Here is a 70,902-nt window from a genome sequence, read left to right as displayed (position 1 = left end):
TCTCATCCCCAATACCTCTGGCCTGTACCCCTGTTCTTGTATGCATAAATAAATAAATCTTTCAAAAAAAAAAAAAAGACAGCTGGAAATGAAATGTTAATGTGGTTTCTTTTTTTTTTTTAAGATTTATTTATTTTTATACAAGAGCTAGGGTATACAGGCCAGAGGCACAGGAGGGTGAGAGGATTCACCAGAGACAGAGCGGGGAGCACAGATCAGGCAGAAGGACCGAAATACACTGCTGAGGGAACAGGAGAGTTCTGCTGCGCCATGTGGGATTCTCGCGGGCTGGTGGGGATCAAAACGGCACTGCAGAGGCTGCGGACAGCTTCACAGTGCTGTGCTCAATCCTCTGCACCACTGGGGAGGCCCAAGACAGTTTCTTTACAATGTTAACCACCCCCATCTTCCAGATTGCCAGCTATCTGATTATAGCACACTTTAAAGATTCAGTTCCTCTCTCTACTTTATTGGCAGTCAGCAGTGACCGGTGGGCCCAAACTCCGGTCTTCTGGTTACACAAGTACTAACTTCATATCACTAATGTCCTGACTGTAACTGGTCCTTCCAGGGAACACCAGCCAGGGGGTCACACAGGGGATCACATGAATGCCACACAGGTCTGGCGTTGATGCCTCTGATACTTCTCTTTTTTTTTTTTTTTTCAATTTATTGATACTTGTCTTGCATCATGTCCTCACCTTGTCAGATTTTCTGTCCCTTGAAAAGACCTTAATCCCCAGGGGGTGGCAGACATACTAACAAACAAGATTCCTACATTCCACAAATGCCCAGCCCACCTGGCTTGTGTCTGCGCTGTCCACTGCTGAGGCTCCTGTGACCCCTGACCCTGCCACTCGGCATCCCTGCACCTCAGGTGCTGGGCCAGCTCTTGCTCCAGGTGCTGCTGCCTAGGGCGCTGCTTCCTTTCCCTCCACGCCTCCTGTCGGCAGGTGCGGGGGCATCCACCGTGTTGGGTGGAGGAAAGAAACCTCTTTTCAGTTCCCATGATAGGAATTTCAGACAGAAAAGTAACACCTGCTCTAGCTGAAACAAAGGGAAAGCATTTATTTGGGGCCTTAAGGATTTTGGCCTGGAAGGCTCATTCAAGTTGCCCCTGAATCCTGTTCCTCGTTCATGGGGGGATGGTAGGTTCATGAAGGCAAAAACAGCAAAGTTTCGAGAATTGCTTTCCAGAAATAACAGTAGGTAGTGGCACATGAAACCTACATCTGACTGCTACACAATTGGGTATTAGACAAGTTTCCAAAAAGAAAAGCCTGTTGTCAGCACCTGTGGATGTTTGTCAAGGATGTTTTTAGTTTTTCTGAGTAAACATACTTTCAAAAGATTCTTTTTTTTCTTCTTTGGGTGGGTAAAAATCACATCCTAGGGTCCTTCACTCCCTTTTAAAAACTCTTGTCGGGGCCTCCCCTGTGGCGCAGCGGTTGAGTGCTGGGTTGCAAAGCTGCCCGCAGCCTCTGCAGCACCGGTTCGATCCCCTGCCACTGGGTGAGTGTCCCACATGGTGCGCAGACCTCTCCTGCTGCCCACTGCTCCCCTCAGCAGTGTACTTCGTCAGTCTGCCTGTTCTGCTCCCTGCTCTGGCTCTGGTGAATTCTCTCACCCTCCTGTGCTTCTGACTGTACCCAGTGCTTGTATAAATAAATAAATAATTTTTAAAAATAAATAAATAAATAAAAACTCTTGTCAACAATGACTCCATTTTGTAAAATTCCCATTTCCTCCCTCAGGACCAGAGTGGACTTGTTTCTGGGTGTCACTCACCCTCAGTGAAGCTGCTCTTCCAGCGAGTCTTCTGCTCCTCCCTCTTAAACCAGACAGGAGTGGAAGGAGGCAAGGACAAAGGATAATTCTGAAGGACACCACGATATGATATGATTTATCCTACAGCCTGAGCTGCACTGCTGGGACATTGTGTGAGTTCCTTCTCAGGTGCTTCTCATCCTTTCTTTTGAGTACTTGCGTGGGCAATAGCTTATTGCCTGTGTCCTCTCCCATGAGGACGGGACTGTGTAGGGTCCTCGCCACATCTCCAGGACCAGCCATGCCTGACAGACCTGGGTCCTCAGCCTGCATGCGCTGAATGAGAAAAAAGGACGCCTGGGGCTTTAACTTGGGCCTGAGTCCTCCCCTACTCCCATCTGCCCTAGGATGGTGTCCAATGCTAACATATACTTGTCTCTGCTCATTTTTGTTACTTTTCTGTACTGTTTCCACCTTTAAATACTCATTAAACGTTCTAACACACACTATTTTCTGAGGGAGTAAAGGAAGAGATGTGGCTGCCCCTGGGATGGAGCAGGCCTGAGACTATCAGAGGCAGCCACAGTCAGAGGAGTGAGGAGCAGATGAGAACCAAGGAACTGGCTGAGATGCAGCTTCCCCGGGCCACTCAGGTCCCCCTGGGCATCCTCCAGTGACACTGGGGAATCTGCCAGAAGACCATGCAGAATAGACTTGTAGACCTACTGGGAGAATTGGGGAGACAATTCTCCTGTGACTGGGTAAAAAGGACCTGTGCTCACATGACCTGTTTCCCATTGTGCATGGTCCATTGAGTGTATATATTTTGCAAATCCCAGAATTTAAATCTCATTCTCCAGAGTTATCTTTTAGCTATGTGTGAGGAAGATCTAAACAGATTTTTTTCCAACGGCAGATTTCGTTCCCCCAGATTTCTTTCTCTGTCTCCTTAGACAAATGTGTCATCACCTATTCTCCACTGCAACTATCCACTTAACATTCTTATACATGTATGGTTATTTATCCATAATTATTTCCTAGAGATAAATTCATGGAAGTGAAATTACTGGGTGAAATAATATGAACATTTTTGAAGATAGATAGATAAATAGATACATAGGACAGATAGATCCTGATAAATTGTGCCAATTTTTATTTTTACCTCTTGTGAATAAGTGAAAGAACTCATTTGTGAAACCTAGCCAATCTTGGTTTATAAACAAGGATTAAAATTGCCTGATAAAATTGCCTGAAAATAATAGCAAATCTTCTACAAAAATCCCAGGATCAGGCCAAGCAGGACTGGTATGGTAGTCAGCTGTGCACAGAGGGTACATAGCCTCTTTGATGTGCCTGCTTCACTTTTTTTTTTTTAAAGATTCATTTATTTATTTTATACAAGAACCTGGGTACAGGCCAGATGCGCGGGAGGGTGAGAGGATTCACCAGAGACAGAACAGGGAGCAGAACAGGCAGACTGACAAGATACACTGCTGAGGGGAGAGCAGCAGGCATGACAGGAGTGGTCTGCCTCGCCATGTGGGACCCTCACCGGCCAGCTGGGATAGAATCGGTGCTGCAGAGGCTGCAGACAGCTTCACAGCACAGCGCTCAACCTCCTGCGCCACCAGGAGAGACCCACCTCCTTCACTTTTGTATATAATTATCAGAATGGCCCAGAATGGCTACTGTCACTCTAAGCATCATATCTGTATTGCTTCAAAGGATTGTCAAGCTTCGAAGTCTTGGCGAAGGGGCCTCTGTTGTCTCTGTGCTAAACCATGTCTGCAACTGCAGACTGGGTATTTTCAAATATTTATTCTAACATGAAACTCAGAGCATGGTTCATTGCCCCCTTTATTCAATGTCCATAATCACACCTTACCTTTTCCAGATTAAAGCTAATTGTTCCCCTGTGTTTCTCATTTCCCCACTAGATGGATAACCTTAAATGGGGATCAGCAAACTTTTTCTTTAGAGGATCTGGCAGTAAATACATTTAGGCCACCTAAATCTTTTTTGCACCACTGATGATCAGGTCTCCAGGGCAAAAGAATGGGTAGAGCATTAATAAACATAAAACAGCTGCCTCAGTTGTTGCTTCTGTAGCTGGTCATGATGCCTCAGCTGGTACCTGTAGCTTCATTCTTCCACCACCTATTCACTGTCTCCTTCACCTTTACCAACACCTTAGCTGGATAGAATTCTTTAACCCAATTCTTTATTCTTGTTGAATCTGAGTCTTCGTGGTTCTAGCTTTAGATGTACCTACCTTTGTGAAGACCAGTCATTCCTTCTTCTCCCCATTGTTGACAGCATCCAGAGTAACCCAACCTGCCACTGGGTGGCTGGGTGATCTCCCCCCAAACAGTGGCACATTGAGGCTCAACACTGACCACTGATGTGAGCAGGATGGACACCCAGAGATGGCAATCACCAGAGGAGCTTTTGTGAAAAGAAGGCCATTGATTGATCTATGAACCTCAGTGTTCCAGAAGCCACAGCACCTGTACATGAGCCACTGAGAAGCACTGAGGGGGTTGAAGGAAGATGCTGACTCACATCCATGGATCCCTTCCACTACCTGCTCCTCAGGTTCATCCTCTTATGATAGGCTAGTAATTCACAGTAAATGTTTCTCTTGTTCTGTAAACTATGCTATGAAGTTAATTGAGCCCAATGCAGAGTTGCTGGAATACATGTATAGCACAGGTGAGAATCTAGAGTCTCACCTGGAGAATCTGGAGTAGGAAGCATCTAATAGGACTGAATCCTTAACCTGTGGGAACTCCAAGAAGTAATGGGAGGATTGTAGTTGATTTGTAGACACCCCTCAGCAAATTGTTTATTGGTGTGGAAAAACACAAGCACACACTCTATTGGTACCAGAATCATTAAAGGGAGAGAATCCTAATTGTCAGTGCTGGGTGCTCTCAACATTTCCTATGTAGCCCAACCTTCCACTGGGTAGCTGGATGGTCTCCCCCCAAAAAAGTGCCACATTGAGGCTCAACACTGACCACTGATGTGAGCAGGATGGACACCTGCAATTGTCACCTCTGGGTGGCAATATTTTCAATTACCGTCAAAAGTATTTCTAGGGCAGAGCCTCCCTGGTGGTGCAAGGGGTTAAGCACCTCACTACAAAGCAATCCACAGCCTCTGCAGCACGAGTTCGATCCCCGGCTGGCCAGGGAGCAACGCACATGGCGAGGCAGACCTCTCCTATCTCGCCCACTGCTCCCCTCAGCAGTGTATTTCAGTCAGTCTGCCTGTTCTGTTCCCCACTCTGGTCTGGTGAATCCTCTCACCCCCTGCATCTCTGGCCTGTACCCCAGCTCTTTTATGTACAAATAAATAAATCTTAAAATAAAAGTATTTCTGGGCCTTCACTGGTGGTGCAGCGGTTGAGTGCTGGGCTGCGAAGCTGCCCGCAGCCTCTGCAGCACCAGTTTGATCCCCGGCCGCCATCGAGGGTCCCACATGGCACGCAGACCTCTCCTACCGCGCCCGCTGCTCCCATCAGCAGTGTATTTCGTAGGTCTGCCTGTTCTGTTCCCCGCTCTGGCTCTGGTGAATTCTCTCACCCTCCCATGCTTTTGACTGTACCCAGTGCTTGTATAAATAAATAAATAAAATATTTTTTAAAATGAATATATAAACAAATAAATAAATAAATAATTTTTAAAATTAAAAAATTAAATTAAAAAAAGTATTTCTGGGGCTTCCCTGGTGGTGCAAAGGGTTAAGACACAACCTACCAGGCTATCCTCAGCCACTGCAGCATGAGTTTGCTCCCCGGCCGGCCAGAGAGGTGACCCACATGCACAGCAGACCTCTCCTGTCTTGCCCACTGCTCCCCTGGACAGTGTGTTTCTGTGGATCTCCCTGTTCTGCTCCCCACTCTGTCTCTGGTGAATCCTCTCAACCCCCACAACTCTGGCCTGTTCCCCAGTTCTTGTAAGCATAAATAAATAAATCTTCTAAAAAAATGAAAATAAAAGGTGCTTTAGGGTCTTACCCAATTAGAGAAGAATTCAAACAAATCCAGAGTCACATGCTGATGTAATTTATTCTCCCCTTCTCCTTGCTAACACTCAGTTTTCCCATCTCTGAGCATCTGGGGTGAGGAGCTGGGTCAGTCTCCCAGCACAGAGCCCTCACCGGTAGAACAGGAGCACGGCCGCCTCCGTTATGCTCCGGCTGCTGCTCGACAGAGTATGGGTTCCATATCCATCCCAATCATAGGCGCAGAAGTCCCCACATTGTCTGGGATTGCCCTCTGCGAAGAAGCCTCCTCCACCAATGCAGTGCTGGGAAGCAGGGAGACACATGGTAAGGGATTTGCAGCCCACACCTGTGAGCTCTTCTTGGACGAATCCTGGAATCTTTGGTCCTGGTCATCTTGTCTTTACCACCCCCTCCCATAAAGTCTCCTCGCCCAGTACAGACAAGTCATTCTCTGTCCTGAGTTCCTTTTGACCTTTTCCTTAGCATTCCCTCTCAGGGCCGGCACTCACCTCCCTTCACAGCCATCCCCTAACTGCTATTCCCAAGACTCACTGCACATCTCATTCTCTCTGTTACGACTCATCTTCTCCTCATGCTACCTATTATCAGTCTACTATGAAATTACCGATACTTCCTAAATCTCTGGGGCTGCCAGATATGTCTTAGGCTTGAGACCCACATCCAACCCACTGGATGCCTCTGCCTAGATACCACCCAGCGTTCTCGCCTCCACCGACCCAAGCAAAAGGATTCATCCTGTCTTCATGGATGGCACCAGTTCCCAAAACAAAACCTAATGACTTTTTAGTCTCCTTCATTTTCCACCCCCCATGTTTGTCTGGTGTCAAGAACCGTTGACCCATCACCTTCCTGTCCCTAGTCCATCCATGCACTTTCAACCTGTTAAGAACACTGAACTCTGGATCTCCCTGGTGGCCTAGGGTTTAAATCTCAGCACTATCACCTCTACAGCCTGAGTTCGATCCCTGTCAGGGAACTAATCCAGCTGGATTAGCTCATCCAGCTAATCCAGGTACAGCAGACCTCTCCTGTCTTGCCCACTGCTCCCCTCAGCAGTGTATTACACAATTAATCCTCTTGTTCTGCTCCCCACTCTGTCTCTGGTGAATCCTCTCACCACCCTGAACCTCTGGCCTATACCCTGTTATGCAAAAATAAATAAATCTTTAAAAAAAAAAAAAGATGTAGCTGTGACTTCAGGTCAAGGAAGGTCAGTTCCGAGGAAGATGCCCTAATGATGCCTTATTCTATGAAGCTGACTTCCCTCTCCTCCTAGCCCATTCTCCAGATGTCTCCCAGGACAGTGTCCAGTCACCCAGCTGTGCCTCTTTCTCCTACCAGACTTGAAAAGCCAACACATAAAACATCTGAAAGGTATATGAACTTTAGTGAATTGTCGTGATCTCAACAGAAGGAAAGAGAAGACTTCGTGAACAAAACTGATGTCCTAATCATACAGGAAAATGTTGACAAACTGATTTTTGTTAACATGAATAAGATCCCATCAAGAGAATAAAAAGACTAGTACACACACACACACACACAAACACACACAAAATGTTACCGTCCACAAAACCTACATGTTCAGTGTTGCAGCCGGTAACTCTCATCCCAGGACACAGGGCATTGGCTGCTCTCTCATTATTAAACACCCTGAACTGGACAAATCCAGCAACAAATTCCTCTGGAAAGGAAGAAGAGAGAAAGGATCAAGAGGTCAAGGAGGAGCTAGAACCAGCTTCCTATGCCCAGCGGGGATTCCCTGACTAACAGTTCTGGCTGCAGCCAGCACTGCAGCATAGGGATGGACCAGCGCCTCTGGGCCTGTGACTGGTGCTCCTGGCCCTCAACTGGCCTGGGAGGGCATCTGTCTCCCACTGGGGCAAGAAGCCAAGGCTGGGCTCACAGAAGACACTTGTCTGCCAAAGCTTATGGGGCAAAATAGACTCAGAAAGATCACCAAGAAGACACACAGGGGCCTCCCTGGTGGCGCAAGGGGTTAAGTCTCGGCACTATCAAACTATCTGCAGCCACTGCACTATGAAGCTCTCCGCAGCCACTGTAGCACGAGTTCAATCCATAGCTAGGGAGATACATACATGGCGCAGCAGACCTCTCCTGTCTCACCTGCTGCTCCCCTCAGCAGTGTATTTCAGTCAGTCTGCCTGTTCTGTATCCCACTCTGTCTCTGGTGATCCTCTCAGCCCCCGAACCTCTGGCCTGTAACCCAGCTCTCCTCTGCATAAATAAAATAAATCTTTAAAAAATAATTAAAAAGAAGACCCACAAAGGTCCAGCAGAGGGAGCAGTTTTCTATGTCCATCTGCTTCTGTTACACATCTCTCACCTATCATTACATGTTTTCCACAAAATATCAAGGGTTAATAGTGATGGATTTTCTTTTCTTTTTTTTTTAAGATTTATTTATTTATGCATTCAAGAACTGGCCAGAGGAGTGGGGAGTGAGAGGATTCACCTGAGACAGAGTGGGGAACAGAACAGGCTGACTGACTGAAATACACTGCTGAGGGGAGCAGCAGGTGAGACAGGAGAGGTCTGCTGCGCCATGTATGTATCTCCCTAGGTATGGATTGAACTCGTGCTACAGTGACTGCGGAGAGCTTCATAGTGCTGACAGTTAACCCCTTACGGCACCTGGGAGGCCCCCAGATTTTATTTTCTTAAAAAAAGTTCATTTCTGTGACTTCCTTATGTTAAAAATTTCATTCATAAGAAATGAAATTTTCTCATTGTCATGCTAGTTGTTCTTTCCTGTGAACATTAGCCTATGTGAGCTAAATAACTATAGGAAACCAAAAAACGGTGGTGAAGAAGCCTGGCTTTATATATCATAAAATGGACATAATCATATTTCTAACTTCATTTTGTCATGATGATTAAGTGACACAAACATTCAAGTTCCTAGAAAAGAATTTAGCACATTTACAATGTTTGAATATGAACCCGTATATGTTTACAGTAACGATTGTTGTTCTTTACCACCTCCCCCAAGAATGTGTGGAAGTGTTGGGGAACAAGCTTAAGGATCAAACACTCACCCTGACCAAGTGGGGAGTAATAAGACGCAGCTTTCTTGGCGTCACCATAGTCATAGACCACGGGGATAGCAGGGCCGTTGTCCGTCCAGCATTTGCCTATTCCATACTTCACTGGGTATCTCTGCAAGGACACACAGAGGCTGTGTGAGGATGGTAGTGACTTTGCCACAGAGGGGTGTAGGACTAGGGGGTGGGGGGAATCCCCTAGAGTCACATTCAGGAATTAGTCATAATATCGGTGATTCCTCTCTCCCCTGGAGGTGTCTCTCCTACAACCAAGCTGTGTCCTTCTCCATTTCCCCCCCAACTTTCTTTCCCTTCTGGCTCAGCTTCTCTGAGGGAGGCGGCGCACCAGGTCACCATGAAGCAGAGAGAAGAGCAGCAGCCCAGAGCAGCCCTGCAGGGCAGGGACCAGAGCCCACTCCTCCCCGCCCCAGTACTGCCTCCCTGTTCCCTGAAGAAAATGCCCCCCAGACAGACCCTGCATACCTGGTAGAGGCCAAACAGATTATTTCCCAGGTTCTGGAAGAAGCCGCTGTTGGTGCGGTACCTGAGCAGGGCCCTGCTCCTCCATCTCTTAAGTGGGGACTTGTTGGGCACGTGCCAGATGCCCAGGTCCTTGGCCCGGATGTCGTAGTAGCCGGGGTTCTGGGAGGGACAGACACGGGGCTCACCAGCCAGGATTCCCACAAGCAAACCCCCACATGCAGCCCACAGTGGGTGGGAGACCTGAGCTTCAGGAGGCAGAGGAAGCAATGCTCAGAGCTAAAGCCCGCAGGTGAGGACCCCCATCGTCGGGTCCCTAGCAGCCTAGTTGGGAGGAGCCATCACACAAGACATGGAGGTAAGTCTTCTCTCCAGCCTGATCTCCAAAACCCATCCCCATCCCTCTCTTCGCCATGATAAGGGCCAAATACGCTCCTCTGCTCTCTCTTACCAGGGGGCGGTGGGTGGCACCAACCTTGTAGTCATCGCTGGTGGCCCCTGCTGCTGACCCAAAGGTATTATAATTGGCCCAGTTGCCATCGCCCTCTGGGTAGTCCTTCCTGTTGCCCTGCTGGCTGGACCAGCGATCGCCCGCCGTGCACTTCCCGGCCATGTGGTTCTCATGCACACTGGCCACCAGGGTCCAGCCGCCTCCGTCAGTGGTCATGTCACAGAAGGTCTGGTAGACAACCCCATCCTCGGTGCGGAGGAAATACAGGCCATCTGTAGGGGGAGGCAGCCCAGAGGCCCTGTCTGAGAGCCGTGACCATCCAGCCCCACGACCAGAAAGGCATGGGAGGCCTGGTAGACGCTGGGGCCCCTCACCTGGCCACGTGTCAGGAGGAGTCTCCAGGGTTCACCTGGGAGCAGAGGCAAGTGCCCTGGTTCCAGGCTGTTCTCTCAAGAGTTTGAAGAGCAATAGCCTGAGAGGCAGAGATGCTGTCTCCTCTGGCTAGTGCTTCCCTGTGGCCAAGAGAGGCCACATATCTGTGCCCCACATCTGGAGTCTCATCAGGAGGTGGCATTTCAGAGCCCAGGGCAAGTTCGCTCACTGCTGTCACTCAGGGCCAGCTCCTTCCAGCAACGCTCCTCCTGTGCTCAGCCTGGGGGGCAGGGGTGGGGGGAGGGAGGGTGGCCCTGCCTCAGCACCCTGGTCCCTGCATGTCCCCACGTGGGCACAGAGGCTGGGCAGACCCACCACACTGCCTCAGCCTCGGGATGCAGTGTGCTCCGGAGTCGTGGAAACAGGAGGTTGTGCTGCCAGGTCATTCTCACCCTGCCCTCCCTTCCAGGAGCTGATGACTCAGCTGTCAGGATGGTGTGACCCTGCCCCAGCTCTGCTGAGGTCTGAGCTGGGCCCCGGCCCCTCCCCCGGCCCAGTTGCTTTGCTGACAAGGTGTGTCCTCAGCACAGACATTTTCTAGCATGTAACCTTGTCATCAGACCCAAGTTTCTGTGCTGCCCTATGGACAAGGGATGGACATACAGACAACTTCACTGATCTTGGTTTGTCGCATGTGAGTCATAAACTCCCTGTTTGACAGAAAGATTTGTGCCTGTCTAGTCCACCTCCAGCCTGTGTATCAAGCCCAGTGCATGAGCAGGTGTGACCTGGCCTCCTCACATCTGCCTGTTGGAATTTGTTCAGATATAAAGTTCTTGTTTCAGGGCCTCCCCAGTGGCGCAGCTGTTGAGCGCTGGGTTGCGAAGCTGCCCACAGCCTCTGCAGAACCGGTTCGATCGCCGGCCCAGCCACCTTCGAGGGTCCCACATGGCGCGTAGACCTCTCCTGCCGCCCGCTGCTCCCCTCAGCAGTGTACTTCGTCACTCTGCCTGTTCTGATCCCCGCTCTGGCTCTGGTGAATTCTCTCACCCTCCCGCGCTTCTGACTGTACCCAGTGCTTGTATAAATAAATAAATCTTAAAAATATATATATATATAAAGTTCTTGTTTCATTCAGAGCCTCTCTGTGTTCATCTATGAGCCAGCGGCTCACTGCTTACATTCGGGACACCTTGCACAGCTCATAGCTCTTGACACCACCCTAATGTCACGAGAACACCAAGTCTCCCAGGTGCAGAGGCCAGGTCTGCTGTGACTGGTGACACACACACCCCCCATGATTTTCCCCGGTGTCCCAGCTGGTAAGAGCAGAGCTAGAGCTGTCTGTCAGGTTAAAAGTGGCCACAAGGTTCGAATCTGCACAGATTTGTGACTCACCTTTCACTGTAGGGGAGTTCTGCCTGATTTCATTGCAGCTTCTAGGGAGGTTCGAATGGAGCCAGGCAAAAGTCTTGTCCTCAAGAAATGGGGTCGCTGCTGGAGCAACGAGAGTATTTTCATAAATATCTAGTGACTTGGCACCATCCTTCCTGCCGGCAGCGCCCAGTCCTGTCCACTTCACGGGCTTAGCAGACTGTTGTGTTTCAGGGTCTGGATTCTCTCTGCTACAGGGTCTGACCCACTGGCCAGTACAGGCTGATTCCTCCTCTCCACTAACTAATCACAATCTCCGTTTGTGGCTGCTGTGAGGAAGGGCACTAGATGCCCCCTGGGACAGCCTGACCACAGCTCCCCCTGGTTTCCTGAGGCCCAGGGGAAACAGTCCCTCCTTCCCTCTCCTTAGCCCCTCCCAGTCACTCAGAGTCCCAGAGTAGCCCCAGGGCTCCCTTATTGTCTCAGCTCCAACCAAGGGGAACCAGGGTCAACACTAGGCCACAGCTCTAGCGGCTGCCAGTGTGGCTCGTACAGTTCCTGACTCCCCGCTGACCAGGACTTGGACATCCTGCCCCTCTCTGCCCCAACCTCACTGCACACACAGGTGAGTTGAAGGTGCTGTTGCCCCAGGGACTCACCTGCGCTCGACCCCCTGGTGGCCACAGAGAGAAACAGCAGGAAGCAGATTCTGGCCATTTTCCTCTAAGGGCAAATAAGATGCACAAGGTCACAGGATGGAACTTCCTTTCTCTTCTCCCATCCATACCCCCGACCTTTCTGACTCAGAAAACCTCGAGGGAAAGTGATGGGCCTCTGGGCATTCTGGAACCTCCTGGAATAACCCAACCTTGTCCAACCCAACAAATAACTTAAGTTCTCTGACTCCCATCCCTAAGTCCACACCAGTCTGAACTGGCATCTGTGTTCCCCCCAGACACACAGGGATCATGTGTGGACTCAGAAAGTCCTTCTTACCAGCCCAGAGACTCTCTCCTTCCTTCCCCACAGATGCTAGAAGCTGAGGGTTCCCTGCCAGGTGCAGACTCACGGCTGAGTGTCTCAGAGAGTGCTGAGGAAGGTGAAGTGCTGAGACTTTATAAGGCTGTACCATCTGCTCCATGTTGCCTGTTCCCAAGACAATATGGCATCAAAGGGAACCCCAAAGACCCCCTCCTGAATATACCTTTTGTGTCAAATAGTGGTGAGGTGGATGAAGGCAGGTGTCCAGATGACACAGGATCTGGGAAGCCTCACCGAATCAAGATTTACTTTGCATGTCACACCCATTCCCAGGAATGACCAACCGGTCCCTTAAATGGTTGCCCTCCAACCATTATCAACATCATGGTCAGTACAGCCAATAATCAAGAAACTTCTCTATAATAAAAGCTTTTAACAGGATTCAATTTCATAGAGCTGCCCTACACTATAAATATTTCTTAAACTTAAAGTGATAGCAGCATGAAAAAGTAGTAAAACTTATTAATGAAGCATACAAGTAAGTTTCAATCAAATCTATTTATTGCTAAATGTGTTTTCAATCCTATTCGAGGATTACTGATTTACATATTCATCTGTGACAAAAACTCGCAAATCCTAATTATACAAAATTACAAAATTTGACCCCCAAATTCAAAAACTAAAACCCATTCTGTTTCCCTAGAACACGAATCACCACAGCTCGTTCCCTAGGTGGCCCTCTCCCTAGTGGCTGGTTGCACTGAGAAGAGAAGCCGAGAAGGTCCTCACACTTGCCTCTAGCTGACTGTAGCAATCAGACTGGTCACTGCACTGTGCCTACCTGTCCTTTCGAGAAGGGGTTTGATGAGAACCAAAGTGAGATGAGCAAAATGCAAGTGCAGCCACAACAGCAGGGAGCCCAGAGGGGACAGGGTCTCACTGTGCATGTGTATCCTGAGATAAGCACAGAGAGGATTGCCCACAGGGCAACTGTTGCAAGATTTCTGTCTCCCTACCAGCATTCCTTTAACCACATGTTTCCAGAATTCCCAGGTAAGCCAAGGTGTCCAGAAAAACCTGAGGCTCAACCTATGAAGGGTCTGCTTGTGTTAACAGAAGGAAGGCAAAACTGGTGCAGTTGGCCAGAGAGAAAGCAGCCACTGGCTGGTGCAGTATAGAGAAGCCAGCTTGTTTGCATCTTGCCTAGAGACTGCTTGCCCTGAACAAACACCTGTAGGATCTCTGGGGCATTCTTACCTATGTCTGTTTCACAAGTCTAAGTTTGATGAAGATCTAAATTAAAATGCTAGGTGAGGGGGCATCCCTGATGGTGCAAGGGGTTAAGATACAACCTAGGAAGCTATCTGCAGCCGCTGCAGCACGAGTTCAATACCTGGCCAGGGAGCTACCCACATGGTGCAGCAGACCTCTCCTGACTCGCCCGTTGCTCCCCTCGGCAGTGTGCTTCAGTCAATCTGCCTGCTCTGTTCCCCACTCTGTCCCTGGTGAATCCTCTCACACACACCCCACTCTGTCTCTAGTGAATACTCTCACCCCCCACACCTCTGGCCTGTACCCCAGTTCTTGTATGCATAAATAAATAAATCTAAAAAAAAATTTTAAAAATGCTCAGTGAGGGCCTCCCTAGTGACACAAAGTGTTAAGACGCAACCTATGAAGCTATCCACAACCACTGCAGCACGAGTTCAATGCCTGGCCAGGGAGCTACCCACATGGCACAGCAGACCTCTCCTGACTCACCCGCTGCCCCCCTCAGCAGTGTTTTTGGTCCATCTGTCTGTTCTGCTCCCTGCTCTGTCTCTGGTGGATTCTCTCACCCTCCCATGCCTCTGGCCTGTACCCCAGCTCTAGTATAAATAAATAAATCTTTTTTAAAAAATTGCCCAATTGTTGCTACAGAATGTCATAAATTCTTTCTTTTACATTAAAAATTATGATCAGTTGTTTGTAGCAATATTTCTCTTTTTGTTGTTAAAAATTGTTATCTCCTGGGCCTCCCCGGTGGCGCAGCAGTTGAGCGCTGGGTTGCAAAGCTGCCCGCAGCCTCTGCAGCGCCGGTTCAATCCCCGGCTACTCCCGGCCACCGGAGGAGGGTCCCACATGTCGCGCAGACGCTGCTCCCCTCAGCAGTGTACTTCGGTAATTCTGCCTGCTCTGCTCCCCACTCTGGCTCTGGTGAATCTCTCACCCTCCCGTGCTTCTGACTGTACCCAGTGTTTGTATAAATAGATAGATAGATAGATAGATAGATAGATAGATAGATAGATAGATAGATAGATAGATAAATAGATAGATAGATAGATCTTTTAAAAAATAAAATTGTGTATCTCCAGTTTTCAGAGATATGATTCTTTTTGTCCGACTAACCCCTATGGGAATGATGCCCTCTTTTGCTTTCAACAATGTGGTAAACTATAACTTTGTGAACAAAAATGAAACATTTACTTTTTCCCTACCTAACAGAAATTCCTACCAAATTTATTTATTTATTTATTTATTTATTTATTTATTTATTTATAAAGATTTATTTATTTATTTATACAAGCACTGGGCACAGTCAGAAGCGCGGGAGGGCGAGAGCATTCACCAGAGCCAGAGCAGGGACCAGAACAGGCAGACTGACGAAGTACACTGCTGAGGGGAGCAGCGGGCTGCAGGAGAGGTCTGCGCGCCATGTGGGACCCTCGCCGGCAGCTGGGGATCGAACCGGCGCTACAGAGGCTGCAGGCAGCTTCGCAGCCCAGCGCTCAACCGCTGCGCCACCGGGGAGGCCCCCTACCAAATTTAGAACACCAAGTATTCTTATTTTCATGCCAACAAAACCTGTTCTCTTTGTATGAACTTTACAGGTAATGTAATTACATTACAGGGGGAGGGAAGTGAGAGGACTCACCAGAGACAGAGTGGGGAGCAGAACAGGCAGATCGACTGAAATACACTGCTGAGGGGAGCAGCGGGCACCACAGGAGAGGTCTGCTGTGCCATGTGAGTTGCCCCCTGGCCAGCTGGGATCAAACTTGTGCTGCAGTGGCTGCGGATAGCTTCATAGGTGCTGTGCTTAACCCCTTGTGCCACCAGGGAGGCCCTGGCATCATGTTAAAATAAGGACAGAGGAAGCGCCACAGAGGGAGAAATCATTTTGCTGATTTCTTTAAATTGGATCTGACCCTTGAAATGGACCAACCTGCCAACATTCCAAGAAGCCAACAAGAGCAAGAACATCCAACTTGAAAGACTGATCAAGAGGCTTTTACCTGGTTTTATTTTGTGATCCCTCCACCTACCAGTTTACCTAGTGACTATTTCTTCTGACCATTATCTCATCCATTACCTCATCCTCTCTCCTTCTATAAGAAGCCCCAAACCTGGGTCCTTCTTCGGGACAAGTTTTAAGTTTCTACCTAAATCTTTGTATCCTAAATTGTAATTCTCTGCTATTCTCAGATAAACACATTTCAGCTTGCACACGAACACAGCTGTTCTTTTATTGAAGGTTAATTATATTAATGCTACAAAAGGCTGTCATGACGTTCAAATAGGATGGTTTATGTGTAGCATTCTGTAAACTCTAAGACGCTGCACAAACACTGGCTTAGAGTTGTGGTACATACCATCTGTGCGACTCCCTAGATAATGTAACATCAAAGGGATCCCCAGCCAACCCAACTTGCTGAATGAACCTTCTGCCAGATGGTGCACCAGTTCAGGAGAAAGAGGCATGGAGAGTCCCTCCTCCCCCAACTCTCCTTTTTATGTCACAAATGTCCCTATTTCCAGAAATAATTCATTTATTTTCTTTTTTAAGATTTATTCATAGAATTGGGGTGTAGGTCAGAGGCTCAGTAGGTGAGAGGATTCACCAGAGACAGAGTGGGGAGCAGAACAGGCTGATCCACTGAAATACACTGGCGAGGGGAGCAGCAGGTGAGACAGGAGAGGTCTGCTGCACCATGTGGGTCACCTCCCTGGCCAGCCTGGGGATGGAACTTGTGCTGCAGTGGCTAGTGATAGCTTGATAGCACTGTCCCTGCACCACCAAGGAGGCCCTCCAGGAATAATTTATTGATCCCAGTGTTTGTTTATTCTTGTCAGTCCCTCACCAAGATTTGTGTGGGTCTGCTACTCCTAAGTGAACTGTTCGGCCACCATTTTGTTAAATCCTAAGCAAGGTCAAAATGACCTGGTCAGTTAGGTACAGAACCCAACCCTGCAAGGTGCCCTTCAAATCAAACAAGAGCACAAAGCTGGATCATGCTGGGAAGGTTATGCATCACAAGGTATGATTGGTAACGCCTGGGATGTGTGGGGGTGGGGGGACTGAGGAAGATGTATAACAAAGGACCCCAGGGTCTCCTGATGGAGCAGCAGGTTGAGTGCAGGGCTGTGAAACTGTCTGCAGCCTCTGCAGTGTGGGTTCGATTCCCAGCCGACCAGGGAGATTCCCACATGGCATAGCAGACCTCTCCTGTCATGCCCACTGCTCCCCTTAGCAGTGCTTTCAGTCCATCTGCCTGTTCTGTTCCCCACTGTCTCTAGTGAATCCTCTCACTCTCCCGCGCCTCTGGCCTGTACCCCAGCTATTGTATAAATCAAAAAATAAATCTTTAATTAAAAAAAAAAAGACCCCAGAAGCTGATCAGTGGAATGCCTTTTGATAAGATTAAAACCATGGCTGGGGACTTAGGACATGATCTCAGTGACAACACCAAGTTATCAAACAGATAAGAAGTGCCTGGAGGGTAGACACAAAATCCCTGATTTAATACATTCTTCCCCTTTCTTTAATCTCCTTCCTCCTTAATCTCCTTCGCCTTTCCTTTTTCTCCTCCCCTGTATGCTGTATATCAATAAAAAGGCTGGGATCTTGCTCTTCAGCAGCATTCTGCATTATGTAGCCTGTTCAACAACTCCCATTTCTTTATCAGTGTGGGGTTGCCTGATGCAACAGATATGGAGTAAAATAATTCAGTATCTTTCTTACAATAGAAAATTTTAAGCTATCTTAAGTAATTGTTTCAAGAACATGTTCTGATTTTTTTTTAATATTTCTGAAAATTGGAATTCAAACTGCACAGACAATACAAACTTGATTGAAACATTTAATTTTACAATCTTACAACAATAACCAAAAAAAAATTCAAAATGATATACAAATGGCCAATAAGCACAAGAAGATATTCAAAATATTAATAATCATTAGAGACATGCAAATCAAAACCTTACTGACATACCTCTTCACACCCATTAGTACAATTATCATCAAAACACAGAACCAAGAAGTGTTGGCTGTTGAATAAACACAGTGACATGAAGAATTCACAGTGGGATCCCAATATCAACACTAGCAAGAATCAGCAGGATGACAATAAGATGTTTGTTGAGCTGGGACACAAGCAAGAAAGACCTGGCTGAATAGCTGTCTAGGCTTGGGGAAGTTGAGACTGCACAATTACAATTAAAACAGATCCAGTCACTAGAAGGCTAAGAGGGTTTGAATTTGTGCTTTTCCAATATGCTGCTTCTATTGATAAGTTTTAGAATGGAAAAATCACAAATTTGTTGACAAATTGATCGACAACCCAAATGCCAAAACTTTAAAAGGAAAGGCAACTCTCAAGACCAAGAAGATTTTTGTGGGTAGACAGAGCTCAGATACTCCTGAAGACAAACTAAAGAATATTTTGGAGTTTTTTGGAGGTTAAAAATATTAAGCATCCCGTGGATGCAAAAACAAATGAAAGAAGAAGGGCTTCCCCGGTGGCACAAGGGGTTAAGACACAACCTATGAAGCTACCCGCAGCCACTGCAGAACAAGTTCGATCCCTGGCCAGGGAGACACACACATGGCACAGCAGACCTCTCCTGACTCTCCCACTACTTCCCTCAGCAGTGCATTTCAGTTATTCCTCCTGTTCTGTTCCCCACTCTGTCTCTGGTGAATCCTCTCACCCCCCCCCCAGACCTCTGGCTTGTACCCCAGTTCTTGTATGCATAAATAAATAAATCTTTAAAAAAAAAAGACAAATGAAAGAAGAAGATTCTGGGGCCTCCCCTGGTGGCCATTTGGGTAGTTCCCTGGACAGGGATCAAACTCAGGCCACAGAGGTGATAGCACTGAGACTTGACCCTTACACCACCAGGTAGGCCCTAAAAGGTTTTTAAAAAAAAAAAGTTGGTTCTGAGAAGAGTGAAATCAAAGGTGCACAATCCAAAAAGGCGTTTAGTCCACATAGCAACAACCACAAGCAGGAGGTTCCACATCTGGTGGTTAGAGTCGAGGTTGAGGTCAGGGCCAACCCTGAAGCAAAGATTTAACAACTATTATGATCAAGGGAATAGAATCTACAGTAGTGCCTTTGGTGTTGGGCAAAGCAATAGTGGTTCTGGTGATGCATCACGTTGGGCAGAAGTATGGGCACTGTGGCTGTGGACAGGGAATGCAGACCCCAGAGGCCACCAGAGCACTATGGCAAGGCATCTGGGCAGGGATGGGGGGCAACTTCCAGTCCTACTACAGGTTGCACTGGAAAACACAGAATGGCACTTAAATACCCCATCTTGCAGGATGGCACAGAAGATTGGTCTGCTGTTAAACTAAGATGATTATTTGTAAAAGACTGTGCAAGACTCAACTTGTCCCACTGTATAAAGCAGCCAATTTATTTACTTTGTTTTTACTTTGTCCTTTGCTGTTCATGTGATGATGTTTATACAAATTTTATTTGCATTATTTCACCTTAAACCTCCTTCTGTGAAAATAAAGAAAAAGAAAAGGAATGGATAATATAAACTACTCCCATAGACTGAGTTAGAAGTTCCCTAAATACATGTCTATCATCAGATTTATCAAACTCTATTGTAATAATGGTATCATTAGTTTCCACCAGTTAGACTTAATTCTTGTGGGTAGAGATTCTGTCTCCTTCATCTTTGTATCCTCAGCCCACAGTCCAGTGCCTGGTCCAGAGCATTCCCACTCACATATTACAGCATCTGTGTATGGCATTCATAGGTTATAATATCCCAGGAGATGCGGATGCTTATAAATTTTTTATAGTGATATAAATGCCAAAACCATATATCACAACCACTTAAATTTTTATTTCAGTTAAAATTATATTTGATCATTGTTTGTATGGCTCCCTCTTTGTACTTCCTACATTCAGTTATTTATCTTGGCAAAAGACTTTTGGCATAAGGAAATGCCGAAAACACTACCCGAGAATGTTCTCTACTGGCTACATCAGGATACCATGGAAATATTATCCTTTTTTTGTGTGAACTGGGATGAAGAGGTTTGCAAGCACTGACCTAGGAGGATTCAAAAAAAAGGCACCTGAATTGAATCAAATAAGATTTCAGCAGTAAATTTACAAAATCAAAGTATTTGTTTTGCCTCTTAGTAGCTGCAAATCACCAGCCTCCCCAAGCCTTGATTTTTCCAGCAGCAAAAAGAGAATAATGTCTATCTTATAAGATAATGAAGACTAATAAGAAATGACCTAGGGCCTCCCTGGTGACACAGAGGTTAAAGTCTCAGCGCTACCACTGAGAAGGCCCATGAGATTGCCTGAGTAGGATCCCCAGCCAGGGAGCTAACCCATATGGCACAGCAGACCTCCTCTGGCTCGCCTGGTTTCCCCTCTGCAGTGTATTTCAATTAATCCACTTGTTCTGCTCCCCACTCTGTCTCTAGTGAATCCTCTCACACACACACCCACACCTCCGGCAAAAATAAAAATAAAATCTAAAAAAATAACAATAAATTAAATAGAATAAAGTCCTAGAGTTAGGTTATATTCAGGAAGCTCACTCAGAGAAGTCAAAGCAACAGCATAAAGGGGCAAGTGCAATAGAGGTAGCAGGAGAGAAGTCAGAGTTGCAGAAGCTGCATCAGTATTAGGTTTAGGGGCAAGGTAAGGACATAAGTCAAGTATTTTAATCAGAATAAGCTCAGTTATGCTGCCCTAACAAACAACTCTCAAACTCCAGTGGTTTACAATGCATGGGACTATTGCTTGCAATCGCAAAGTCAGCAGTGGGTCTAGGTGAGTCTGCAATGTAATTGTCATCCTTGGAGCAGCTCATTAATTTCACTGAGAAGCCTTCTTGTTGGCAGAAGGGATGAGGAACCTGGATGCTGCAAGCTTTTTTCTTTGCTTCAGTCTGAAAGTAAAATATATCACTGGCTCATAGCCCAGTGTCCACAACTAGTCAAGTGGCCCTGCCCAATTTTAAGAGGACTGGGAAATGTGGGTATGGTAAAAAGAATCCAAAGATGTCACCTCACAATCCCTCCTCTACCTGTACAAACATCCTCCTTTGATTAAAAAGTTTAGTCTATTTGTGCTTTCCCAGAGCTCAGGCTGGCATTGTCACCTCTTCTGACCAATAGAATGTAACAGAAATGACGTTGGTGCAACCCAACCCTTAAGAAGTGGCACCTTAACAAGGAACTATAAACCAGAGACACACTGGGGTGGGGGGGAGGAGAAACGATTAGGGTCAAAATAAGGGGCGTGGGAATTGCATGGGGACTATAACCAAGATGAAAATGCATACATTGTGCAAAAATGAGAAATGATGTAAAAAATATACAAAAGAAAAAAAGAAAGAAAAAAAGAAAACTAAGACACTTGAAGTTTCTGATGCCTTTAAAATTGCTAACTTGGGATAGACCTATTGGTTCACTAACAATTATTTTCTGTTCATTTTCCCCATCTTCCAGATACCTGATATTCTGAACACATCAAAATCTTAAAACCTGAAGTTTGAAGTAACCTGAAAACCATGTAAAGTTATATTTCATCACCACTAAATTAAACCTTTTTACTCCTTTAAAAAAAAAAAAAAGAGGGCCTCCCCTGGAGGCGCAGCAGTTGAGCACTGGGCTGCGAAGCTGCCCTCAGCCTCTGCAGCGCCACTTCATCCCCGGCCACTGGCGAGGGTCCCACATGGCACGCAGACCTTTCCTGCCGCCCGCTGCTCACCTCAGCAGTGTATTTCATCAGTCTGCCTGTTCTGTTCCTCCCTCTGGCTCTGGTGAATCCTCTCACCCTCCCACGCTTCTGACTGTACCCAGTGCTTGCATAAATAAATAAATAAATAAATAAATAAATAAATCTTTTTAAAAATAAAAATAAATTTTAAAAAATGAAGTGGCACCTTCTGCTTTTCTTCTCTCAGATCCCATCCTCCGTCTATAAGAAAATCCAAGCTCACCTGCTGCAGAGAACTGCAGGACCCTGGGATGAGGACACCGAGATGAGACACACTGAGGGGTATATGAAGGAGAACTAGAAGCCCCTGTAAATTCCCAGCTGAATGCAGCACATAAGCAACCCCAGCTGATAATATGAATACCCAGAATCCAGAGAAGTTACCCAAATGTCCATGAATTGATGACTGGATACATAAAATATGGTAATTCATAAAATGAAACTTTTTTAGTGATAAAAAGAAATTCAGTACTGATACATGCCATGAAATGAATGAATCATTTCTATGAAATGCCCAGAATAGACAAATCTATAGAAACAGAAAATAGATTAGTAGTTGCCTAGGAGTAAAGGGGTTGGGGGGAGACTTGGTATGACCACAATGGGTATAGGGTTCCTTTGATGGGTGATGAAAATGCTCAAAAACTGTGATGGGGCCTCCTTGGTGGAGCAGGGGTTAAAGTCTCAGTGCTATCAACATATCTCCAGCCACTGCAACCTGATTTGGATCCCCAGACAGGGAGCTAACCCACACGGCACAGCAGACCTCTCCTGTCTCACCTGCTGCTCCCCTCAGCAGTGTATTTCAGTCAATCTGCTTGTTCTGTTCCCCACTCTACCTCTGGTGAATCCTCTCACCCCCCCCCACCCGTCTGGTGAATCCTCTCACCCCCCCCCACAGTTCTTATATTCATAAATAAAGAAATCTTAGGGAAAAAAATGATAATTTTGGTTACACACACATTTATTAAAGTTAATTTCATCTGTTTCTTTTTGCCTTTTTTAACAAGGATAATGCAGAATTTTACATTACATATGTGGCTTACAGTACACTTCTGTTGGACAGTGCAGTTCTATAGTTCATACCTTGTTTGATTTGCTATTTACTGCTAATTATAACTTAAACTGTGAAGTTACTGGTTAACTTGTAAATTTTCACCCAACAGAAATATAAATGATTGAAGACTATCCCCAAAGTCATATTGCCCAGTTTACCTCTAACTTAGTTGATTTATTCACACCTGATCTTCCTGACTCTGTTAGGGGGAAAGGATGTCCTAAAGCTAATTCCATACAGGCTTTGTGGACTCCACCCCCACTCCAGACCAAAGCCATCAGGACATTGGGAAAGACCAATCCCATCACCACCAAAGGGAAGGTTGCTGGAACCTGAGGGTGGGGTTAAGCAGCCAGGTTTGGTATAAAACCACACACGTGGGCTTTGGGGGGGGGTTCCCTTTTTGGATTTCTACCAGCTCGCGCAGCGCTTGGCCAGCTCTCAGAGTGCCGTTGGGTTTCCAGGTCGGCGGATCGGGTAGGACGCATTGAAAACTTTATTTCCCTATTTTCTCCCTGAGTTGTACATTTCCTCATTTCCTTTTCCCTTGTAAATAAACCTTTTATTAACCTTTTGTGTGTGCCTGTAGTGAAGTATTAATAAGACCCTTTTAAGCACGGGGGTGAGGACCCACAGCCAGGCAACCCATTTTATATCGGGGCTGCTCCATAACAACTCTATTCCACAAATGCTCTTTGAATCAGCTTTACTATCCACTGGTTTCCTCATTCGTGTGTCAAATAAACCTTTGACACATGTTCACTTTATGGTTTTATAAGTCAACTTTTTAAAAGTTATATAGATATAGATTAATATAATTTTCTAAAGATTTATTTATGTATACAAGAACTGGGGTACAGGCCAGAGGTGTGGGGGTTGAAAGGATTCACCAGAGACAGAACAGGGAACAGAATAGACAGACTGAGTGAAATACACTGCTGAGGGAAGCAGTAGGCGGGTCAGGAGAAGTCTGCTGCCCCATGAGGATAGCTCCCTGGCCTAGGATCGAACTCATGCTGCAGAGGCTGCAGACAGCTTCATAGGTTGCGTCTTAACCCCTTGCGCCAACAGGGAGGCCCTAGATTAATATAATTTTTATATAGTGATTTTTTTTTTATGTTTTAAAGATTTTATTTATTTATGCTTACAAGAACTGGTATACAGGCCAGAGGTGCCAGGGGTGAGAGGATTCACCAGAAACAGACTGGGAAGCAGAGAAGCCAGATCTCTTGAAAAACACTGCTGAGGGGAGCAGCAGGCAAGTCAGGAGAGATCTTCTATACCATATGTGGGTTAGCTCCCTGGATTAGGATCGAATTCAGGCCACTGTGGTGGGCCGTCATGGTAATAGAGCTGAGATTTAACTCCTAGGCTACCAGGGAGGCCCTCAAATTATATTTTGATGGTTCTATATAGTCAGATCATTTCTTTAATATAAAAAGTATACTACAGTATATACTTCAAAAAAAATTTCTAAAAGAAAAAAATTCTTAGCCTTGCTACCCTAAGAAAATTAATTTCACTTTTTATGTTTTCTTTTATCATTTTTATTTTCTCTCAATTTTTGCCAATGTGACATTTTTCTCACATAAACATAATTATAAACTGAATGCTGTCTTATACTTTCCTTTTTCTCAATAAGTATATGTGCAAAAACCATAAACATTTGTCATGTTTCTACATGTTCTTCATAATTATCGTTTTTAATAGCTGCATAATATTCCATTGGCCTTTGTGCTCTAACTGAACAATTAGCTTATTGTTGAGAATTTGGTTTCTTTCCAATTTTTTACTCTTCCAAATCATGCTACAATGAACATCTTTCATATATATATATATGCATATGACCTTTTGCTTCTGTTTAATTATTTCCTTAGGGCAGATTCCCATGAGAGGGATTACTGAACTTCAGGGTGTGAACAATTTTATGGCCATTGAAAAATGCTCCTATAATAAATCCAAAAAAAAAAAAAGTTGTAACCATTTACACCACCAGCAGTCTATTAATGCACCACTTTCCTAAAAGGTCCCTCCCTAAGTGAAAAAGTGGCTATTTTTGTGTGTTTTGATTTTCACTCTAAGTTAATAGATATAAAACTTAAATGCAGCTTATAATTTCCTGTCTTCTTTCTGTTCTGGTCTAAAGAAAAACAGGGGGGGGGCCTCCCCAGTGGCGCAGCGGTTGAGCGCTGGGTTGCGAAGCTGCCCACAGCCTCTGCAGCACTGGTTCGATCCCCAGCCACAGGCAAGGGTCCCACATGGCGCGCAGACCTCTCCTGCCACCCGCTGCTCCCCTTAGCAGTGTATTTCGTCCATCTGCCTGTTCTGCTCCCTGCTCTGGCTCTGACGAATTCTCTCACTATCCCGCGCTTCTGAATGTACCCAGTGCTTGTATAAATAGATAAATAAATCTAAAAGAAAAAGAAAAACAGGGGGTTGGAGGACACCTAACACAAGAAAGCTTCCTAAGTGGAACTACCATATCCCCTCAATCTCAAAAGGCCACCTCAGTGGAAATGAGATGCAGGAAACTTTGACAGATAATGAATCCTACAGTTGTATGAGCCCCTTAAGGTCTGACTCAAACAATTGAGGAGACATACAAAGGGACCCCAGGGCCTCCTGATGGCTCAGGGTTTAAAGTCTCAGCACTGTCAAGCTATATCCAGCCACTGCAGCAATAAGTTTGATTCCCAGCCAGGGAACTAACCCACATGGCACAGCAGACCTCTCCTGTCTCATCTGCTGCTCCCCTCAGAGTGTATTTCAGTAGATCCACCTGTTCTGCTCCCCACTCTGTCTCTGGTTAACCCTCTCACTGCCAACCCCCGCCCCCGGGCACCCTGACCTACACCCCAGTTCTTATATGTATAAAAAAATATTAAAAAGGGGGGACAGGGCCTCCCCTGGTGGCTCAGGTGGTTAAGCGCTGCGCTGTGAATCTGTCTGCAGTCTCTGCAGCGCCGGTTCGATCCCGGCTGGCGAGGGTCCCACATGGCGCTGCAGACCTCTCCTGTCGCGCCCGCTGCTCCCCTCAGCAGTATATTTCGTCACTCTGCTTGTTCTGTTCCCTGCTCTGTCTCTGGTGAATCCTCTCACACTCCCACGAATCTGGCCTGTACCCCGGTTCTTGTATAAATAAATAAATAAAACTTTAAAAAAGGGGGGGAGGGCAGAGTCTGGGCAAAGTCAGATTGAGTGCTGGGTGTTGTGCCCAAAGTCGACCAGTGCAGCCCCCAAGGACACAGACAGCCAATGCAAGAACATAAAGGAGTTTGTTACGGGCTCTAGTCCAGGCCCTCGACACGCACCGATGCAACGGCAGAGGTCGAGAGCCCCGAACAGAGGAAGCAGGGGTCAATTATAGGGTCACAAGCGGCGCGAATTTTGAAAGAAGCTGGCAATTACTCATTGGCTACTACAAAGGCATTTTGGCGCGCACGATTATAGTTTCAAACTGATTGGACGGTTAGTGATGCTGTCCCATTTATGGATAGGACTGCCATCATTGGAGGCTGGGGTGGTCTGCTTTTTCGTCACCAAGTGGAGTGAGGGTTGTGACTATTGAAACTATCTCCGGAATGCGGCTGGACAAGGACTAACATATCAAGGTGGAGGATATACAAGATGGCGAAACCTTGGCTAAGCTTGGTTCCACACTGGGTAAATCAGCCAAGGACGAATGGGGACATGGACGAAGCCTAGACTGTGCTCCTGTAGAAGGTAAAAATGTGTTCAGTGACATCCTCCTTTGATACAGCTGGATTAGCTTGCAGGGGCTGCCATAACAAAATACCACAGGAGGACCAGCTAAAACAACAGAAGTCATTTTCTCACATTTCTGGAGGCTGCAAGTCCAAGACCACAAGGTGTTGGCAGGGTTGCTTCCTGCTGAGGCCTCTCTTCTGGGCTTAGAGGCCACCTTCTTGCTCAGTCCTCATATAATCATCCTGTTATAGAGCAACCCCGATATTAAACGGGTTCCTGGCTGTGGGTCCTCACCCGCGCGCTTTAAAGGGACTTATGAATACTCTACTACAGACACACACAAAAGGGTTAATAAAAGGTTTATTTACAAGAGAAAAAGAAATAAGGAAAATGTACAACTCAGGGAGAAAATAGGGAAATAAAGTCTTTAATGCGTCCTACCCGATCCGACGACCTGGAAACCCAAAGTCACTCTCAGAGCTGGCCAGACGCTGCGAGCTGGCCTAGAGCCAAAAATGGGGGCTCCCCAAAGCCCACGTGTCTGCCTTTTGTATCCACCTGGCTGCTTAACCCCACCCTCAGGTCCCAGCCACCTTCCCTTTGGTGGTGATGGGATTTGGAGTTCCCAGTGTCTTTGGCTTTGACCTGGGGTGGGGGTGGAGTCCACAAAGCCTGTATGGAATTTGCTTTGGGACATCCTTTTCCCCCTAACAATCCCTGTCTGGATTTGTGTCCTGTTGTCTCCTTATAAGGACACCAGTCACACAGGATTAGAGACCACCTCACTGATTTCAATTAGCCATAATTACCGCTTTAAAAGGCCTAGGTCCAAATATAGTCATATTCTAAAGGTCTGAGGCGTTAGAACGTCAACTTATGAGCTGGGTAGGAGAACAGAGGGACACAACCAGCCCATAACAACAGTGTTAGCAATATTAGTTACAATTTTGTAGCCATAAAAGCTGAACAATTGGGCCTCCCTGGTGGCGCAAGGGTTTTAAGCACAGCACTATGAAGCAATCTGCAGCCTCTGCAGTAAAAGTTGGCTCCCCAGCCAGGGAGCTACCCACATGGTGCAACAGACCGCTCCTGTCACACTCTCTGCTCCCCTCTGCAGTGTAGTTCAGTCAATCCCCCTGTTCTGTTCCCCACTGTCTCTGGTGAATCATTTCATCCCCTGCACCTCTGGTCTGTACCCCAGCTCTTCTATGCATAAATAAATAAATAAATCTTTTCAAAATTTTTCCTTATTAGGGCCTCCCCGGTGGCGCAGCGGTTGAGCGCTGGGTTCCGCAGCCTCTGCAGCGCCGATTTGATCCCCAGCCATCGGGTGAGGGTCCCACATGGCACGACAGACCTCTCCTGCTGCTCCCCTCAGCAGTGTGTTTCATCATTCTGCCTGCTCTGCTCCCCGCTCTGGCTCTGGTGAATTCTCTCACCCTCCCGCGCTTCTGACTGTACCCAGTGCTTGTATAAATAAATTAATTAATTTAAAAAATTTTTCCTTATTAAAAGCTGAACAATTGGTAATGGTAAAGCCCCAGGAGAGATGGATTTAGAAAACTAATAATTCAATTAGGCACAAATAATTAGGGGGGACTATTTACATTGTCCCCAAGAAAGGACATAAATCCTTAATCTCAGTAACATCTCTCATAATCTCCTTTCTTCTCACTTATTTTCCCCTACCCCGCCCTCCTAACCCCCCCCTACACACTCGCACATACACACAAACTATCAATGCTCCCAAGTTCCAGGGGTGCTCGCCGTCCGCCCCCCTTTGTAATGTAGATTTAACACATTTCCTAGGGAATGCCTAACCCTCGCCTTTCCAGTTCTTTAATTCTGCTTCACAAAGTGCAGACCGGTCGGGCCGGATTTCCTCGGCTCTGAAAGGTGGTGGGTGAGGGCGGGGCCAAGTGCCACAAACGCCCCAGGAAACCGGAGTCGGGGTTCTCCGCGCAGCTGGCGGGGAGTTGTCACTCGCTGCACTCACCCCAGCTCCGAGCACTTCCCGGCAGAGATACTGAAATCCCCCGGGCCCCGCACCTCCCTCAGCCCCCTGCCTCCTCACGTGCTCCCCGAAAGCCCGGGGCTCTCCGCTGGGAGCCCGAAACCTGCCTCCCGAGACCCTCACCCCTGCGAATCCACCCCGGAGAAAGCAGTTCTCGCCCGCGACGACGGGCAGACCCACAGCCACTAGGTGGCGCCTTTGCCGCATCCCCACGATGCGCTGACTCAGGTTCCTCCGTCCCGGGTGTTGCCCGGCCAAGGCTTAGGCCTCAGCGTGCTGCCCAGTGGTAGCAAATTAAGGGACGGGGTCTCCAGGCTGAGTCCTCGGCTTGCTTTTGCTTGGTCGCTGATACTGTTACGGGGAAAAGGATGTCCTAAAGCTAATTCCATACAGGCTTTGTGGACTCCACCCCCACCCTAGGCCAAAGCCAAAGACACTGGGAACTCCAAATCCCATCACCACCAAAGGGAAGGTGGCTGGGACCTGAGGGTGGGGTTCAGCAGCCAGGTTGGTATAAAGGCAGACACGTGGGCTTTGGAGGGGTCCCCCATTTTGGCTCTCCACCAGCTCGCAGCGTCTGGCCAGCTCTGAGAGTGCCTTTTGGGTTTCCAGGTCGGCAGATTGGATAGGACGCATTAAAGACTTTATTTCCCTATTCTCTCCCTGAGTTGTACATTTTCCTTATTTCCTTTTCCCTTGTAAATAAACCTTTTATTAACCTTGTGTGTGTGCCTGTAGTGGAGTATTAATAAGTCCCTTTAAAGCGCGCGGGTGAGGACCCACAGCCAGGCAACCCGTTCAATATCAGGACTGCCCTATAACAATACAAGTTATGAACGGGACCCATGGGGTAGTATCACTGTGCAGCCACCACGCCCTTGAGTGACAGCACTGTCCAGGTGTGCCCGATGACAGATTCTCTCCTTGACCAGCTCTATGGGGACATCTAGCAGTTGAAGGTTGTGTCCTCAGAAAAACCCCAGCCTCCCTTAAAACACTTTCCCAGAAAAGCCCAGTGCTACTAGGAATTTTTACTGCTTGTTCCAGCCCAAATCTGGTAAGTAGACACGTGTACACTTTCTTCCAGCAGTTACTTCAGAACTTATAAATTCTGCCTCAGACCCTTTGAGATGTAAATCTCGACCACCCAGACTGTCTTCCCACAGACCTGACCAGCTACATTCATGGAAATAACTCTTAGGTGAGAACCATTAACAAACGCTGATGGCCTAGTCTTCTAAATGGACCCGTTAAAGCCCAGTAGCACAGCCCAGCCTTTAATTTCATAAGTGTGTTCACTTCTAACTGGACCCTACTTCTTTTTTTTTTAGATTTTATTTCTTTATGCATACAAGAACTTGGGTCTAGGCCAAAGTTGCAAGGGCTGAGAGGATTCACCAGAGACAGAGTGGGGAGCAGAACAGGTGTATCTACTGAAATACACTGCTAAGGGGAGCATCGGGTGAGTCAGGAGAGGTCTGCTGTGCCATGTGGGTCAGCTCCCTGGCCGGGATCAAACTCATGCTGAAGTATAGCTTAATAGTGCTGAAACTTTAACCCCTGTGTTGTAGGGCAGCCCCGATATTGAACGGGTTGCCTGGCTGTGGATCCTCACCCACGCGCTTACAAGGGACTTATGAATACTCCACTACAGGCACACACAAAAGGTTAATAAAAGGTTTATTTACAAGGGAAAAGGAAATAAGGAAAATGTACAACTCAGGGAGAAAATAGGGAAATAAAGTCTTTAATGCGTCCTACCCAATCCGCCGACCTGGAAACCCAAAAAGCACTCTCAGAGCTGGCCAGACGCTGCGAGCTGGTGGAGAGTCAAAATGGGGAACCCCCCCAAAGCTCACACGTGTCTGGCTTTATACCAACCTGGCTGCTTAACCCCACCCTCAGGTCCCAGCCACCTTCCCTTTGGTGGTGATGGGATTTGGAGTTCCCAGTGTCTTTGGCTTTGGCCTGGGGTGGGGGTGGAGTCCACAAAGCCTGTATGGAATTAGCTTTAGGACATCCTTTTCCCCCTAACACCTGCACCACCAGGGAGGTCCCTGGACCCTAATTCTTATTGCCGTAGTTACTACTGAATAAAATCTGTCCTCATCCTTTAACTTATGTGTGTTTGTTTATCTTTCACAAGAGTTCTGTGGAATCCACAAACAGCTTTAGGGCAGGACCCTCTAAAGGCCTGAGGCAGTGCCTCCCAGCACCCAGACTGTTTCTATGACCAGTTGTAAGCTTTCTTAGTCACATGTCTCATTGTTTTCCCTGGAATTTCAGGCTCTCAAAGGGTGCCAAGACTCTTTACTTTCTACTTGTCTTTTTCCAGAGACTTTTTCCTTTAGTCAGTGTCCCAGTAGTCCTTAGGCTTGATTCTCCACCTAGCATATTCACAGTCTCTATGCAACCAGGTGACCGATGGGTACCCAAGGACACCAAAGTGTTCAAGGGCACATTCTGAGGAATCCAACTATCTGCATGCATTAAGGCAAAGAAAGCAGACTCTTAATGTAAAAGACCTTTATTTGATGTGGACAGAGAGAAGGAAGGATTTCAAGTAACAGGTCTCCATAAAACTCCAGATATTAGCCATCCCCTCATGGGCAAATGCCTCAACCCCAAGCAGGGTAGCTGAGATCCAAAAGCTTGTCACAAGTATAAGGTACCTCCTAGAAGGAAACCATAAGGGATTAGGCAGGTCACCAAGAGCTAGGACAGGAGAGATCTGAAATTCAAAATGTACCATGTAATCCACCTTGAGGTTAAGATGACAGTTGCCATTGTTTCTGCGAAGGACCAGGAGCCACCTCCCCACATCTCTCATCCATGAGGCTCTTCTTCAAGTGCCTCTCTTCTGCATGTTGGCCCCTTTCTTCATTGCCCCTCTTAGACCCATTATATCCACTTCATTCCCAGCTGCCCCCCATTCAGAACATCTTGCTCATGGCATGCTGGGAGTTGTAGTCCAAGGCATGGTTGTGCTGGAAATGGCACACATCCACTTTGCTGTGATGCTCCTCCCTTTGATGCATGCTGTAACACCTACTGTACAAGCATTGTAGGGGCAGAGGGAAATTCTCCCTACCCTTCTAAGTTCTGCTGTGTCTGGTCAAGTAATCAAAACAACATCATACAGATTAGGAGGAAAAAAAGAACAAATGAATTACCTATGTATGGAGAATTTACATGGATGTAAATTTGTTACAGCCACAACCCAAAAGAATGGGACCTTTGCCCTCTAGGGGAAGAATTCACCAGAGAGCATTAGGTGCGTTTGAACCAGGAAAGGCTTTATTAGAGAGAAATTCATGCACGAGGGAGCCACTGCAGGAACGGAGAACACGCCTGGCTCTCCAGAGAGAGTAGGAGGAGATATTTAAGGGGTAGGTCCTACCATAACGCAAAAGGAGTGGCAGCATCATAGCTTGTTCTGGGTTGGATTATGCCCAGGCATGCGCAGATGGGTTACATTCCAACTAGCATGTGGGCTCTCAGCCTTCTCCCTCCAGGGAATTATGAGACAATCATGAGTCAGGATCTAACGCTTTTTCTCAAGCAGGGTGCCTTATGGTCAGTGTTGTGGGCCAAATTTTTTGGACAGGACTCACCAGTCCATGTTTTAGTCCACCTGTTCAAATAGAACTTGGGGCACTTCATCCGCCCAGTTCACAGTTTTTTACCTAGGCTGCCTAAATTCTAAAATAAATAGGACAGATCAGGAGTTTTCATCCCCAAGTTAATGAAAGGAGTAAGCAGGGGTGGGGAGGACATGCTTGGGGGCATCAAAGAGAGAGGAGGGGGTATCACATGATGAGGGTGACTCATGATAAAACGAGATGCTCTGTAACTAGGTGTCTGCTGTATAGATAGGTTTCTGCACTAGAAAGATTATTTCTGGAAATGACCCTAAATCTTGGTAATCTTCATTCTTTGAGGTAGTTAAGGTAATGCTAATAGTTTCCTTGAAGACTTGTCCTCAATTGACCTCAACTTAAAATATGTCACACTGACATATATTGGAGATAAACTGTTCTGGAAATCTTGGGGAGGACTATCTGAAGGTTTTGGAAGACCTATCCCTTAGTACATTCTTCCAAAATGTACAATACAGATTGGCAAACCTGTCATGCTGTTTTATTGGACTTTTGTGCACTATTTCAGTAACGTCAATCAAGCATCATCAACCCCCATCTTCTTTGTGCTGGTATGGAGTTTCTTTGACAAGCACTCCTGTGTAATTCTTATTTTTCCTTGTAGATTTATTTTTTTAAGATTCATTTATTTATGCATACAAGAGCTGGGGTGTAGGCCAGAGGTGGGAGGGGTGAGAGGATTCGCCAGAGACAGAGTAGGGAGCAGAACAGGCAGATCTACTGACATACACTGTTGAGAGGTGCAGCAGGTGAGACAGGAGAGGTCTGCTCAGCCATGTGGGTCAGCTCCCTAGCCAGGAATCGAACTCCTGCTGCAGTGGCTGCCAATAGCTTCATAGCACTGAGATTTAAACCCTTGCGTCACTAGGGAGGTCCTGTAGATTTATTTTTATGTCAAAATGTTAACACAGTCAAAGTCAAAACTAGACAAAATGGGGCCTCCCTGATGGCACAAGGGGTTAAGCATCACACTATGAAGCAATCCGCAGCCACTGCAGCATGAGTTCGATCCCCGGCTGCCTAGGGAGCAACCCACATGGTGCAGCAGACCTCTCCTGCCTTGCCTGCTGCTCCCCTCAGCAGTGTATTTCAGTCAGTTTGCCTGTTCTGTTCCCCACTCTGTCTCTGGTGAATCCTCTAATCCCCTGCATTTCTGGCCTTGTACCCCAGCTGTTGTATGCATAAATAAATAAATTAATAAATAAATCTTTTAAAATAAATCTTAAAAAAAAAGAACTAGACAAACTGCTATATCCAGAGAAGTGAAACTCCATCATCTATCTCTTTCACCCCAATTTTACCCCTTGAACCAACTTCATTAAGTTGTAATTTCCTCTCTGGGTATTGTTTCTGCAAAATAATAATAATAATAATTAGATATAGTATGATTTTGAAGTGGCCACTTTGACATGTAGATTATTTTGAGCTAAATGCAGTCAAGATCCATCAGGGAAAGCCTTTAATCTCCCCCTTTCCATTGCAGGGAATTAACATCGGAAAATTTACATCTGTACAGGAAGAGAGCCATTCCCAGAGATCACTTTTTCCCCTAAAAAGTTATCTGCATAAGAGGGCAACCTATTATTCATCAAATATTTCCTTCTTCCTCTCACCTGCGACTGAATTTCCTTCCTCTACTTAGAAAATTCCAAGTTTCTGCCCCTTTCTTAAATAATCATGATATAGATGTTTTGCCTGAATTTGAATCTCACGTTTCTGTCATTTTTCTACCTGTTAATCTATGTTGTTGATGGAGGAAAGGAGATACAAGGTCAAGAACATAACTCACAGGCCTCCCTGGTGGCGCAAGGGGCTAAGCACCACACTATGAAGCGATCCACAGCCTCTGAAGCACAAGTTCGATCCCCAGCTGGCCAAGGGGCAACCCACTTGGCACAGCAGACCTCTCCTGTCTCGCCCGCTGCTCCCCTCAGCAGTGTATTTCAGTCAATCTGCCTGTTCTGCTCCCTACTGTCTCTGGTGAATCCTCTCACCCCCTGCACTTCTGGCCTATACCTCAGTTCTTGTATGCATAAATAAATCTTAAAAAAAAAAAAGAACTTAACTCACAAGGAGGTAAGGGTAGAAGGGATTAGTGTAAGCCATTAACCCAGGTATAGAAACCAAGACCCTTAGGCATCAATGCCCAGATCAGGATGCACAACACCCAGAAACAATCAGACTGTTGTAGGGAGTGTCAGGAGTACAAACCATCCACCCATAAAGATGAGCTCCTCCCTGAAGATGATGATGATAAAACCTAACGCTGCCCCCACAACGGGGCAGCAGTCTTTCTGCCCACCTGTGACTATGCGGGTGCTTCCTTTTACCAACTCTCTTCCTCTGCAGGGCAGCAGCTTCCTGCCTGCCAGTGACCTGTACCTACGGGGGCTTCTCTTCTCTGACCTCCCTCAGTGGAGGCAGCTCTCCTCAAGTCCACCTGCAACCATGCAGGGCTCTCTCAGCAAACCTGTCCCTTTCAGGGCAGCTCTGCCTGTCCACTTGTGTCTATGCAAGTGTCTTTTACTCTTCTGTCCCTTTCTCTAATAAACCTACTCTTTTAATATAGCTAACATCTCTGCCTCATGGAGAAACTCACCAGGGAAGCTCACCATGTGCCGCTGAAAGGGGAGCTCTGGGGAAACCTTTCCCAGAGTGAACCCAAGGACTCCGCACTCCAAACCCACTGACACTGAAAACGACATCATTGTGTCATGTCTACCTTGTTAGATCAGTCACAGAACTTGGAATCTAGAAGGAAAGAAAGGAAATTTTTCCTTCTTCTTTTTTTTTTAAAGATTATTTATGCATACAAGAGCTGGGTTACAGACCAGAGATGGGGGGGGGGGTGAGAGGATTCACCAGAGACGGAGTAGGGAACAGAACAGGCAGACTTACCGAAGTAAACTGCTGAGGAGAGCAGCGGGCGAGGCAGGAAAGGTCTGCTGTGCCATGTGGGTTGCCCGGGATCAAACTCGTGCTGCAGAGGCTGCAGATTGCTTCATAGTGTGGTGCTTAACCCCTTGTACCTCCAGGAAGGCCCAGAAAATTTTTCCTTCTTACACAATCTTATTTCCCCTCCTTTCTTACAAAAAAAGCTTCACTTTTTTCATTTAACAATATATCCTGGAAAAAAATACTTCAAATTAATTTATAGAGTGAAAGGAAGCACCTGAATAGTCACAGGTGGGCAGACGGACTGCTGCACCAAGCCTGTGCAGAGACTGCACTTAAATAGTCCTCTTCTGTTTGGGAGGGGCTCACTCCTTGTGAGCCTTCGGTTTGTTGCTGATTTTGGATAACTGTGCAGAATCCTAAATATGCAGAATCCTAACTATGCAGAATCCGAAAGGGACCAGAGATTCCAGGATGAGCACAATCTCTATATCTTTACCCTCAGGTCTGTGCTCCGGACACTCCCTACAGCATCTGATATCTGCATGGGCCTTATGCCTTGTTTTTTGTTTTGTTTTTTTCTTTTTTAAAAAAAAAAGATTTGTTTATTCATGCATACAAGAACCGGGGCACAGGCCAGATGTGTGGGAGGGTGAGAGGATTCACCAGAGACAGAGTGGGGAACAGAACAGGCAGACTAACTGACATACACTGCTGAGGGGAGAAACAAGGGAGACAGGAAAGGTCTGCTGCACCATGTGTGTAGCTCCCCGCCGGCTGGGATCGAACCCGTGCCACGGAGGCTGTGGACAGCTCCACAGCACTGTGCTCAACCGCCTGTGTCACCAGGGAGGCCCCCCTGCTTGGGCCTATGCCTTGTGATAAGGCGTTGGAGCCTACAGATCTTGATTTCTATAGCTAGGTTAACGGTCACATTAGACGCCTCTACCCCCGCCTCCTTGTGTGAGTCAGGTTTTAGTCTTGGGATGCCTCCTTCAGGTTTTCTATTCTCTCCTCCATCAGGTATCAATATCAGGAATGAGAAAAGGGAAAGAGTGAGAAGAAATTGTGCTGGACAGCACATAGCAGGATGCTCCCTGTCCTATAAGCAGGTAGTGTTGTTACAGGGCAGAGATAGGGGCAACCCAGACCCCGCAAACCTACCTGCTCTAAATAGGTTCTGCCGTCTGCCGCATCAACACAAAACAAATGAGACTTTAGTGGGAAGGAACTTTAACTTTAGTTAGTGAACAATACAGAAAAGACAAAGAATATAGTTTCTAAATCAAGCACCCAAAGTTACCTGTCCTCTCATGAGTAAAAGTCCATCCAAATGGGATTGGCCCAGAGCAAGGCCCCAAAGCCTGCCACAAGTCTAAAGCATCTTCCAGTGGGGACCCACAGAAAAGGATCAGAAACAACCAGACAAGTCTGGGAGGAAAAGAGCAAAATCAAAATCAAGACAAAAACCGCCATTGTCACCTCCCCACGGGACTCTCACCCACATCTGTGTCACCCAGTCCACCACCAAAAAGCAAGCGCAGTTTCTTCACATGTCGCTCAGCTCCACGTGCCTCCTCCAGGTATCCTTCTGGCTCTCCATCCTGCTTCCTTCTTCCTCAGTCTCCTCTGCAGCTTCTTCTTCTCCCTGCTCAGCTACACCCTCCCTTGGTGGGGCAGGAAACCTGGTCCCCACAGGGTGTTACAGTGTCTGCTGAGCAGAGACCAGGGTGCAAACAGAAGCCAAAAAAGAGAATTTGGAGGGGCCTCCCTGGTGGCCTAAGGGGTAAGTCTCAGCGCTATTACACTACTGCATGAGTTCAATCCCTGGCCATATATGGCACAGCAGACCTCTCTGGTCTCCCCGTTGCTCCTCTCAGCAGTGTATTTCAGTGGAGTCTCCTGTTCTGCTCCCAGTTCTGTCTCTGGTGAATCCTCTCACTGACCCCATCCCCCCCCAACACCTCTGGCCTACACCCAAGTTCTTCTATGCAAAAATAAATAAAATTTTAAAAAGAGAGAGAGGGCCTTCCTAGTGGAACAGGGGTTAAAGTCTCAGCATTATCAAACTATCACCAGCCACAGCAACATGAGTTTAATCCCCGGCCAGGGAGCTACCCACATGGCCTGCAGACCTCTCTCTTGCCTGCTGCTCCCCTCAGCAATGTATTTCAGTCATTCTGCCTCTTCTGCTCCCCACTCTGTCTCTGGTGAATCCTCTCACCCACACACACACCTCTGGCCTGTACCCCAGTTCTTCTATGCATAAATAAATAAAAATAAATCTTTTTAAAAAGAAAAATACAAATAGAGAGAGAGAGAGAGAGAATGTGGAGTTGCCTATGAACACCAACCACTGGCTCAGAGTTGATTCTCACTGTTGATTCTCACTGATACTCTTACAACAGAGTATAGTGCCTCCTATCACTAAGTTGCAGACAGAGGAAAGGTATGGACTTGGTATTTGTCATGCAAACACTGGCCTTCATGCTTTTACCAACCTTATTTCACCTGCACTTTAGTCCTTTTGCCCATTGACACTCAGAGGGTATTAAGGGAAACAAAATTTGCCACCCCAAAATATGTCTGCTTGATATAAGGATTATTTCGGACTGGTTTTGTTTTGTTTTGTTTGATTTGGTTTGTTTTTTTTTTTTAAGAAACAGCAAAAGAAAAGCTCTGATAACTTAGAAGTTACCCATTTATAAGATATATGAACATTAATAAGGGAAATCTCTATTTATAAGATGTCTGTATGGGAAGAGAAGAATGACCCAGTCTCTGTCTCTTGTAAGGAAGGCAGCAATTTAAATCATAACAAGCATGCCCTGTTTACTGTACCTTTCCAGGGAGCCTCCATAGTAATCCCCCCTCCCGCACATCCTTTGTCTTTAGTGATGTTATTTAAGGTGGTGGCTTTGGACCATTTGGGAGAGATACTCAGTTTTGTTTTGTTTTTATACATAGAGATCCACTTCATTCTTTTTTTTTTTTTTTAAGATTTATTTATTTATTCATACAAGCACTGGGTATAGTCAGAAGCGCGGGAGGATGAGAGAATTCACCAGAGCCAGAGCGGGGAGCAGAGCAGGTAGAAGGACCGAAATACACTGCTGAGGGGAGCAGTGGGCAGCAGGAGAGGTCTGGGCACCATGCGGAGCCCTCCTCTGGTGGCCGGGGAGCAGCCTGGAATCGAACAGGCAACCCAGCGCTCAACCGCTGCACCACCGGGGACGCCTGATACTCAGTTTTCTTGGGTCTTCCCATGTATACAGGAGGTACATGTGTTAAGAGGGAGCAGGACACTTGACCCCTTGACCCCAGACTATGTCACTTTGGTCTGGGCTTATTTTAGTTAAAGGTGGTGATGAAAACAATGGATTCAGGAAGAGTTCTTTACCTCCTCCTTAACTGCCTAAATTTCCTTAGGGGCAGAAGGCTGGAAGTCTGTAAGAAGTCTGTCACCAGAAATAGCTCCTCAGCTAACAAGCATATTTACAGGACAGGGCAAACTTTGTTTTCCAACTTCTCTGCATTCCTGTGAATGGCCTTCTCTCCGGCTTTGTCCCCACATCCTCACTCCTTTCCTCACTTCAGGAGATTATATCCCCATTACTTCGATGCCATTTTGAAGTTCACATCCTTGGAGTCCCATAAATTGATCTTTTCTCCTGTTAATCTGTATGATATTAATTTGATTATTTGGACAGCTTAGAAGAGCCAAGAGGGCAAGGGAGGGGGGGTTGGTTCTCCCCTCCCGGACAGCACATTACTCAGTTGGGGCTCCTATAACAAGATAACACACACTGGGCAGCTTGCAAACAACTTGTTTCTCATAGTTCTGGAGGCTGGAATTCTGGGATCAGGGTCCAGCATGGTTTGGTGAGGACTTTCTTTCCAGTCGCGGTATTCTTGCATCCTTGCATGGTGGACAGGATAGGGAGCTCATTGATTCTTTAATTGAAAGAAGCACTGAGGGCCTCCCTAGTGGCCCAAGGGGTTAAGCGTCAGCACTATGAAGCTATCAGCAGCCACTGCAGCAAGAATTGGATCCCCGGCCAGGGAGCTACCCACATGGCATAGCAGACCTCGCCTGTCCCACCTGCTGCTCCCCTCAGCAGTGTATTTCAGTCAGTCTGCCTGTTCTGTTCCCCACTCTGTCTCTGGTGAATCCTCTCACCCTCAGCACCTCTGGCCTACACCCCAGATCTTGTATGCATAAATAAAATAAATAAATCTTAAAAAAAAAAAAAAGAAAGAAAGAAGTGATGAGCTAGGGCTAAGGGCCAGTTCTAGAGAGCTCTCTCCAGCCTTTTTGTAAAGCACGGATACCATTCATGAGGCTCCACCTTCATGACATAAGCACCTTCCAAAGAACCCCCCCTTTCCTAACACCACCAATTCTGGGGACTAGTGTTAGAGGAAGAGGGAGGAGGAACAAGCGCTGAGCCAGTGAATGACGTCCTGAGCAAACTCCACCCACTCCTCCCCTATCTGCATGCCAAACAGATCTCAAGTGCCTTCGGATTACATCTCTCAGTATGCTGTGAACCAGACTCCTGAGTAGGGGGGCTGTTGGGAATCAGGTGCAGATCTGAGCAGCCAGGTGCAGCTTTACAACATGGAAGGCAAGTGGTCCTGGTCCTCTTGCTTTTCCATCTTTGACTTGCATCATGGTACTGCTGGCCAATGCTCTCGCTCTTGTCCCCCTTATTATGCCCCTGTAAATGAACCTTTTATTGTTTTTCACTGTGTATTTGCTTTGGGTTCTTGTCTCAAGTTCTTAAGTGCTTGGGTGAGGACACACACCTAGGTCACCCCTGTTTCCCCCGGAGTTGTCCTATAAACTATTCATCTGAGTGCTTCTCCAGGTATTTGTTGAAAGGTTCGGCGCAGTAAAGAAAAGGAGAGCCAGGCTACATTTCTCAAAGTGAAGGAAAATTTATTGCGCCCCGGGCGGACCTCACAGACCCAAGGCGGGGGTATGTGGAGTCGTGCACGTTGTTAGGGGAAGCAGGGTTTTATAGGGTGAGGAGAGGTCAGGTGGGTAGTTGGTCTCCTAAGGCGGGAAAAGTTTGTAGGGCAGGTAGAGGTTCTTTGTCTGAGAAGAGACTCTCGTAGGGAGAGGGGGGGTTCATTGTCTGAGTCCTCCAGGCAGGTATCCGCATTCCTGCCCCCCAGGTGGGCTTCCGGGTAGGCTTTTGCATTGTGGCCTGCTGCATGGACCTTTCATTTGTGATGTACAGTGTTGTGCCCAAGGTCAGCAGACTCAGCGAGCATAGCCTCCAAGAACCCAAAGACAGCTGATGCAAACACAAAAGGGAGTTTATTTCAGACTCAAGTCCGGGTTCACAGCACCTACCAACGCAGTGGCAGATACCGAGAGCCCCGAACAAAGGAAGCAGGGGTCTTTTAATAAGGTTAAATTATGCTGGCAGTTACTCATTGGCTACAAGGATGCTTTCTCCAACTTTGCCCGGCTATCATTCTAAGCTGACTGGCCAGGCCAAGATGCAGGTCCAACCTGCAGCTCCAATTACAGCAAGTTCACCCTCATTGGTGACCAGAGAGTAAGGGTGGAATGCAGTCTTTTCCCAGCAAAACCTAAAATTCTAAAATGGCAGTTACACAAAGCAATGGCTAAGAATACTTATGCTTGGTTCCACATACAGGTTAATAAACTGTTTCTCCTGGCAATGTGTGTTCTGTTGGTCCAATTACAGTCCCACTGGTGAACTGAGAAGGAAGGGGTAAGATTTTTTTCCATCTCCTATAACAAGACAATGACATCAGGTGTTCGTGTGCCAACAATTAGATGTCACAAGCCTATTAGGAATGCTGTCAAAACACAGGTGGTAAAAAGTGACAGCCAGGGCCTCCCCGGTGGCGCAGCGGTTGAGCGCTGGGTTGCGAAGCTGCCCGCGGCCTCTGCGGCGCCGGTTCGATCCCCGGCTGCTCCCCGGCCACCAGAGGAGGGTCCCACATGGCGTGCAGACCTCTCCTGCCGCCCGCTGCTCCCCTCAGCAGTGTACTTCGGTCCTTCTGCCTGCTCTGCTCCCCGCTCTGGCTCTGGTGAATTCTCTCACCCTCCCGCGCTTCTGACTGTACCCAGTGCATGTATAAACAAAACAAACAAACAAACCAGCAAACAAATAAATAAAGCATGCCTCTATAAAAAAAAAAAAAAAAAAAAAAAAAAAAAGTGACAGCCAGGTGTGGGGACACAGGAATTGTTCTAGCTCCTCACTTACCTCCAAATGCAGTGTCCGAGGCAGGCTTCTCCCAGAGATAAAGTCACCTCATTCTCGATTTTTTTTAAGACTTATTATTTATTTATTTATCTATACAAGAACGGGGGTGTAGGCCAGAGGTGCTGTTATAGAGCAGCCCCGATATTGAACGGGTTCCTGGCTGTGGGTCCTCACCCGTGCACTTAAAAGGGACTTATGAATACTCCACTACAGACACACACAAAAGGTTAATAAAAGGTTTATTTACAAGGGAAAAGGAAATAAGGAAAATGTACAACTCAGGTAGAAAATAGGGAAATAAAGTCTATAATGCGTCCTACCCGATCCAGCGACCTGGAAACCCAAAGTCACTCTCAGAGCGGGCCGGACGCTGCGAGCTGGCGGAGAGCCAAAATGGGGGATCCCCCAAAGCCCACGTGTCTGCCTTTTTATATCCATCTGGCTGCTTCACCCCACCCTCAGGTCCCAGCCACCTTCCCTTTGGTGGTGATGGGATTTGGAGTTACCAGTGTCTTTGGCTTTGACCTGGGGTGGGGGTGGAGTCCACAAAGCCTGTATGGAATTAGCTTTGGGACATCCTTTTCCCCCTAACAATTCCTAACAGTGCCAGAGGGTGAGAGGATTCACCAGAGACAGAACAGGTAGCAGAACTGAAATACACTGCTGAGGGGAGCAGCAGGTGAGACAGGAGAGATCTGCTGTGCCATGTGGGTTAGCAAACTGGCCTGGGATCAAACTCATGCTGCAGTGGCTGGTGATAGCTTGATAGTGATGGAGGACAAGAATAGAAAAAAACTAAAGAGGTGCCACAAGACTAGAAACCTGGCTCACACAAGGAGGTGGGGGCAGAAGAGATTAGTATAACCATTAACACAGTTGCATAAACTAGTATCCTGAGGCCAGCCTAAAGATATGGAGATTGAGCCCATTGTAGAATTTCCAGTCCCTTTCAAATTCTATATAGTTATCCAAAATTAGCAACCGGGGGCCTCCCTGGTGGTACACCGCATTATGAAGCAATCCGCAGCCTCTGCAGCACGAGTTCCATCCTCGGCGGCCAGGGAGCCACTACATGGTGCAGCAGACCTCTCCTATCTTGCCCGCAGCTCCCACCAGCAGTGTATTTCAGTCAGTTTGCCTGTTCTGTTCCCCACTGTATCTCTGGTGAATCCTCTCACACACTCCCCCCAACCCCACATCTCTGGCCTGTACCCCAGCTCTTGTATCCGTAAATAAATAAATCTTAAAAAAAAAAAAAAATTAGCAACCAATTGACAGCCCACAAGGAGTGAGCCCCTCCCAAACAGAAGACTTTATCAGTGCAGTCTCTGCACTGGCTGGGGCAGCACTCCCACTGCCCACCTGTGACTATGCAGGTGCCTCTTTTCACCAACTCTCTCCCTCTGCAGGGCAGCAGCCTCCTGCCTGCCCATGACCTGTCAAGGCCTCCCGCCAGCAGCCAGGCAGGCCTCTCTTAGCAAATCTGTCCCTTTGGGGGCAGCTCTTCCTGCCCGCTTGTGTCTATGCAAGTGTCTTTAACTGTTTTATCCCTTCCCTAATAAACCTGCCCTCTAAATACAACTACCATCTCTGTCTCGTGGAGAAAATCGCCGCTTGCAGCTGAAAGGGGAGCTCTGGTGAAACCTTTACCACAGAGAACCCAAGGACCCTGCACCCCAAACCCACAGACTCCACAAACCACAATAGCACTGAGAATTCATCCCCTGTGCCACCAGGGAGGCCCCAAATGTAGGCTTTTTTGGTATAGCTTGATGTCTCTCTGGGAGCAATTACAGTGTGTTGTTTATAGTCACATTGTTATAGAACAACCCCGAGATTAAACGGGTTCATGGAATTTGCTTTGGGACATCCTTTTCCCCCTAACAACATCACTTTTTTTTTTCCATCAGCACATGGCAAGTTTATTGAGGAAAAGAGAGAAAAGAAAGAGAGCCACCTGTGTAGACACAAATGGGCAGTCTTAAAAGACAAGAGCTGCAGCCTCTTTATTACGGAGCAACCCCGATATAAAACGGGTAGCCTGGCTGTGGGTCCTCACCCGCGCAACCTTCCCTTTGGTGGTGATGGGATTTGGAGTTTCCAGCGTCTTTTGGCTTTGGTCTGGAGTGGGGATGGAGTCCACAAAGCCTGTATGGAATTAGCTATAGGACATTCTTTTCCCCCTAACAACATCACCTTATACCTTAAATCAGCGCTGAACCTGGAGCCCAACCCTGTAAAGACTTTGCACACCAGAGGCAAGTAAAATGTCTACTTTATTCTCTTTTTGGTCTGCCGCCTGCTCTACTAACCCCACAGCCCACACACCAAGAACAAAATGTTTGTGGGGCCAGCATCCTACAGTTCGGGATCTGGGTTCTCTCTTCCCCAGCTCTCTTCTGCTGATTCTCATTTGGTTTGTATACAAGTGATGTGAAATGATGATGCTGGTGACAGACAACATAGAGGACTTAGTATTTATTCAATCGCCATTAACTGCTTGTCAGGGTATGCTGGATCCTGGCGCCTACAATAAACATATATATGCTCCCTGGCCTCAGGGATCCGCCGAGGAGTCATAAGTCATAATAGATTTATTTATTTTTTTAATTTTTATTATTTTTTGTGTGTGTGTGGGACCCTCGCTGGCGGCCGGGGAACGAACTGGCGCTGCAGAGGCTGCGGGCAGCCTCTCAGCCCAGCGCTCAACCGCTGCACCACCAGGGGAGGCCCCATAATAGATTTATGACCAAACCCTGTTGATTATTATTTTCATGTTGTTTACTCTAAAAGTTCTAAGTATTGAGACACAGGGCAAGCTAGGAATTAGGCAGTTTTAGGGACACTGCAGGAGGGGACCTCGGAGAATTTAGGGAGGCTTCAGAGATAAGGACAACCAAGGGAATGTAACCCATTCCACTGGGAAAAACAAACATCTCAGGACCAAGGACAACATTGTTAACGCTGGTCCTGGTTTCCTTCAGGTGGTAAAGGGAGGCGGAGATTGGAGAAATGGAGAGTGGTTTAATTTATGGTCACATTAGAAGGGCAGCTGTTTAACTTCAATGCAGGGATGCCCATCCAGAGGACTGGGCCATAAATTTGAAGATGCAACAAATGGGAAAAGAAAAAGCTGTTAGATAAGGAATGTGAAGATCCCCCACTCAGTAGCAAATTAAGTGAGACAGCGGAGAACTAACCAATCGCAAAGAGACTGGTGGAGCTTTAGAATAATGAGGGAAAGAAGGTCTATATTCCCTGGGACACGACTCCACTTTGGCTTCCTTGCCCCTCCCAGGCATGGTTTCCTGACCTGGGAGTCCCACTTTATTTCTACTCTTTTTCTCCTCAATAAACTTTTTCTTCTTCTAAACAAACCTGCCTCTTCTTGCTTGCTTGCCTGAGAGTCTGCGAAGTTCCTGCTGCGGCTTCGTGAGACACCAACCCGTGGGGGTCTAGCGGCTGGGGCTCAGCGCTGCCCTGCAGCCTGGGATCCATTCCTGGCTGGGAGACTAGGCCTGACAATTCCGGTATCAGTATCATCTAGAAACAGAAACTGGGTTTTCATGGTTCTATAATAACTGAATGCATACGTCCCCTCCCCAGGCACAGTCTCCTCCCTATTGCTTGTCACTGACATCAGGGCTTCCTGGTCACACTCTACCTCCTGCAGCTCCAATGACTGCACCCTCATTCCTGTCCGACTGTCCCCACCCACTTGATCTTCTGAGTTTCTCAGCTCCCCCACCCAGGATGTTATTAACCTGCACCACAGGAATCTAAAAGTCTGGATTCAAAAACAAGTGGGGGTTGGAGGCTTTCTTTCCATTTCAATTGTGAAGAAAAACCAGCTGTCAGCCCATCCTACATTTTGGTGTAGCCTGGGATTTAAGAATGGCTAATGTTTTTATTTTTTTTTTAAAGATTTATTTATTAATGCATATAGAACTGGTTTACAGGCCAGAGGTGTGGGGGGTGGGTGAGAGGATTCACCAGAAACAGAGGGGGAAGAATGACTGAAATACACTGCTGAGGGGAGCAGCGGGCGAGACAGGTCTGCTGCACCATGTGGGTAGCTCCCTGGCCGGGGGATGGAACTCGTGCTGTGTGGCTCCGGATAGCTTCATAGTTTGCATTTTAACCCCTTGTGCCACCAGGGAGGCCCTGGCTAATGTATTTAAATGATGAAAAAAAAATCAAGTTAAGTCTCTTATGTAAAATCCACATTACATGGCCCTTAAAAGGCCTCATTGAAACAGCCACATCATTGTGTTTTCTCTAGAGACCTCCCACTACAAATGCAAACTCACAGACTGTATGACCTGCAAAGTCAAATAAAATGATTCTCTGGACATTTACTGAAAATTTGCCAACCTCTGGCCTAAAATGCCTCCTGAAAGCATCCATGAGCAGCTCTTATTGTGTGAGGTAAAGTGCCATATAGATCTTGCCTCATTTACTTCTCTAAGAGTCTATGGCATCATTTTATTTATTTAAGATTTATTTTTTTATGCATGCAAGAGCTGGGGTGTAGGCCAGAGGTGGGGGCGGGGGTAAGAGGATTCACTAGAGACAAAGTGGGGAGCAGAACAGGCAGATCAATTGGAATACACTGCTGAGAGGAGCAGAGAGGTCTGCTGCACCATGTGGGTCAGATCCCTGGCTGGGATGGAACTCAGGCTGCAGTGGCTGCTGATAGCTTCATAGTGCTGTGACTTAACCCCTTGAGCTACCAGGGAGGCCCAGTATCAACCTTTTTAGACAACAAAACAAACTGAGGCAATTTCTTCAAGGATGCTCTGAAACTAGCATCCTTTCCACTCCACGACACTCCCCCTTCAAAGCTCTGAAGGCACATTCTGAATTATATCCAGTGTTTTTTGAATCCATCATTAGTCCTACTTTTCTCCCTTGCGGCCATTCATATAGCAACTTTCAAATACCTGAAGAATAATTTTGCCTTGCTTGAGTCTTTCATTCTCTGGGTTAGCATTCAGAAATGTCTAGATGGGATAGTTCCCCATTCCCCTAGTCCTCTGCACTTAGTTGTTAAATTGAGTTATAACTGACATAATGATGCTACATTAATTTCAGGTGTACAACACCATGAATGGGTCTCTATGGCATCACTTTAAGTCCCCTCGCCATCTAGAGTGCTTCCTCTGAAAATATTCATTGATCTATAACTGTCTTAAAGGGTGGCACCTGAAACAGAACTTAATACATGGCAACAAGTGCCTCCCTAGTTTCAGATATTCTACAGCTTCCTAGCTTTATACATGAAGCATTAACCTCTTTGATCCAAAGGCAGAAGCTTATACTTTTCACTGTTGATTTCAATTTATAAGAGGGAGTTATTCGTTTCTGCCCATTGACATCTTTTAGGATGTTCAGTCTGTAAGCATAGGAAGTTGCTGTCCCTTCTAATCCATTGTCTTGTAATCAAGATACACAATCCTCCAGGTTTTCACTTGGAAAATGCAAATATCTATCCTTCATTCCAGAAGGTGACAGTCATAGGCCCTCCATTTTGTCAATATTTAGTCTCTGTCCTGTACATCCTGCTGGGATAGCAAGCTCAAGTGACATTTAGTAACAGTGCAGAGGAAACCCAGGTGACCATCATTACTTTTTTTAAAATAAGATTTATTTTAATTTATGCATACAAGAACTGGGTTGTAGGCCAGGGATGGTGGGGGCGGGAAGGGGGGGTGGTAAGAGAATTCACCAGAGACAGAGCGGGGAGCAGAACAGGTGGATCCACTGAAATACACTGCTGAGGGGAGCAGCAGGAGAGGTCTGCTGCACCATGTGGGTCAGATCCCTGGCAGGGGATGGAACTCATGTTATAGTGGCTGGTGATAGCTCGATAGAGCTGAGACTTTAACCTCTGTACCACCAGGGAGGCCCCATCATTACTTTTCTTTTTTTTTTTTTTTTTAAAGAGGCATGTATTTTTATTTATTTATGATTTATTTGTTTGTTTGTTTTGTTTATACATGCACTGTGTACAGTCAGAAGCGCGGGAGGGTGAGAATTCACCAGAGCCAGAGCAGGGAGCAGAGCAGGCAGAAGGTGCAAAGTACACTGCTGAGGGGAGCAGCGGGCGGCAGGAGAGGTCTGTGCGCCATGTGGAACCCTCCTCCAGTGGCAGGGGAGCAGCCGGGGATCGAACCGGCGCTGCAGAGGCCGCGGGCAGCTTCGCAACCCAGCACTCAACCGCTGTGCCACCAGGGAGGCCCACCTCATCATTACTTTTCAAGGCGCCCTCTCTACTAGGACACACGGGTTCTACAGAGAAAGTTCAGATCTGAACCCACCCTCCTACATTCCTCTCCATCCACCCAGGGTCACTGAAGAGGGCAGTATACTGACTGGGTAAATTTGGACAAGTTCTCAGCACTTGTGTGCCTCTCATCCCCATCTACAAAATGGGGATAATAATATCTAGTAAGGTAATGGATAATAGTAATCATGTAAGTTACCTACCAAGAGAAAAACTTTCCATTTCTTTAAGTTTTTACAGCAAGTGCCTAGGAAGGGATAACAAACATACTGTTTCCTTCTTCAGAAATGAACCAGCTTCGGGCCTCCCAGGTGGCGCAGCGGTTGAGCGCTGGGTTGCGAAGCTGCCCGCGGCCTCTGCGGCGCCGGTTCAATCCCCGGCTGCTCCCCGGCCACCAGAGGAGGGTCCCACATGGCGCAGACCTCTCCTGCCGCCCGCTGCTCCCCTCAGCAGTGTACTTTGCTTCTGCCTGCTCTGCTCCTCGCTCTGGTTCTGGTGAATTCTCTCACCCTCCCGCGCTTCTGACTGTACCCAGTGCATGTATAAACAAGCAAACAAACAAATAAATAAATAAATAAAACATGCCTCTATTAAAAAAAAATTAAAAAAAAAAAAAAAATGAACCAGCTTCATTCCTCTCCAATCCCCCAGCCCCGCCTTGATCTGTAAATAGTTAGGACATGAACAGAAAACACATCCATAACACTTGTTTTATCCCTGACCACCATGGGTCCAGTCTCAGAACATCAATACCTCTGTGTTCCTTTAAGGTAAGAAATGTCCAATTGAGTCATTCCTATTCAAGCATAGGCCAAAGGTAAGTTGAATTAAAACATGAATATGGGGCTTCAGGGAAAGAGATCCCTTATCTTTTTTTTTTTTTTGAAAGATTTTATTTATCTATTTTTGCATATAAGAACTAGGGTGTAGGCCAGAGGTGCGGCGGAGGCGGGTGGTTTGAGAGGATTCACTAGAGACAGAGTGGAGAGCAGAATAGGCAGATCTACTGAAACATACTACTAAGAGGAGCAGTGGGTGTAATAGGAGAGGTCTGTTGCACCATGTGGGTTAGCTCCCTGACTAGGGATCAAACTCAGGCCTTCTCAGTAGGCCTCTGTGGTGGTAGCACTGAGACTTAACCCGTAGGCCACCAGGGAGGCCCTGTCCCTTACCTCTTCATCAACAAAACTATCAGGAAGACTTTGAATGTCCAAGTCACTCTGGAAGTCCCAATTCTTTTAATTCAGGATTTAAACAAAGTCAATGTGAAAAATAAACATTTATTACAAAAATTAGTTTCAACATTCTAAAATGAAAGCAGACAGGGTGTCTCCCAACCCAGTTGTTACAAGTGGAGATGTAAAGTCCAAGGCGGATTATAACTGACTCACACTCAAGACAGTGACCCAGGGAGGGGGCAGCCATTCACCTCAGACCCACAGGAGCCAACTCATCTGCTTCCTATGGCCTTTCCTCCACATCCCCTCCCACCCTCTCCCAACCCTGACACAGAACTGAAACATACTTTAAAAATCTCATTCTTGCTGAACCGTTTTATAATTTCTTTTATTGTCTAATTAGATTTCATTTCCATCTGGAAATTTTATTTTTTTTTAATTGATGCATGACCCTTAATTGATGGTTTGATTTGTTTTTCCTTTTGTATCTCTGACAGAGAAGAAACCGAAATTCTGCTAGGGATTTCCAGATAATAGAATATGGCTTTAATACTCACCACTGGAAGCAAGATCAGGACCCCAATTTGCCCTCTTGCTAGTTAATAAATAGACTAGGGTATTGTGGTGGAAGGAAAATAGAAACTTAAGGGCAAGGAAGCATCCAGATGGGAATGAGCAAAGCAATGATGGGCCACCCTGCTTGTCCTTAATTGTGCGCTCAAATTTTCTCAAATACCCACCCCACTAAATAAAGTGTAGTCACTATTCTACCCTACTACTAAAGTGGTTTTTCAAATGTGAGAATCCCCCTACCACAGGCCTTAGAGAGGGTCTTCCTGTGGTCTTAGAGAAGCCCATTAATGCACCTAGTTGGAGTGGGGTAGGAGGGGGGACTTTCTCCTCTCACTGGAATTAAAGAGGCCAAGCAGAACCCCAAAGCACAGCAGCATCACCCTGGCAACTCCCAGTAAGGAAGGCGTGTCTCAGATTGTTCTGGAATGTGGTCCAGTGCTTGCACAGGAACCAGGGAGTGAACAGGGTGGGGACAGCACAGGTAGCTGGGAAGCAGAGCTTTAGGGGACCTGTTTGTACAATGGAGCAAGGGTACCTCACTACCCCCACTCCCTACAACAAGCAGCTTTGACATACCAGATTTTTATTTCCAGCAACAAATGGCTATATACAAATACACACACACACACACACACACAATCTCATCAAAGTACTCAGAAGCCCTCCTCCCATTCGATTTCATCACAGAGCTAAGACAACGCGGGTGCGCGCATGCCCACACACATGTCATGCATACTTGAGCTCATCAAAGAACTAAGACAACCTCACAGGTCCCCATAGACATCATAAAAGGATCTGTCCAGTTGTTCCAGCCAAGGGAAGAGTGATGGCTTGAGAACCAGCTCCAGTTCTTTGCATCAGTGGTATATCGCTTTACAGCTTTGCCTCCTGAAAGCTCAGCATGTTCTCAACAAAAGCTCCCATCTTTGCTACCAACACAGTCGGGTTTGGTCTGCTTGTGTTCAAGAGGGTCTTCATGGCACTCCCATGGGAAGTCAGAAGATGGGCTCCGGTGAACGAAGAGACGTGACATCACCCCCAAACACTCATTTTTGCTGCTCCAGCTGCCCATCCCCATTAGAACAGCTGGGACTAGCCTCAGTACAGGAGGAAAGCCAAGGAACTGGGCTTGAGATTCCCATTCAACGGCCACTATCGTCCGGTGTGGGGAGTGAGTGCCCACCACCCCCACCATCTGCTTGGAAGGGAAACAACATGCATCACTGGTTGACTGTTGCCTGATCCCTTGTGGTGGTGGGAAACGAAAGCTTTAAACAAGTCCCAGGCCACTCAGCAGTGGTGGGAAGGTAAGGGAGGGTGTGAAAGAGGAAGGGGTTAACAGTATTAAAAACACATCCTCACTAAGATAACAGAGGTCCCTGTGGGGGTGAGAAGTAAGGCATCCTGTGAACTACAGAGTCAGGGGCCAGAGTCTGGTAGCACCTGAGTAAGTAAGGCAAGCAGAGGACAGGAGACAGCCGGCCAGGGTCACACCAGGAAGGAGGAGGTTTGTTTGAAATCCCCCTGAGGAAACAAAACATCCAGTCACCTCTCTATAGTGCCTGGTAGCGGATAACTCCTCCAACACAGAGCACAGGCCAGAACCCCCACTCCAGCTGCACCCCCTGCCCCATTGGTCCCAGAACAGGCACACTCACCTCGCTGCGGGTGGTGGGCTGGTTATAAATCACCTTCTTACTTGAGGTCCTGCAGACAAGCCAGAAGACAAGGTACTCAGCCCTCACCTGTACCTCTGCCTGCCAGCTTCAGAGGCTGGAACTGAGAGCTTTCCAGAAGTTGGGTGGGGTGGGTGGGGCAGTAGGCCCTGTGAGAAAGGACAGGCCCAGGGCCACAGCAAGCAGGGCCGCAAACCCGCTGTCTTCCCTCCCGGGCTAGCTGCCTCCATCTCCAACCCCTTCCCCTGGGCCCAGCTCAGCTTCCAAGCATGTCCGTCATGTCCTCAACCTGGAAGAGCCCACGGCGGTGCTCACTCACCCCTTCTTTGCTTCTGAAAGAGAAAAAACAGGACCATAACCTGAGCAGGCTAGAAGATCACACGGTGCAGGAAGACAGGACTGGCACACTGCACATGCGGCACAGTACCAGGACCCCCACCCTGCCCAAAGGTGGAGTCAGAGAGCCTGTGAGGGCAAAAACTTACTGTCAAAGTAGCCTCGGCTGTAGGCAAACCACACACCAAAGATCAACAGTCCAAGGAGAATGAGGGTCACCAGGACAGCTGCCACAATGCCCCCCACATTCAACTCCGCTGTGAGACATAGACGAGAGGTCAGGCACCTGGATGCTCAATCCGGGCACTGAGAACAGCACCAAATTCAGGATGGAAATCAGACCTCTACCCGCCTCCCCAGGTGGTCCGAGCCACCCTCGCTCACCAGCTTCCATGCGCACGATCTCTGACTTCATGGGTGACCCTTGCCCATTCTGTGCCAGGCAAAAGTAGTCTCCAGTATCAGCAGCCGTCACAGGATCAAAGATCTGAAAACAAATCAAATTGGCTCTGTTTGAAGAAAACCAAGCTCCTATCTTTGTTGTCTCCTGACCCCAATGCCAAGTTTACCATGAATATAGCTTGTTCTTCCTCCCCACCTTCAGGGTACCCATAACCATGCCCCTCCCACCTCTCCCCAATTCCCCTTCCATACCAGCTCCCCTGTCTGTTCATTCAGGGTATAGGAAGAGTTGCTGAAAGCGCGGTTGCTCTTGGGCTCTAAAGGTATCTGCACCCCATCCTTGTACCAGGAGTACTTGGAGGGTGGGGAACCATCAGTCTCTGAGCAGATCAGCACTGCCCGGCTCCCGATGGTGGCCGATGTGGGGACACTGACTGTTGGCTTGGATGGAGGCACTGGGAAGGGAGAGAAGGCGCTGATGACAAGCCAGGGAGGGCTGCCTGGAATATGTATGGACTAGGAGGAAATCCCATTCAGCTCTAGCCTCCCTCCCTTAATGCCCTTAGGTCATTCCAAATAAGGTCATCCTCTCCTTGGAGGCACTGAATCCCACCCACCCACCAGCTTCAAAACATCACAGAGCCTTTAAGGATTTAAAGGCGGTAGATTCCAAGCCCACACAAAGACAAGTGACAGGTACCAAGCACAGTGAGATAGATGTTGACCTCCCCATAGGTGTTGCCACTGGGGTCAGTGACCATACAGGTGTATGTCCCATTGTCTCTCCGGGTCACAGAATTGAAGTAGATGTTAGAATCCGAGAGTTTGACTCGATCCTCAAAGGAAGCTGTCAAGGAGAGAGGAAGCAGGGGCAGAGTGAGCTGGAGAGCTGAGGCACTCTGGTGACAGTGACACCTAAGACACAGGGACTGTCCTGTATCCCCCCAGGAAGGGTGATGGGCAGGCTGGGGCATATGAGCCCCTGGGCACACCCATCCCCCGCCCTCCCCCTCCCCAACCTAGACACAACCCATCCTTCCACAACGGGCCACTAGGAAGGAGAGACTCACTCACCGGTAATCTTACTGTCGTGGCAGACAAGAGTGGTGCCAGTCCTGTTGGTAAACTTCCACTCTACACGGGGCGAGGTAAAGCCCGAGTAGGAGCAGTACAACATGACAGCTGCAGACAGGATCAAAGTGTGAGGGAGGAAGGAACAGTAGCAAGTGGAGAAAATGGGGAACTAGTGCCCCACTGTGGTTTTGGTGAGATGTTATCCAGGTTTCTGGGGGTCTGTGCCTCCCTACCCTCCACCCCCATGGCCCCTTCCAACTCACATTTATTCTCAGCAACATCCACTTTAGGACTGGAGGTGTGCACGTTACCCCTGCCCAGTGCTGGGGAGCCTGGGAAGAGAAGAGGATACATCAGAGAAATAGGTGCAGAAGGCAGAGCAGCATGCTCACCGGGTATCCAAAGCTGCTCTCCAGCACTTCTCTGTGCTAAGAGCCTAAGGTGAAGGGACTTGAGCTCTACCAGCTCTCCTCATACCTTCTGACCAGTATCGCAAAGAGAATAGCTTCCAATAGGCATTTTGCTATAATTGCAAGCCAATATTCTTTTATCACATCAATGGAAAGGAAATAATTCTTGCAAATGAAATTTATTTCATTTTTAATTTCGCCTTCTCTCCCTCCCAAATAATCTAATTAGAATCCTCTGAATACCAGAGTAGCTTCGCAAATGACATTTCATGGTTGGGAGAAAGCAAGAAAGCTTCTCAACAGGTCACTGCAGCCACTTGTCAAGACGATCCTGGCAGGAAGCCCACAAAGCTGGAGGCAAGGGCGGGAGGGAGGAGCCATGCAGAAGATAATAATAATAATCCCTGACATCTGTAGGGCATTCAGGGCTTCTGAACATGTTCTTGCATCCACTATATCATTTGATCCTTGAAACAAGCATGACAGGTCAGCAGGACAAGTGTTATTATCCAAAATTTCCATGAGGAACTGAGCCTATGAGAAGTACACCTACGATCACACAGCTGGTACTAAGTCAAGACCAGGACCTGGCTCAGGTGATCCATCCAAATCAGAGAAGGTATGTGGGGGTGGAGGGAAGAGGCAAGGCTAAATAAATAACATGGGGCCACACATCCCTAGAAAAACCCACTGACAGTGGATTCTGCAAACATGACACTTAATATACCTGCACTCAAGGCTCAAGCTCAGAGAATGCCTGACGCTTGTCCTGTCTTCCTCAGGTAAAGGCAAGTACATTTCTCCTTTATTTAATACTCACAAAAGTGAACATGGTCTCGAGACTACCTGTCTCATCTGAAAGATGAAGCATTCTGAACTTTAGGTGTTTTCTAAAGTCCTTTAGGTGTTGTTTGCTGGTTAGCATTAACATTTAGAGAATACTTTTATAACACTGTGAATTAGTCTGGATAAGTAATATCTTCCCCATTTTAAAGAAGAGAAAATTAAGTGTCTAAAAGGTTAAGTGACCCCAAAGATTTCACAGCAAGGAGATGACAGAACTCAGATGATTACCCCTAAGCCTCCTCTTTCCTTAGTATACGAGTCTTTATAAATCGGGCTGTCTCCAAAAAGTCATTTGCTACCAGAAGCCAACTATGGAATAAAATGTCATCCAGGGCCTCCCCTGGTGGTGCAGTGGTTGAGCGCTGGGCTGTGAAGCTCCCCGCAGCCTCTGCAGCGCCAGTTCTATCCCAGGCTGCCAGGCGAGGGTTCCACATGGCACGCAGACCTCTCCTGCCCGCCCGCTGCTCCCCTCAGCAGTGTACTTCGTCAGTCTGCCTGTTCTGTTCCTCCCTCTGGCTATGGTGAATTCTCTCACCCTCCCGCGCTTCTGACTGTACCCAGTACATGTATAAACAAAACAAACAAACAAACAAATAAATAAATAAATAAAAACATGCCTCTATTTAAAAAAAAAAAAAAAGACTAAGCACTATCACTGTGATGGCTCCTGCCATCCCCAGCCAGGGAGATAACCCACAATTGAGTTAACTGACCTCTCCTATCTCTCCACTGCTCCCCTCAGCAGTGTATTTCAGTAAATCCACCTGTACTGCTCCCCACACTGTCTCTGGTGAATCCTTTCACCCACACACCTCTGGCCTACACCCCACTTCTATGCAAAAACCAATACCTTTAAAACCTTTTTAAAAAACCTTTAAAAAATAAAAGTCAGGCCCATTTTGCCTATAAATTATTTCTAACACTATTACCCTGTATCTGTACATTTGGCATTATACTTTAATACATTTAATCAAATGTCATATCAGACACAGACATTAAATTAAGCAACTTTCACTGAACTGAAAACTGAGGACTTTCTTACTCAACTTTCATTAAGAAAGCTAATCAATGAGATGCCTTCATTTTTTGCTTGTTTGCCTTTTTTTTTTTTTTTTTTCCCTGTGGGACCCTCTGCCGTTGGCCAGGGAACAAACCGGCCCTGCAGAGGCTGCGGGCAGCCTCGCAGCCCACTGCTCAACCGCTGAGCCACCAGGGGAGGCCCTTTTTGCCTTCTGTTTTTTTAAGATTCTCAAAATTTTACAACTGTGATGCTTGAAGCAGATCTCTCTTCAGGAATGAGGGACTCCCGTTGGCCAGGTTGCTGGGAGACCTGCCAGAAGAAAGCCCTCCCTTAGCCACCAGCAGAGGGGAAACTGCTCCCTCACCCAGGGGTATGAGACCCAGGGCATCCTACCTCCAGGGGCACCCTCCTCCCAGGGACAGGCACAGCTGTACCCAGTGGGAGGAGGAGCAAGGCAATAAAGCCCCAGCAACTCGGACTCAACAATGAAGCCTACTGGGCCCCACAGCTCCCTATGGAGCAAAATTAGGCCAAGCTGTGACTACTGTGCAACTCACCTTCCCCTCGGCCCACATCTGCTCCCCTCCTCTCCAGGTGTGGATCCCAAGAACACTCCCTAATAAATGTCTTGGTACAGTAATTGATATTTCAGAGTCAGCTTCCTAAGAGCGCAATCTATGACACCACCCAAATAAAGAACAGCTTCTAATTAAAGTAAAAACCAGCTTTTGAAACAGAGAGACACACACACAGCAAAAAAGAAAAAAAAAAAATCACAGCATATGAATTTGATGGTTATTTTTGCATCACTTGAGTTTAAAAGTTTAAAGTTCTTTTATTTTTGAATCCTCCCTGGCCATCAGATCTAAACATTCACATGACATCACGTATATTCACAAACCCGGTGGCTATGATGTCATTTTTTAGAGTCAGTAGGTTTGAAGTGCGAGGTTCTTGAGTTCACTCTGGGAAAGTTTTCACCAGAGCTCCCGTTTCAGTGGCACACGGCAAGTTTCCCAGGTGAGTTTCTCCATCTTGTGGCACCTCCTTTCCAGTTTTTCTATTCTTATCCTCCATCAGCTACAGGCCTCTTCCCCTCCCCTTCATCAATCAGGATCACCACTCCCTAGCCGGCTTCTTTTCTCTGGTTTAAAGAACAGGCCATTCCCTCAGGGAATCCCCCTGCTCTCTGATGTGGGACTGCAGAGGTCTGCCTGCCTGTGGCTTCACCCCAAGTTCCGAACACCACTGTGACTGTCGACCCCACTGCAGTCAGGCCTAGGCCTCAGCACCACACACTTCAAGTCAGCACAGGATGATCAACTATGTAGGCCACTCCTCTCCCCAGCCCTGAACAAGGCCCTGCAACCAGCCTCCCTGCACCCAAATCCCAGCTTAGTTACTTTTACTTACAAGGTCATGCAACACAGGCAAGCCACTAGGCACTCTGAGCCTCAGTTTGTCCGTTTGTAAAATGGGGATAATAACAGTTTCTACATCAAAGCACTGTTGTTACGAGTTAAACAAGCAAATACAAATAAAGTGTTTACAACAGTGACCAACAGGAAGCACCAAATAAGTATTACATTGAATTGTCATCTGCCCATAGGCCTTTTGTACACACTTCTTTTCTGACTTCAAAGTCTTCATCATGGGCCTCCCTGGTGGCGCAAGGGGTTAAGCACCGCACAATGAAGCAATTGCAGCCTCTGCAGCATGAGTTCGATCCACAGCCAGGGAGAAACCCACATGGTACAGCAGACCTCTCCTGACTCCCAGCTGCTCCCCTCAGCAGTGTATTTCAGTCAATCTACTTGTTCTGCTCCCCACTCTGTCTCTGGTGAATCCTCTCACTCCCTGCATATCTGGCCTGTACCCCAGGTCTTGTATGCATACATAAGTAAATCTTAAAAAAAAAATAAGTTTTCTTCAACAAGACATATAAACAAATATAAATAGTGCCTGAAAAGTACATTCTCCCACCCACCAAACTCTTCTCTGTCATTGTAGCTTCCTTGAAAGACCAGTTCCTCTCTAGAACCTTCGTGGACAGACCTGAGAACTGAGAGCTTTTCTGAAACACAAGCACCTACACTGGGACATCCAGTTTCCTCACCCACTTTCTTTCCCTATTTTGTATTTCCCTGGCCTCATCACAGACCCCCTTTTGCATGTAACCTTGGACCTGTGTGCAGCCTTGGCATGCACACACACAAATAATGTCCTAGCGATTCACACAACAAATCGGCTGTGAAAAAAAAAAACATCCTTTCCACTGTGATGCTTAACTTAATGTTCACAACAAGAAAAGCCACTAGTCAAGGATATCAACAGGTATCTGGCCCTCCACTGTGCAACAGAAACCCTCCACTGAATTCTTGCACACCTAGCTTGATCTAGTTGGACAAATTGATTCTCTCCTCTTCCAAACTTCTTTTTTTGTTTGTTTTTGTTGGTGTTGTTTTATTTTATTCTTTCTTCTAAACTTTTTTTTTTTAAGATTTTTTTATTTATTCATACAAGAACTGGGGTACAGGCCAGAGGTGTGGGGGGTGAGAGGATTCACCAGAGACAGAGTAGGGAGCAGAACAGGAGAATGTACTGAAATACACTGCTGAGGGGAGCAGCGGAAGAGACAGGAGAGGTCTGCTCTACCATGTGGGTAGCTCTCTGGATGGCTGGGGATGGAACTCATGCAGCAATGGCTGCAGATAGCTTCTTAGAGCTGAGACCTAACCCCTTGCGCCACCATGGAGGTCCCTTTCTTCCAAACTTAATATTATCTACATGCACGATTTTCAGTCCACCACATCCATTCACCATGAACCTACTGCAATGTATCTGCTTTTTGCCTTGATATTAAAACAGCTCTCACTCAAAATCACAATGAGATTACTATTTCATACCTGTCAGAATGGTGATCTTTAAAAAGACAAGAAAGAACAAGGGTTGGAAGGAGTGTGTAGACATGGAAATTCGGGTACAGTATTGGTAGGAATGTAAATTGGTACAGCCTCTATGTAAAACAGTATGGCGGCTCCTCAAAAAGTTGAAACTAGGGCCTCCCTAGAAGCCTAGGGGTTAAGTCTCAGTGCTACCACAGCTTCCCAGGCCAGGGAGCTAACCCACAGACCTCTCCTGCCTCACTCACTGGTCCCCTCAGCAGTGTATTAAGCAGATCCTCCTGTTCTACTCCCCACTCTGTCTTTGATGAATCCTCTCACTCCCCACACCTCTGGCTACACACCAATTCTTTAACAAATAAATAAATAAATAGATAGATAGATCTTAAAAAAAATTTTTAAAAAGGGGCCTCCCTGGTGGTGCAAGGGGTTAAGATGCAGCACTATGACGCTATCTGTGGCCACTGCAGCACAAGTTCAATCCCTGGCCAGGGAGCTACCCACATGGCGCAGCAGACCTCTCCTATCTCATCCGCTGCTCCCCTCAGCAGTGTATTTCAGTCAGTCTGCCTATTCTGTTCCCCGCTCTGTCTCTGGTGAATCCTCTCACCCCCCACACCTCTGGCCTGTACCCCAGTACTGTATGCATAAATAAATAAATCTTTAAAAAAAAAAAAAAAGGAAGGAAGTAAGGATGTCCAGTATTTTGCTTTTTCAGTTACCTACTGTGGTCTTTGTAAGACATGTGACCCCACTGGTCACCCCCCTACCTCCTCAGCAGATAATCCCGCTGTCTACTTCAGGGTTCTGTCTTAGTCCCCTGTTTGAACAGTGCTTCCTCTGTCCATCCCAGCATTTTTTGGCCTTTTTTTCCTCTCCACATTCTCTCCAGGAAATTTCAAATAGCCCCAAATTCACCCACAGCCAGCTCTAGCACCACCTCTCACCTGATCTGCACACTTATCACATCTACACCTGGACCTCACACCCTTCCTGGCATCTCACAGTGCTTGGTGACATCTTCAGCCTCGCTCTTCTTTCCTGCCCCTCTCCAGGTTGGTAGCATCCCCACTTTCTTGGCACTTAAGCCATCACTGCTTCTTTCACTCTAATCAAACACCTAGCATGAGGGGCCTCCCTGATGGCACAAGGGGTTAAGTCTCAGCACTATGAAACTATACTCAACCACTGCAGCACAAGTTCAATCCCCAGGCAGGGAGCTACCCACATGGCACAGCAGACCTCACCTGTCTCACCCACTGCTCCCTTCAGCAGTGTACTTCAGTAGATCTGCCTATTCTGTTCCCCACTCTGTCTTTGGTGAATCTCCTTACCCCCCCGCACTTCTGGCCTGTACCCTAGTTCTTGTATGCATTGAAAACACTACTGCAGGGAGTAGCTGGTGAGACAGGAGAGGTCTGCGATGCCATGAGGGGAGTTCCCTGACTGGCTGGGAATTGAACCTGTCCTACAAAGGCTGCAGACAGTTTCACAGCTCTGCGTTCAACTCACTGCGCCACCAGGGAGGCCCAATACATAAATCTTAAAAACAAACAAACAAAAAAAAAACACCTAACATGATAAATCAGTTCCCAATCCTTCAAATTAGGTCCCTCCTGTACATACCCATTGCCATTTTGTAAAACCATCATCACCCAAAGAACTGCAATTGGTCTGTCTGCCTCATTTAATCATGACCCATTCAAACCTATCCTCCCTGCCACTGCAGGAGTACGAGTTACATTTATTGAGCACTTACTGTAAGGTAGGCACTGCCTGCTGTAAACACATCACATAAACAATCATTTAATCTCTACAACTTTGGGAGAGTGGGTGTTATTATCACCTCTATTTTCTACATGGGGAAACTGAGGCCCACAGCAGTTATGGAGGTGTGGATTCAAGTTGAGGCAGTCCAATTCCAGAGGTGATGCAACATGATAATATAGAGCCTTCCTAAACATACAAATCTGACATCCGCTTCAAGCCTTCATTGATTCCATCACCTTTAAGATAAAATTTAAATTCTTCAGCAAGTGAAAAAGTTCCTGTACTACTGACCTTGTTTTAAGCTTATCATATTCATCGCCTTCTATAGGTGCTGTAATTTACCCTCTGGGCATACAAAACTACTTATAATTCCCAGCAAAGGCAGCTGTTTTCATAATCGCTGCCCTTGCTCACAATACTTTTTTTTTTTTAAGATTTATTTATGCAAACAATAGCTGGGATACAGGCCAGAGGTGTTGGGAGTGGTGAGAGGATTCACCAGAGACAGAGTGGGGAGCACAACAATCATCTAAAGAAATAAACTGCTGAGGGGAGCAGCAGGAGAGACAGGAGAGGTCTGCTGTGCCATGTGGATTAGCTTCCTGGCCTGGGATCCAACTCCTCCCTGGCCTGGGATAGCTTCATAGTGCTGTGATTTAACTCACTGCACCACCAGGGAGGCCTAGTGGAGCAACCTTTCCCCTCTTTTTCCATCAGGTCAGAAGCTATTTGTCTGTGGTCTGTTCTGAGAAATGACCTACCCCACCCCTAGTCCTCAACTAACCCAGCTTAAGTCCTTTCTCAGACAGAAGAACCCCTGCAAAACACTATCAACGCACTTTCCCATTACGATGACATCATCTGTGTACGTGCATTCCTCTACTAGACAGTAAACCTCCTGGGAGCAGGGAATGCCTGCTGTTATTATGAGCACTCAGCACTTAGCAAAATGCCTGGTACAGATTGACAACAGACCCTTAAATTAGGTCACAGCTGACCATTCGCTGTAACATCTATTTGTTAAGGTTTATCTACAAAGATAAGCCCATTTGGGCCTCCCCTGGTGGTGCAGAGGTTTAGCACTTGGCTGCGAGGCTGCCCACAGCCTCTGCAGCTCCGAGCGAGGGTCCCACCCCCACACACACACAAAGATAAGCCCATTTTTCAAAGTGGCAGATGGAGTACATGCAAAGGAAAAAGAACAGGCGCCAAAGACTACCCTAGATTTTAATAAGAGCAAAGGGTTTGTATTTTTTTTTTAATTCTTCAGCTTCATAACTTAAAAATAAAGGCCTTTTACATTTGCTTCATTGTTTTAACACAGAATTAAAATTCTTCACACACGGAAAATTTCCACCTGTCCTTTTGCTAAAAGGACTGGTTTCTGCACCTGGGTTGCAATGTCTTGTGTGTCTGCACACACAATGGCAGACTGGTTTCATGCATCTATGGGAAGTGTGCATAGACAAATAAGGGAGAAGCACAAGGATAGATAAATTAAGTAGAAGCATAAGGAAGTCTTCTAATGCAGCAAAAGTTGGAGAATGCTGTATTTCCATGTAAATCACCCCATTGTCTTCATGACCACAAGAGCAACCAAAAAGCTTCTTGTAACACAAGTCACTGGGGAGGAAGCCCAAGGCCAGAACATTGCTCTTTTTGCAGAGGTGATCTCCAAAATGGATTGTAGTTGTTATGGGCTAAATTGTGTTCCCTCAAAATCTGTATGCTGAGCTCCCAAACCACAGTCTCTCAGAATGTGACTGTATCTGGTGACAGAATCTTTATTTTTATTTATTTTTAAAATATTTATTTATTCGTGCATACAAGAACTGGGGTGTAGGCCAGAGGTGCTGGGGGTGAGAGGATTCACCAGAGACAGAGTCGGGAGCAGAACAGGCAGATTGACTGAAATACACTGCTAAGGGGAGCAGCAGGCAAGACAGGAGAGGTCTACTGTGCCATGTGGGTCAGCTCCCTGGCCAGGGATCGAACTCATGCTACAGTGGCTGCGGATAGCTTCATAGTGCTGACACTTAATCCCCTGCACCACCAGGGAGGCCCTGGTGACACAATCTTTGAAGATATTAAGTTAAATTGACCTAGAGCTGCCAGGCCACGCCCTGGCCACCCAAGACCTTGAACTGGAAAAAGGGGATTGAAAAGTGGATGAATGAAGACAAATGATCATTGAATTATCAGGAGTGTTTGGAGTCTTTATTTAGAAGTTTAGGATGTTTTTGTGACCAGAAATATGCTATGGGAACTTAACTCTTATTTATATTAATTAGCCTATGGTCAAATTGGATTTGTTATAGGTTGTTTCATTCAAAGTTGCAGCTTTGGGCCTCCCTGGTGGTGCAGGGGTTAAAGTCTCAGTGCTATCCCAACCATGGCCAGGGAGGTAACCCACATATGGCACAGCAGACCTCTCCTGCCTTGCCCACTGCTCCCTTTAGCAGTGTATTTCAGTAGATCCACCTGTTCTGCTCCCCACTCTGTCTCTGGTGAATCCTCTTACCCTCACCCACCCCACACCTCTAGCCTACACCCCAGCTCTTGTATGCATTAAAACACACACACACAGTTGCAGCTTCCAGGAATCTATCTTCTGGAAGTGAGGGCTAGACTATAGTTTTAGCCACACAGTGGCATTTGTTATGGCAGCCTTGGCTGACTAATACAACAGCCTAAGAGAGGCATCAGCAGGGGGCATCAGGGTGAATCCCCAGTAACGGAACATAACCAAGAAAACTGCTGTATAAAATAGTGACAGTTAACATATATGTGCCAGGCACTCTTCTCAGTCCTTTAAAGATTTAATTCATCTAGTCCTTGTAATGCTGAGATAAATATTTTTGGTCCCATCTTACAAGAGTTAAGTGGAGCACAGAAATTGAGCAATTTGCTCAAGGTCACAGAGCTAGTAAGTAGCAGAGCTAGGATTGTAACCCAGGTAATCCAGCTCCAGGTCATGATACATCAGGCAACTATGTAAAATGTACATATTGCCTTTCCAAAGGTCAAGGTTGACCAATTTATACTGGCATAGGACTATGCCCAAATATAAAAATAACCTGAGTATAAGCATGAAAACAAAAACCTCTTAGACTCCAAACACTTGACCATATGTATAATCTGAAATGAGATGAGGTAACTTTTTCTTTCCGTGTTCTACATTACCATAATTTGCAAGTATGTATAAACATTTTAATTTAGAGAAAAGTGAGGAAGGAGAATAAAATAGGAGGAGGAGGAGGATGGGGAAAATCAGACAGATCACAAAAGCAAAGAAAAATAAAAGAAAGCCAGAAAGGAGAGGCAAAAAGAAAGGGGGGGGGGGAATGGATGATTTAAAAAATACTAACAGGAAATTTCCAAATAGTGTCATACCAGGAAGCAAAGAATGATTAAATAAATGTCAAAAGTGAGAGATAGCATCTCAAATTACTAGAGCAAAGATATCTTTTTAATAATGGTGTTGAAACAACTAGGTAACTATTTTGAATAAGATAAAATTAGAACCATACCTCATTCCACACACAAGAATGAATTTCAAGGCCTCCCCTGATGGTGCAGCGGTTGAGCGCTGGGCTGCGAAGCTGTCCACAGCGTAGCGCCAGTAGCGCCAGTTCGATCCCCACTGCAGGCGCGAGGGTCCCACATGGCACGCAGACCTCTCCTGCCACGCCCACTGCTCCCCTCAGCAGTGTATCTGTTCTGTTCCCCGTTCTGGCTCTGGTGAATTCTTTTACCCTCCCGCGCTTCTGACTGTACCCAGTGCTTGCTTGCATGCATAAATAAATAAATAAATAATTCTTTAAAAAAAAAAAAAGAATTCCAAATGGATTAGAGATCCAAATGAAAAATGTGAAACCATAAAGGTACTAAAAAAGACATGAGTGAATTCATCTGAACCTCCATGAATAGGTGTTAGCTCAGTTAACTCTGACACAAAACCCAGAGACAACAAAATGGTGATTAATTTGACAACATAAAAACAACCAGTTTTGGGGTCTCCTTGATGGCCTAGGGGTTAAGTCTCAGAGCTGATCCACATGGTGCAGCAGACCTCTCCTGTCTCGCCTGCTGCTCCCCTCAGCAGTGTATTTCAGTCAGTCTGCCTGTTCTGTTCCCCACTCTGTCTCTGGTGAATCCTCTCACCCCCTCCCACCTCTGGCCTGCACCCCAGTTCTTGTATGCATGAATAAATAAACATTTAAAAAGATTATATTTAAGGTGTCTTTTACTTAAAATAGAATTACATTTATTCAGTGGAAAAGACTGGAATGAAATGCCAGCAGTAGTGTTTTTCTCTAGACAATAGGATTAAATATGATTCTCTTTTTTTTTAAGATTTATTTATTTATACAAGAACTGGGGTACAGGCCAGATGCGCAGGAGGGTGAGAGGATTCACCAGAGACAGAGCGGGGAACAGAACAGGCAGACTGATGAAATACACTGCTGAGGGGAGCAGTGGGCGAGACAGGAGAGAGACAGGAGAGGTCTGCCTCGCCATGTGGGCAACTCTGCTGCCGGCCCAGCACTGCAGAGGCTGTGGAAAGCTTCACAGCGCTGCGCTCAACTGCCTGCGCCACCAGGGAGGCCCATGATTTATTTTCTTAATGTTCTTCTGGGTTTTCCTATTTTCCTACATTGAGCATGTATCACTTAATAAAAGAAAATTATCTTTTAAAAAAGTAACTCTCTTCTCTATGCTCCCAAAACATTTTGTACTTTGATGACATTTTGTACTTTGATGCTCTATGTTTTACTTAGTTGCTATTTATCTAGTTCCTGGGAACAGAGAAACCAGGATTAGTTCTTATCCTCCTCAGCACAGTTTTGCCAGGAGAAGCAATTGAGATGTGGGCCTCCCTGGTGGTGCAGGAGTTAAAGTTTCAGGGCTATCAAGCTGTCACTAGCTGCTGCAGCATGAGTTCTATTGGCATGAGTTCTATCACAGCCAGGGAGCTAACCCTCATGGCACAGCAGACCTCTCCTATCTCATGCGCTGCTCCCCTCAGCAGTGTATTTCAGTACATCTGTCTGTTCTGCTCCCTACTCTGTCTCTGATGAATTCTCTCACCTCCCACACTTCTGGCTTACACCCCAGTTCTTGTATGCATAAAATAATAAATCTTTTTAAAAAAAGAAGCAATTGAGATGAGAAGGTGATCAGAGGGTGGAGACCTCCAGACACAAAACAGAACCCACCACCAACCACTCCTTCTATCAGATCAAACCTACAACAGCTTCTTCTTTCTACTGCTTTTCTAAAGAAAACTTTGTGGCCTCCCCCGTGGAGCAGCCGTTGAGCGCTGCCCGCGGCCCGCCGGTTCGATGCCGGTTCGATTCCGGCTGCTCCCTGGCAACCGGAGGAGGGGAGCGCAGACCTCTCCTGCTGCAGCCTGCTGCTCCCCTCAGCAGTGTACTTTGCTCCCCGCTCTGGCTCTGGTGAATTTGCTCGCCCTCCCGCGCTTCTGACTGTACCCAGTGCTTGTATAAATAAATAAATAAATCTTAAAAAAAAAAGAAAGAAAGAAAACTTTGTTTTCCCTATGCATCCTGTTAATTATTGGAATTTTCCAAAAGCTGCTTTCATGCCATTAGTTTGTTTGAATTCTTTTTTTTTTTTTTTTTAAGGAAGGAAAAGGAGGGAAGCTCTCTGGGTTTCTCTACATATTCACCCAACTTCCTTTCTAGGCATATGAGTCTCATAGGAACCTCCAGCTTTAAGGGAGGATGAGAGCAAGCCTCCAAAAGCCACCAGCAACCATGACAGCTTGCTGGGTTTACCTAATGTAAGCTAAGTGTTACCAGTACCTCTGGCCCCCTCAAAGCTGGTATTATTTTTTACCTCTAAATCTCCAGCACAGAGCTCAGTACATAATAAACACCAACGTCAACTGGGTTAACAAATAAATTTGACATTGCAATACAATGAGAACCTGGACCTAGGACTTGCATCCAGATTGCCCTTCCCTCCACCACTCTCTGCAGACTGACTCACTCCTGGAGGTTAAGGAGGGCCAGATAAGGAATGCGTGGGCAAGGGTTTTGTGAACCCAGCAGGCGGGGCTAGGTCTAATCAGCCACCCTTGGCTGCACTTCCAGAGACGTAGGTCACCTGGCACAGCCTTGAGCCGAAAGTGGTAATGGCAGCGAGAGAGAGTGCTCACTCTGAGCTGCCTCCTGCCCGCAGCAGAATTTCCAGTTCTACCTGCTAGGCTCCTCCCTCCCCCACCCCCACCCCCCTAACCCGCCCTTCTCCCCCAGACCAGGGCTCACTCCAGGAGCTGGCATCAAACTTCCTGCCAGCCAGCTGCTTCCTCCTGTCCCACCCCCATGTTTCGAAACAAACAACAGGCGGACTTGGGACAGAAACTCTGCTTATCAGGGAGTCACAGGCAGATGAACTCTGAGTTTTCAATGCCTGGAAACCACCCCCCACTGCGTCCACTCACTCTGCTTCCCACACTCCCTTCACAAGGGCAAAGCCTCTCCCACAATTACATTTGAGTGGCCATCAGACCCTTTCTGAAAAGGAAGCTGTCGTTAGAAAGCCCCACATTCTCTCCTCAGTGCTAGCAGGTGTAAAACCCAAGCTCTATTAAGATTTATTTATGCATACAAGAACTGGGGTACAGGCCAGAGTTGAGGGGGTGAGAGGATTTCACCAGAGACAGAGTGGAAAGCAGAACAGAAGGATGTACTGAAATACACTGCTGAGGGGAGCAGTGGGTGAGACAGAAGAGGTCTGCTGAGCTATGTGGGTAGCTCCCTGACAGGCCGGGGATGCTGCAGAGACTGTGGATAGCTTCACAGTGCTGTGCTTAACCCCTTGCGCCACTAGGGAGGCCCTGTGGATTAACCTACTTTAAATGAATAAACTATTTGTTAAATGGCAGCAGCTCTACACCAAACTGAAAGGAGGCTGGAGATCAAGACGCGTCCCCATTACAAAGAAACTGAAGAGAAACATCAAATATAAGAGTTCTGAATGGAGAGAAAAACTAAGGTGCTGGAATTCCACTAGCACTCTCTTCCTAGTTTCAGCAGACGTCAGTCACTGGTCTCTAGTTTCGAGGGAACAATTCCTTCCTGGGAGTAAATTCCAGGGGGAGGGGTGGGGAGGGGATGCAGGAGAGAGAAGTAAGCAGGATTCACAGGCTACAGTTTTGAGTAAGTCTAACCCTGAACAGCAAAGTGAGAAGAGCTTGAACAGGTTACACCAGGACCTGGAGGCTCCCAGATTCAGTGTCCTCCTTCCTGGATCACCATGATGAAGTCAGGATGCTTGAGTTGGGGGTAGGGAGCTCAGGTTCCTCTTTCTTCCTGTGGTTACACCAATGTCATCTTATTCACTCACCACCTGCCAAGCAGACCTGCCCCTCCTCAGCTGGCAGAGAGCTGGAAAATTTGCTAACTGTAGGTAGGCTCTCGCCAGATGGGGAGGAAAAAACTGGCATTCTCTGTCACCAGTTTAGCTTTTGCCAAACACAGTTCTCCCAGGGTTTAGTCTCCCATCCTTGTCCCAGTAGGCTCAGAGCTTCTTCCACTAGGTTCCCCAGGCTGGGGCTGGGTCTTTGCTTGATCTGTCAATTCTATCTTGCCCCTTCTTCTTCCTCCCTGATGGCAACATCCACAATAAGCACCACTTGGGCATCTTGTATATATGCTTCTGACATTCCAGAGGCAGGGGACAGACTAGATGCCCAAAAAGGACACCCTACTTTTTCACTCTTGCCATTTGGGATCTAGCAGAGTCTCTCCCGGCTTCCTTTGACCTACTCAACTAGGGACAGCATTTTTTCATCCTAACAAAACCCAAAGGGGTAATAGCTGCCCAATAATAATCCCTTTGTGTCTATGTAATGTAGCTATTATCCAGGTTGATGCTCAGGACAAGGTTAGGACAAGTATTATTACTCCTGTTTTACAGATGAAAAGACTGAACTACAAGCCTAAGACACAATAAAGCAGAGTCAAGCTGGAACCAGGTGGGGTGGCCAGGCTCCTATTGTCATCCTCATTTCATAATCAAATCGCTTCCCCCACCCCAAGTCTAGGCCAATTTAAATGTAACAAGGTCAGCTTCTCCACCCCCTGCACATGATACTTCCCAAGATGCATGGTCCTGTCGAGCTAATATAGCAGCATTTCAGGCTCCTCCCAAGCTCCTAAGCTGCTTAGGTCCCTGACATCCATTGCCATTCCCATGCTCAGCAAGGCACAATCACAGTTCTTTCAGTGCAAGTAGGAAGTCTCGTGCAATTTTCACAAATAATATCAAAAACTAGGGAGAGAGAAAAGGAAGGGGAGACAGGCACAGCTTCCAGAAAGCTTCTAAGTCTGATAAACATGGTCACAAAACCAGTCACTGACATAGAAAAAGAACCTTCTAGGGTTAGGGGATGAGAGGGAGAGGGGAGGAATGTACTAGACCATAGAACAGTATTTCATTGGCAAAGTCTTTAGTACTGACCACCAAACAGAACCCAAAAAAAAAATGAGCATTAGCAGTAGCTCTAAGATTCAGTCAGAAGTGAATAGATGAGAGTGGGGAAATAATGGAAGTTGGAGAAGAAAAGAGACACCACAGAAGAGTAGAATGAAAGGAAGAGGTAGGTGAGAGAAGAAAGATTCTAGTGGGAAAGAAAGACTGAAAAAGGTAATAAGATAGCAGATTCTGGAACAGTAGCCCTAACCGATGTTTGCCATCATGGAGACTGGGATTCTGCACCCAGGAGTGGAAGGAGAAGGGAGTCAGGAGACTCCACCCTCAGGTTCTTTTGTCAATCTGGAAAAGTCATTTCCCCTCTTTGGACCTGTTTCCTTATCTGTTCAGTACAATGAGAACTGGAGTTGCCTTTGGTCTAGCCCATCCCAAGGGTTTATGTTTTTGTGATAAGAGAGAAAATGAAAGGTCAAGGCACCTGTGTAAGGCAGGGGAATCTATTTCCACCCTTCAAAATCAAGCAAAATGAATTGCTTTATGATCACCGATAACTAGTTTTCATCACTCATTTCTTTTAAACTTCCTAAAACATGAGCTTCGAATTGAAAACAGATTCCTACAGAACACTCACTGACTGTTTTCCACAGAAGGACACACACAGACACTCAGGAATCAGACAGACACACTTGTAGGTGCTGACACAGGTTGACTATATCCATAGAAAGAGGCAAGTCCCGGCAAGTGAGCCTCATTGTTCCACCGGAAAGGGAGTTTACAAAGGAAACAAAAACTCTAGGCGGCCAGGGGGAGGGCAGAGTTAGGGCTCTGAGCAAGATCCAGCCAACCAACAGATAGGTGCTCCCTGAGGAATGGCTGCTCAGTCAACAACATTTGTTATGGACTCTTGGGGTAGTTCTTCTGGAGAGGAACTTTGAATGATATGCTCTAAGGCACTTCAGATTTCCTCTTCCAACTTTGCACCGACCTTCTCCAGAGCAACCACCACCCAAAGATCCAGGAGGGCTAAAAAGTCCGCTTCAGCAACAGCCAGGAAAAGAGACTTCCGTCCACCCACCTCCGCTAGGTTTTCTCTGAAGACCCTTCGGGAACAGGGCGGTCAAGGGCCAAGGGAAGCGGGGGTGGGGGGTGAGAGGATCCCGGCTTCTCTGGGGTTGCTGGGTGAGCGAGCGGCAAGGTGGCCCTCCCCAGGTGCGTGTGGCGGGGGATCGCTGGCTGGAGGCATGTGGGCGCTGCGCCCATGGCCCTCCCCGTTATTTGAGGGGAGCTGCGGAGGGGGCACTGGCTCCGGGTGGGTGTACCGAGTGCGATCACAGCTCACCGGTGTGGGGGAGGAGAGCCACCCTCTGCCCAGGGAGAAGGGGAGTCTGTCGAGAGGACCGGGGCCAGTTCAAAAGACGCGGAGAAGAAAACCGGCGGGTTTCGGAACTCCTCCCTCCTGCGGCAAAGGGCGTGGGGAGCGCCCTCTTCTACCTTACGACCGACCCACCGACTCCTTCCGAGCTCGGGTAACTTACACAGGATCACCAACGTGAAGAGCAGCCACTGCGTCCTCCCTGGCCTCGTCTCAGACCCCATAGCGATCAGCACCACGAAGAACAGCGCCGCGGAGCCCCGCACACCGCGCTTCGCCCACAGCAGCGCCCGCTCTGCGCTCGGCCGCCAGGTGGGGCCCTGAAGTCCCGCCCCCTCGCCCCATAGGCCGGCGCCCCGCCCCTGCGCAACCCGATTGGCGGAGGGGCACGCCGCTCCGCCGAGTGACTCACCGCCGCCAGGTGCGACGCGACCCGCGACTCGCTATCCCGGGGGATTGGGCCGTCCAAGCCCAGCCGCGTCTGATTGGCTGAGGGGACTGTCGGTCAGGAGGTGACCGCGCACCTCCCGCAGGTGAGGACGGCGGGTTGGGCGGCGTTCCGGCGGTGAGGACTCCGCCTGGCCGAGTTCCGAATTGGGCTCCATGGAGAACCACGGAAGAGCCCACGCTTTGTTGTTGGCGTGTAAATTGTTGGGGACCTCAGAAACTTGGTCCCACCTTTGATAAGTGAAAAACACACAATATGCGGGGGGTGAGGGGAGGGCCAGGAGAAACGAGGCATGATACCTTTATAGAGCCCCAAATTGTGTTCCTCTGTCAGCTCCTTAGCATTCCGGGGCTTGGGTAGCCCAGCGAGGAGAGAGGGAAGAGAAAGGGAGAAGAGAGCGTTCACCTCATAGTGGGAGTTTCGGGCCTCCCCGGTGGCGCAGCGGGTTGAGCGCAGCGCTGTGAAGCTGTCCGCAGCCTCTGCAGCACCGGTTTGATTCCCGGCCGGCCGGCCAGAGAGATTCCCACTCGGCATGGCAGACCTCTCCTGTCTCGCCCGCTGATGCGCTCAGCAGTGTGTTTCAGTCCGTCTATCTGTACTGCTCCCTACTCTGTCACTGGTGAATCCCCTCACCCTCCCGCGCCTCTGGCCTGTACCCCAGTGCTTGCATAAATAAATAAATCCTGAAGGAAAAAAAAAAAAGGGTGGAGGGAATTTCATTATCTCACATTATCTCAAGAACTGTAAACATGCGTAGACCAAACACACCCAGATCATAGAAACTATGACGACTGATACTCTATAAATATTACTGAGTGACTGAGTGTTCTTTACACACTTTTGATCTGCCAGCAGAACTCTCAGAATTTTCTTTTTAAGATGTATTTATGCATACAAGAACTGGGGTGCAGGCCAGAGGCCTGTGGGGTTGGGGGGTAGAGAGAGGATTCACCAGAAACAGTGGGAAGCAAGACTGGGGGATCTACTGAAATACACTGCTGAGGGGAGCAGCCAGCGA

At 47.2% G+C, this 70,902-nt stretch overlaps 3 protein-coding genes across 3 annotated transcripts in view; all 3 read right to left on the bottom strand.

Moving 5' to 3' along the window:
• Positions 1–1,820, bottom strand: part of LOC119240095 (intelectin-2-like) — a 10,588-nt gene extending 8,768 nt beyond the window's left edge. The window contains exon 1 of the mRNA XM_037504457.2: positions 1,789–1,820. The gene's annotated coding sequence lies outside the window, so the exon portion shown is untranslated. The remainder of the gene's footprint in view (positions 1–1,788) is intronic.
• A 4,036-nt stretch (positions 1,821–5,856) lies between these two features.
• Positions 5,857–12,258, bottom strand: LOC119242286 (intelectin-2-like). Its single transcript, XM_037508015.1, has 7 exons — positions 12,201–12,258; positions 11,566–11,661; positions 9,820–10,067; positions 9,348–9,506; positions 8,859–8,979; positions 7,380–7,483; positions 5,857–6,080 (listed from the first exon to the last, which is right to left on the bottom strand). The coding sequence occupies exons 1-7, from the start codon at positions 12,256–12,258 to the stop codon at positions 5,928–5,930; spliced, it is 939 nt and encodes a 312-aa protein (XP_037363912.1). The 3' UTR covers positions 5,857–5,927.
• A 36,183-nt stretch (positions 12,259–48,441) lies between these two features.
• On the bottom strand, positions 48,442–69,739 carry F11R (F11 receptor). Its single transcript, XM_037506656.2, has 10 exons — positions 69,600–69,739; positions 52,915–52,983; positions 52,652–52,759; positions 52,278–52,424; positions 51,830–52,032; positions 51,560–51,662; positions 51,325–51,432; positions 51,159–51,171; positions 50,822–50,870; positions 48,442–50,687 (listed from the first exon to the last, which is right to left on the bottom strand). Exons 1-10 carry the CDS (start codon positions 69,658–69,660, stop codon positions 50,652–50,654), a joined length of 897 nt encoding a protein of 298 aa, XP_037362553.1. The 5' UTR covers positions 69,661–69,739; the 3' UTR covers positions 48,442–50,651.
• Positions 69,740–70,902: the final 1,163 nt, after the last annotated feature.

The sequence above is a fragment of the Talpa occidentalis genome, unplaced genomic scaffold (genome assembly GCF_014898055.3).
Source record: "Talpa occidentalis isolate TD23 unplaced genomic scaffold, MPIMG_talOcc4v2.1 talOcc4.12, whole genome shotgun sequence".
NCBI classification, from domain to species: Eukaryota; Metazoa; Chordata; class Mammalia; order Eulipotyphla; family Talpidae; genus Talpa; species Talpa occidentalis.
The sequence above is the reverse complement of the archived record's forward strand: the minus strand, read 5'-3'. Positions and strand labels throughout refer to the sequence as shown.

Excerpts from the sequence above, each read along its gene's own strand:
- F11R (XM_037506656.2), bottom strand. The coding sequence starts at position 69,660 with ATGGGGTCTGAGACGAGGCCAGGGAGGACGCAGTGGCTGCTCTTCACG. Across the intron at positions 52,033-52,277 it reads CATCTATCTCACTGTGCTTG|TGCCTCCATCCAAGCCAACA; the intron begins GTACCTGTCACT and ends CTCCCTTCCCAG. Across the intron at positions 51,663-51,829 it reads ATGAACAGACAGGGGAGCTG|ATCTTTGATCCTGTGACGGC; the intron begins GTATGGAAGGGG and ends ATTTGTTTTCAG.
- LOC119242286 (XM_037508015.1), bottom strand. The coding sequence starts at position 12,258 with ATGGCCAGAATCTGCTTCCTGCTGTTTCTCTCTGTGGCCACCAGGGGG. Across the intron at positions 11,662-12,200 it reads CACCAGGGGGTCGAGCGCAG|CGACCCCATTTCTTGAGGAC; the intron begins GTGAGTCCCTGG and ends TTGCTCCAGCAG. Across the intron at positions 8,980-9,347 it reads ATCTGTTTGGCCTCTACCAG|AGATACCCAGTGAAGTATGG; the intron begins GTATGCAGGGTC and ends GTGTCCTTGCAG.